This window comes from Gordionus sp. m RMFG-2023, chromosome 2 (assembly GCF_954871325.1).
Source record: "Gordionus sp. m RMFG-2023 chromosome 2, tfGorSpeb1-WG-v2, whole genome shotgun sequence".
Lineage (NCBI taxonomy): Eukaryota > Metazoa > Nematomorpha > Gordioida > Chordodea > Parachordodidae > Gordionus > Gordionus sp. m RMFG-2023.
Genome location: NC_088776.1, coordinates 2,590,164 through 2,662,252, shown reverse-complemented (window position 1 = coordinate 2,662,252; position 72,089 = coordinate 2,590,164). Strand labels below are relative to the sequence as shown.

The window sequence follows — 72,089 nt, the reverse complement described above, 5'->3', positions numbered from 1 at the left end:
AAAAAATAGGCTTATTAAGATTAACTTTAAACTAAAAAAAAATTTGCGCTAAATGAACATGATTAGAAAATTACATTTCATTAAATTATATCAAAAAAAAAAAATTTGCGCTAAATGAACATGATTAGAAAATTACATTTCATTAAATTATATCAAAAAAAAATTACTTTTATAATCGACTATGAGAGGGAGTTTTAAAAAATTTTAAATATTAAATAAGAGATTAGAAATACAAGTTATATATATAAAAGATTGATATATATATATGTTTACAATCGTTAGACCAAGTAGGAACTGTTTTAAACATTTTATAAATGAATATATATATATATCGGGAGGTCATCCATATGAATAACAAACATAATGAGTGTTGTGAATGGACCTTATTATACTACATATCAAGAATTTACATTTTCTTAGTTAATTTTTTTTCCATATAGTCTTACCATTTAAAGAGTAGCTAACTCCCGTTAACTGAGTTTTTAAAAAGGATCGGTTCCAATGCTTCCCAGTGTCTTCTTTGACTAAAATCTTTCAAGTAGAAAGTAGTGTTGTTCGCTCGTTTTGAATAATTTTTAGAAACGGCTAACTCAATATTTTAACCAGAAAAATATTGCCTAAGCCTTAAAATTTCTATAATATATGTCCGAAACTTTTGTAATTTCTATGAATGAAATCTTCTGGTTTGCGTAATATTTTTTTGGATAAAATATTGAGTTAGCTAACGAGCCGTTTATATCATCAAAAATAATATTTATTTATTTTTAAATCTTATATTTATTTTTAAATCTATATATTTATTTTTAAATCTATATATTTATTTTTAAATCTATATATTTATATATTTTAAATATTTTTTTTTAAATTAACTTAATATAAAACATCAAAATAATGAAAACAAAAATTTAAGAATATTATGTAAAAAATTTGTATTTTGTACATCTTTTCTAAGGAATATGAATTTAATATTTAATAATAAAAAATTGATAAGACAAATAAAATATCAAAGTTCTAATATAACATTTTTTTTTAGCTATAAGTATGTTTTAGAAAGTAGGTTAGCCATGTTACAATAAACCACTTGCATTATTTTTTTCCCCATCTAGTGTTGTTAAACGGCTAATTTTGAGCCAATTTTTTTAAAACGGCTAACTCACTATTTCATCCAGTATATTATTAAGCAAGCCTGAAGATTTTGTTTGTAGAAGGAACAAAGTTTTACATGTATTAGCCAAATCTCGAGGCTAATATTTTTCTGGATAAAATAATGAGTTAGCTGTTTTAAAAAATCGGCTCAAATGAGCCGTTTAACAACCTACCGCCCATCTTAATCAAGAATAATTGTAACTTATTCTATTAATCACAAATATCATTTCGCAAGAAATCTTATTGCATATATTATGATTATATATATAAAAATTTTTTAATAAAAATTAGGATCAAGTTTACGTAATTGACACATCCTTATATGGTAAAATTCTTCTAAAATATAGAAATTCAAATTAAATAGATTTGGTTTGATATTTAAAATAAATAGGAAATCAAATCAACATCATCTCCCAAATTAAAATTATCTTAAATAAATGAAATATGTAAAGAATCTAGCCTAGTCGTATAATCTTTAAAAAAAAAAATTTTGCATAAAGCATTGAATATATTAAAATATGATAAATATATATAGATATAAAATTTATTTTAAAAAAAATTAACCGGAACAGGACAAATCGTCTATATAATAAATGTATTTAAAAAAATATTGAAATTATTTTAAATTTTGCACCACAATAAAAAAATACCATTTAGATTAGAATCTAAGTTGTACCATTTTTATTTTAAATTTTAAATTTATTTATATGTTCACAATTAGTGTTGTTAAAGATCTAACTCATAACTTCATCATTCAGAAAAATAATACCCAAGCCTGAAGATTTTGCTCAGAGAAGGTATAAAGGTCTAGACATATATCATCGAAATCTTGAGGCTTAAGCAATATTTTTCTGGCTACAATATTGAGTTAGCAGTTTTAAAAAATCGGCTCAAAACGAGCCGTTTAACAACACTATTCACTATTAATGGTATATTACATTTATTTAAAAATCATATTATCAAATATATTCACAAAATGGCATGGATATAACACTCGTTCGGTCCGTTGAATAACAACTTTCGCACAAGGTTGCCCTCTATAATGAATGAACAGTTACAATTATATGATTTTAAAAAAAGGACCATTAAGGACTTGATGTTGACCTAGGAATAATCTGGGGGCGGGTGGAAGTTATGTACTTTTGTTGTGCGGCTTCGTTTTCAAACTCTTATTTTTTCGGTCTTTGTTCCTAACATGCCTCAAAAACTTCAGTTTATTGCTTATAAAATATATAAATGTATTATATATAATGTCCGTTAGATCTTATTCTAAAATCTGTTATAATTTTTGTATTTTTTTTTGTTAGTGTTTAAGTTCTTTAGACATTCTTTAAACTTATACCATACCATGTAGTGCTTTAATTAGAATTTTATTGCTTTAATCATCTTGGTAGAAAGGGTAAAAAATGATCAAATAAAAGTTATTATGAAGCCTTAATGGTGAAGTCATTTAAATTTCTGAAACATTAACTTTTTAAACTTGTTTTACGTGTATTAAGTATAATTTAATGAATCAACCTGTTTGGTAAGGAAAAGTAATATTAACATAACATTAAAAAAATGTCAAGATTCGTACCTTGAACAAAAATACTAAAAGCTTCTTATAAAATTCATTAATTCATCCAAAAAATTCTACAGAAAACTGAAACTTAAAAGATCTATAGTATATAAAGGCTACCTTAGATTAAATTTTCATAAATTAATTCAATTAAGTCAAAATACATTAATGGTTATTCCCGATTTAAAAATAATTTTTAATCTGATTCAAAGATATATTGATAGAAAATATTTTATTCTTCGGTTTATGATAATAAGTAAAATAGTGTTAAAATCTCCCTATATATTGAAAAGTTATATTTTCAAGAATGTGATATTAATCGGAAGTCTCATATTAGGATGCAGTCTTTAAGCTTGAACCAACATAAGGAATATGTTGGTAGTTTAGGACAACGTTTAATTTGTTAATTAATACGTATTTTAGTTTTACTTAATATATAGGGACAAAAAAAATACTTCTTCCTCACTAACCATTTCTTCCCCCTGCAAGTTATTATAATCTTGGGAAAGTTTGAGGAATATTTATTCAAATTTAAAAAAAACCTGAGCCTAACAAACTAAGAATCTAAACTAAAATATTTAACAATTGAAATCCCTTTAAAAATTTCCTAGAAACCTCCTGAAACGGTTCTAGCAAAATTCCAACTAATTTAAATATATATATTGTACTAATAAAAATGAACCTCGAAATAATAGCTGCGATCAAGTTAATTAAAGAAGACACGACAATAATAATATTAGCTAGCTATATAATAACTATATGGTAATTTTAACATGAAGTTAGGGTAGATATGTATATATCAATAATTAATTTTGTGTTTTAATATAATCTTATATATAATATTTATATTAAACATACATATTTTTATAATTTTAGCAGGTGCCTTAACGTAATTAAAATCAGTGAGAATCTGATATACTAATAAAGTAGATATATCGAGGATAGTGTTGTTATAAGACGATTTGGGTGGACTTTTACAAATAACCCAACTTTTATTTTGCCCAATATAATATTATATAATAACCTGGAGATTTTAGATAGATTGCCAGAAAGATTTAGACTTTTATAACCTAAATCTCGTAACTTACATAATACTATTTTAACTAGAATCTTGATCATGCAATTTTTTTTTAAAAAAATAGACCAAAATAGAGCTATTAAAAAAAAACTAGTTGTGGATAAATATTTGATCCCAAGGTTATACCATCAGAATTTTTTTTTTAGTCACTGACTAAAAGAACTTACTTGAATTGAATATTTTGTAATATTTATTTTGTTTACCTTTGTGATAATATAAATCTAAATATTTTACAGAAAAAAATATTCAATTTTTTGAATTATAATAATATACTAATTGAACTTTAGCCTTATGGCAGTTTAAATCGTCATTAAATATAGCAAGACATATTTGGAGAAAATTTATGTATGTTATAGAAAAGATCATTTCTCAGATGGAGAATAGGTAAATTAAGGAAGGATCATAGATAATCAAATTAATAGAAAATGGCTGATAGAAATTAGTGAGGATATATGTTTTGGAAAGGAAATAGCATGGCTTAATTGGAGACAGCCTAAAAAGCTATTAGCAAAATCAAATAAATTTATTCTTATCACATTTAGGGGTCACTACACATACAATCTAATCTATACAATTTGTATTATCTAGATTTATATTATATATATATAAATTACAGTTTGAATGTCCACTACGAATTTTGAGAAAAATAGCCACTGTGATTAACAAGAAATAATTGAATAGCATATTAAATTTTATTTTCTCTATATAAAAATATCAAAAAATTATTTGTAAAGTATTTTTTTGCAAAAATTTAATTTTAAATTAATTCAAAAAATTAATAGATAGTCTTTTATATAGAACTTGTTTTTATTATCGAATAATTTTTAAATTGAACTTTAAACCCTTATTTCTTCAATGTCTTATTTTTGTTATCATAAAAATTTTGAAATGAACTTTAAATTTGTATTTCTTTAATTTCTTGTAACTGTTAAACCTTATTATTACTGTGCCTTGTTATATAATTATGAACTTTTCTATATTTATTAATCATTTGCGTATATAGTCTTCATATTTCATAAATTTATATCGAGAAATATAGAAAATCTAGTAATATTTGTCCAATTTTTAATGACATTAATAGTAAAATACATTTTAAATATTTATTCTATAAATCACCATTATATTATGAATGTAAGACATTATTAATATTTAGACCAAATAACCTATTTAAAAACGATTGTTAATCAAATAACATTTGCAATTTCTATATTAAGCAAAATGTCAGTCTTTTTTGCAGCCATATACATTAATAGCCATTTTCTACTGAGGGACTTATAAAAACCAAAAAAATAACGCAATCCCATTATGCTTAAATCACAAAATAGCTAAGGTTAAATTATGTAACTATACTATTTTTTAACAATAAATATATCGCTTAACTATCATCGCACTGGAGACGTCTAAATTATTTTTTGTCATTATTCTAATTTATGTTTTAATTTTAATCAAAATGATCATATTGTAATTAAAACCATCCTTTTCTAAATTGATAATATATGATTCAAATAATTAAATCTATTTTATATTCAATTAAATACATTTTCTCCTTATATCTAGTAGGTTCACCTTTACATGTTTACAAATTGGTTATCTATAATTTTTTAACCTCTTAAAAAAAAATTTAATTTTTAAGTTCACAAAATTAATTTCAAATTAAATCGATTTTATTTTATATAGCCTGAGGTCGGTGTTCGGAAATTATTTTCTTCGCTTAAAACAAAGCATTTTTTTTATTTTAGACTGGTCTGCCGGCCATGTTCCAGGTGCCGTGCAGATCTCTAATATACACTCCTAATTCTTTTCCGCAACGATTTTTTATCATCCGTCGAATCATAGCCTCGTTTTACTTTCTAATATATCCTATGTGATAATATATCTTTACCTATTTTTATTCATTTAAAATATCATTTTGAGTAATCCTTGAATGCTTTCAAAATTAAATTGACTCCTCCATGGGCTTCAGCATTTAGCATTGCCCCCTTTTTTCCTTTTTAGCAGAGAATTATAGTTATTATTCTAAGAGAATTCATTAGTTTAATGATTTTTCAGATAACTCCTTGCGAGATAAAGACCAAATTCATGTTCGAATTTAAAACCACCACTATTAATAATAATCTTGGGACATTACTTTAAAACTATTTCAACTTCTAATCATTGTTTCTTTATGTATCATACATAAGGTAATGATTAATGAACGGCTGTGCAATCCAATTCACAAAATTCATCGCAATAAATTTAACACATTTCTTATGATAGAAAGATTTTTATTAAAAAATGCGACATTAATTAATTGGATCTAAAGATGCAACTAAAATCACAAACATTCGTAAACAAATTTCTTGTTCAATGAATGCGGATTTAGCCCAAAATAAAATACTCGAAATAAGACAATCAACCAATGAAATATAATAATACATAGACTCACGATGCATTCATAATACTGCGTTTGAAAGCGTCGTTGAATGCAAATCAGCTGGACCCGCCATCTTGGTAACCCATATAGTAATTATTCTAACGTTAAAAAAATTACTAATAAATTGATAACTTTGCTTCCTTATTATCTTTATGATCAATTAAGCAATTCTTTTAATAAAGTTTGAGTCAGACTTTGAGATAAATTGGCCTCCCGTTTAAAATTTTTCAAAGATAATATGAGCCAAAATGGCGACCCCAGCTGTTTTTATTGATGTACGCTTCTAGTGATTGTATCGTCAGTCTAGGTATGATTATTTGTTTTTTTTTACAAGTGAAAAATCCAAATTTTTTTTTGTTTTAACTAAAATCGAAAATATGGTTGTTGCCACAGATATGACCATCTCGTCCGAGCTATATTTTAAAAAGATATCGAATGATGATAAATGTTGATCGATTAGTCTACGTGCCTGCAGCTGGCTAGCGATGAATGCACAAATCCAAATTGTCAGTCGGGATCTTATACCAAAGACAATCATGATTGAAAGATAGTGCGATGTTTTAGTAGTCACTATGAATATAACTGTTATTCCTTGATCTCAAATCACTCCATTTTAGCGTTCTTGATTATATTTAGATATCAATTACTATCACTTTTTTTATCATCTTGGTTATAAGATTCGCCCTAAGCAAGGAATAGAGACAAAAAAAAATTAATATTTTTATTATTTGAAAATTTTTTTTTGCTATTTAGTTTATTTTAATATTCTGATAAAGGATCGGAAAGAATTATTTAAAAATTCTAATTTTTTTTAAAAAATAAATAAATAATGCGACACTTGAATTTTGAAAGATTTGACGGCCCAGAGTGATTCCTGTTACCATATCCTAAATAAGGCTCTAATAACCCTGGATAGGGTTATTACGAAACATAATATATTTTAATCAACTTAAAATATTCAGAAAAAAATTTATAATTTCTTTCCATAATATTAATGTTCATTTTTGGGGCTTATATTACCATGATTGCACTTATTGGTAAAGAGCCGCATAATAAAAATTAAATTATATTTTTTTATTAGATACAAGCGAAAGCATGATAAGAATTTCTCCAAAAACATATTACTAAATTTCACTATTATTTAAATTTTCTTAATGGTAGAACATTCTATATTACCTTAAAATGTTGAAAAAATTTTATATTATACCAAATTTATATAATTTTTTTTGTATGTGTTAACAAAATGAGAGCTTCATAAGATTCTCTGACTTTTTCATGAAATAAAATTTTAATATTTTTAAAATGTTAAATTAAATATGAATTGTAACTTCCTAAGGGATCTTAGCATGGTAGTGACTGTAGAAAACATACATTCTATAAGGTTGGATAAAAATAAATTAAAAATATATGGATGGTATACTGGTCGAATGTTATTGCTTTTATATGTGTTTTTGTAAACACTTTAAATAACGTGAGATCTTATAACTTTAATAGTAAGGTCTGGCCAATTAGAGTCCTCGTTAGAGTAGAGTACTTTTACGGTAGATAAGGCTATAGCTATTAAAATTATTAACATTATTTTTTATTTCTTTGATGAACGGCATCACATTGGTTTAATTTCAGCACATAGATAGTTTTTCTCTAAAATAAACTTCCTCGAAACTTAGGTGATAATGATGCATGTTAATGTTAATATATATATATATATTAAACAGTTAATGTTAATATATATATATTAAACAGTTAATGTTAATATATATATATTAAACAGTTAATGTTAATATATATATTAAACAGTTAATGTTAATATATATATATTAAACAGTTAATGTTAATATATATATATTAAACAGTTAATGTTAATATATATATATTAAACAGTTAATGTTAATATATATATATTAAACAGTTAATGTTAATATATATATATTAAACATGGAGGGTATGATATTCCATTTATCTAAAATAATTATTCTATCTTGATACATCGTTATTAATCATTATCCTCTGATAAGTAAAGATACAAGGATTAGAAGTTGAAATGATTTTAAAGTTATACCCTACGATTATTATTAACAGTGGTAATTAAATTACCGAATATCTGGGCGAGCATTATTGTAACAGGTAAATTCTCTGCTAAATAGAAAAAAAGAGGGCAATGCTAAATGCTGGAGTCCATGGAGGAGTCAAGTTAATTTTGAAAGCATTCAAGAATTACTCAAGATGATATCAAAATGAATAAAAGTAGGTAACGATATTTGGTCACATATGATATATTGGAAAGATAAAACGAAGCTATGATTCGATGGATGATAGAAAATCGTTGCGGAAAAGAATTAAGAGTGCATATAGAGATCTGCACGGCACCTCACAGACTAGTCTAAAATAAAAAAATACCTTTGTTTTAAGCGGAGAAAAAAAATTCGCCCACCGACCTCAGGCTAAAATAAAATTTATAATATGTATATTTATTTTTGTTAAAATTGACCCCATGTTTTTATGAACTTAAAAATTAAATTTTTTGGATAGGTTAAAGAAATTATAGATAAGTAATAAACAATAAGGTGAACTTATTAGATATAAAGAGAAAATATATTAAATTGAGTATAAAATAGATAAAATTAATATTATTCAATTTTTAAAAAATAAATTTTTTTTTAAGTCATAAAAATCAAATTATATATATAATTTAAAAACTTAAATTAAAATAATGACAACTTTAAAAAATAATTTAGACATTTCTAGTTAACCGCGATGATGGTTAAGAGATATGTTTATTGTTTGAATGATAGGTATAGCTATATAATTTAGCATTAGCTATTCTGTGATTTAAGCAGACTTATTTTGTTATATCATATAATCAAATTTTGATTATATAATTAATTTAAAACTTAAATTATAAATATTGACTTTTAAAAATGATTGTTTCTACTAGACACGATTATAGTTAAGGCGATATGGTTATCGCTTAATGATAATATAAATAATTAAACATTGGATATTTTGTGATTTAAGCAGACCTAATATATCCTCAATAATGCCTATTAATAAATATGTCAGGGAGATCATTTGAATCCCTTTGGTTGAATCTACATCTTTACTCTAGCTTGTGTGAGCACAATTTTATAAGATATCAAGTTAAATATTGATATTTTAATATTTTGGACGTAATTACATTAAATTGTTTATAATCTTTTTCTATAATTTTCATATTAGGCATTAAATGGGTCACGATTAATATGAAATGCCTAAGTAATCAATTGAATAGCCATATCTCTTTCATTCTCGATGGCTGTCTTTGAATATCTGATAAGTTTCACTTAATTATACAAGAAAAAAATACATGAACTAAAGTCTGATTTAAAGGATTGGTCTATATAGATGGTGAATGTTGATTTAATATCCGTTTAAAAAAATATTCCACTGGTAATACCTTTTTTCCAAGAAACATATGCAATTACATGAATATGTTGAATAAATTCATTATTTTTAATATTTTATTCACTATAGGCTGCCAAAAACCAGGCCCTATATATTTTGCTTATAATAGAAAAATTGTAGATGTTATTTGAACAGACTAATAATCATTCTTAAGTAGCTAATTTGGTCTTCACATGTAATTAACTAATTATAAATTAAATATACCTTAAACATCTTATATTTTTAATATAAGGGTGATTTAAAAAATAAACCTTTAAATAGTAATTTTTTTACTATTAATGTCCTTAAAAAATGGACAAGGATTACTAGATTTTATAGACTTCTCTATATAAATTTATGAAAAAGAAGATTAAATACGCAAATGATACATAAATATTGAAATGTTCATAATTATGATAAAACAAGGTACAAAATAAATAGGTTTAACCGTTACAAGAAATTGAAGAGATACAAACTTAAAGTTCAATTCAAAATTTTTATGATATCAAAAATAAGACATTGAAGAAATAAGGGTTTAAAGTTCGTTTTAAAAATTATTCGATAACAAAAACAAGTGTGTATATAAAAGACTATCTATTAATTTTTTGAATTAATTAAAATTAAATTTTTGCAAAAAATAATATTTCACAAAATAATTTTTTGATATTTTTAACAGAGAAAATAAAATTTAACATGCTATTCAATTATTTCTTCTTAATTTCCATGGCTATTTTCATCAACATTCGTCATGGACATTCACAATGTAATTTATATATATATAAATATATCAATATAAATGTAGGCTAATACTAATTGTATAGATTAGATTGTATGTGCAGTAAGTCCCAAATGTGCTGCGAATAAATTTATTTAATTTTTCTAATGGCTTTTAGGCGATTACCTTACCAATGTCAAGCCATGCTATTTTTTTCTACCTAATCTCCATCTGATAATGATCCTCTATGTAACATAAATAAATTTTTGAAGATTATACATCTTACAATACATAACTTTCCAATTTGTCTTGATCATATTTTTGCTTAAATTTACCATCCTTCTAAAAGCCTTTAAATTAAAACCTTAATAAATGACGATTTAAACTGCCATAAGATTAAACCTCAATTAGTATTTGTATTCCTATAATGTAAAAATTGAATCTTTTCTGTACAATATTTAGATCTATACTATAGTTCAGGTAAATAAAATAAATATTATACAATATATTTAATTTAAGTAAATTCATTAGTCAGTGACTAATAATAAATATTATGATGGTATGACCTTAGGATCAAATATTTATCCTCAAGTAGTTTTGTTTAATAGCCCTATTTGGGAAGATTTTTTAAAGATGACACGATTAAGAGTTTAGCCAAAATAATATTATGTAAGCCTCGATTTATGGCAAATAAAAGTGTTAACCTTTCTACCATCTATGAGTAAAATTTCTAGGGTAATATAATATAGTTTTTGTTAAAATCTTAATCGGATGTTTTTCAAAAAAAATTGACATCCAAATCGGACCATTTAAAAACAGTATCCTCATGATATCTACTCTATCCATTTAAAAACAGTATCCTCATGATATCTACTCTATTAGAATATATGATTCCCTGATTTTATTTAAGTTAAGGCACTTTCACATTTTTAAAATTTTCAAAATGCTAGAAATTATAAAATATTAGCGTTTAATATTATTTAAATATTATAAGATTATATTAAAATACAAAAATTAATTATTGATATATAAATCTGACCTAACTTCATGTTAAAATACCACATAGTTTGGCATTAGCTAGCTATATTAATATTTTCGCGTCTTCTTCAATCTCTTGATCACAGTTATTATTTCGAGGTTCATTTTTTGTAGAAACATTATTAATATTTAAATTAGTTGTAGTAATTTTGCTAGAACCGTTTCAGATTCCTAGGAAATTTGTAAAGGATTCCAGTTGTTAAATATTTTAGTTTAGGTTCTTAGTCTGGTAAAGCTCACTTTTTTAAATTTGAATAATTATTCCCCAAACTTTCCCAAGATTATGATAACTTGTGAGGTGAAGTAGTGGTTAGTGAGGAAGGAGTATTTTTTGTGTCTATATCTCAAGTATTTTCGTTGGAAAATAATTTTATTTGACAAATCCATCCATGCACTTTTAATCTTAGAAAGGTGTTAAAATAATCTATAATCGTTTTATCTTATTTTGTTTTGGCATTTCTTTCTTAAAAAGCATTAAAATCTTTCTTGTATTTTCATCTAAGTATATCTATTAACAACAATGTATTTTCTTTTATTTAATTAAACATTTAAAAAGATATTAACATTACATTTTTGTAATTTTTAATTTTTTTATAACAATTTTAAATAAAGAAAATTTACATCATTTAAATATATATATCATTAAATGATTCGCAAACAATTAAATTTATTTTCCGTGTTTAAATTAATAAAATTCAATAAATAAAACTATCCTAACCTATATTTACAGATATTGAACACTCCCTAGATTGTAGTCTATTTTTTTTATATTTGTTAGTCAGAATCAAATGTGTTAATGCATTGCGGATAATATTACTATTTTTTTTGGTTTTTGGTAGGATTCAATATTTTTTTGGAATATTTACAGTTTCGGGAGTAGTGTCCAAACTCAAAGAATAACTTCAAGCATCAGACAGTATAGAGAGAGAGTAAAAAGATGAAGGAGATTGTACTAATTTCCTAAGGAAACTATGATTAATAATAATAATACCTTTTTATTGATGCTATAAAATAAAATTTTGATAAAAACACCTCCATAATTTTCTATTTCTATAGAACCATTTCAAAAATAACTTCTTATATAAAAAATTTTCTAAAAAAATTTATTGAAATAAACAATAACGAAATATACATTATATTTTATCAATATTTTTATAATTTTGTATTTATTAATTATATTAAAAAAGAATAATTAACGAGAAAACTTTCTAGGCATCATAATTAGCAATGAGATGGAAGTTTGACCTTTTTTATTTCCATCTGCAAAATCACACTTAATATTACTTTAATAAACAATAAAACCTTAGCCCCTAAGTGTGCTGAAATCATCTACTATAATCTTTTTCGATTTTACCGAAACTACTCCTACTTATGTTGTGTTTGCTAAACTACCTATCTTTAGTCAACTATAATATAGCGTAGCCATGTTTTAATCCAAAAATATTCTAATCAATCTTCAAGATGAGGCTCAACTTAGAAGCTTAATTTATTTTTTTTTAGTCTAAAAGCTTGACTAAGACACAATAGATATGGTCAAAGTAAGGTAATTTAACAATACTATTCTTATGTTGGTATAACATTTTTCACATAAGTCTTACCTGACAACTTTGCTATCATTACTAAATTATTAAAAGTATGAAAAACTCTAGAAATATCGAGTCTCGCATTATAAAATCTTTTAAAAAGCGGTTTCAATTTTTTAAAAATAATTAAATAAAAATATGAACAATATCAAATTAAAAATATATTTAAAAATTTTTTTTTCTAATCATCATATAATGCTTTTTTCCCTATTTTTCCTTCTTTAATTTTTTAACAATTTTGATGTTTTCCTAAATTATATTTATTCTTTAACAAATCACAACTTAAATTAATCGAAATGATATTTTTATATTGTGATAACATAAAATTATTTAAATATTTTTATACTTATATTATATAAGACGATTTGATTTGCGAGGGTAATTTTTATAATTCATACTTTAGTAATCAAAATAGCTTTATACAAAATTTGTCTGTTAGGATTACAAGACTACTAGATCTTTACAAAAATTTCTACTGTTAAGATAATTTTAATTGGGAGATTATTGACTTAATTTAAATAGTACAATACTTATCATTTTTTAAATAATCAAATACAATAAAACCAATCTATTTAATTAAATTTCTATATTTTTTAGAAGAAAATAGATATACTCATACAAGTATGTGTCAAATAAGTGAGTTAATTTTATATATATATATAATCATAATAAATGGAATTAAACCGATTTCTTGCTAAATAATTTTTGTGATCACTAGAATAAATTTAAAATTACTCGTGCTGAGATGAGGATAAAAAAATAATGCAAGTGGTTTAATTGTAACATGGCTAACCTCCATTTTAAAACACATTTATAGCTAACAAATATCTATATTAAACTCTGATATTTTGTTTATTTGTCTTATCATTTTTTTAGTATTACTTATAAATATTAAAAATTTATTCTTGAATTTTTTTTTTCCTTCATTTTATTTTTAGATGTTTTATTGTTGAATTAAAATAATTAAATTTAGTGTTGCTAAACTAACTATCTTTAGTCAACTCTAAAATGGCGTAGCCATATTTTTATCAAAAAATATTCTAATCAATCTTCAAATTGATGCTCAACTTAGAAGCTTAATTGAATTTTTTAGTCTAAAAGCTTGAATAAGACACAATAGAACAACACTAATTAAATTTAAATAAAATTTTAAAAGAATATTTATATGATTATCGAATATTGAAATAAAATTGCTTTTTAAAATATTTCTTTTTTTTTTTGAATCGATAAATAAAATTTGGGTTAGTTATATGTATAAAATAGGCTTGACTCGAGCCGTTTAACAACACTATATTCTTTTTTCTCTAGTTTCTCATTTTGAGCGCTTAATTAGTCTAGCTTACAGGTTTCTTTGTTAGGTTTAAATTTAGAAAATATTTGGCACTCTTTAAAAGCAAATAAAAAAAATTATGCATCATTTTCTTTAAAGGAAATATATATAAATATATTGATAAAAATAATAAAATATGATTTTTGTTATTATAAAAAATTAAAATCATAGAAGCCATTAGGGAAGCATTGCTTCCCCTATTCTGTAGAAAAATATTTTAGAGTTGGAGCCAGTTTCTTTTTAAAAAAACACAGTTAACGGGAGTTATCTACTCCTTAAATTGGTAAGAGCGGGAGATAGCTCCTTTTAATATAAAAGCGTACAACAAGGCTCTGGATAAAATAAACCATATTTACAATGAAAATAACTAAGAAAATATGAATTTATTGACAAATAGTTATTAAATATTGACACACACAACACTCATAATGCTTGTTATTTATAATAGTTATTAAATATTGTCACACACAACACTCATAATACTTGTTATTTATATGGATGGCCTCCCGATATTTACATATTATTTATTTACATATTAAATAGGTCCTCCCAATTCAAACAATTGTAAAATAATTTTATAAATAATATAACGAGAAATATCAATCTATTAAATATAACTTGTATTTCTAATCTCTTATTTAATATTTAAAAATTTTAAAACTCAACCCTCTAATAGTGATGTACTACCTAAGTAATTTTTTTTTTTGATATAATTTAATTTTGAAAATTTTTCTAATCATGTTCTTTAGCGCAAATTTTTTGTTAAAGTTATTTTTCCCGTAATAAGATATTTTTTTATAACTCTATCTTGTGTGCCGATCTGAAAATGCTAACATTGTAACATAAGAAATGGAGCCTGAATTGGGCTAGAGCTTTTACTTATGTATATTGCGTATTATAAGATATTAATATTTTGGTTTACCGGAACTCGCTATGAAGTAAAGGACTGGGTGCGTTTAATTGTTATATTCGATATAATTTTGAATAGTATTTATTAATAAATATAATTTTGCTACAAGATTAATTTTAAATTGTAAGGAAAAACATTTCATGAGGGTTAATATATAATGAGATGGTCAAAATTAATTCATAAATCATTTAAATAGTTTTGTTTTTTTTGCAAAGAAAGAAAAAATTATGTGTTAATTAATTTTTATCACTAATGTTTTGTGTTCCAATGTAATTTAAGTAATCTATTTACAACCTTATTTATATTTATAAATTCCCCTGCTAATTTTTATTACTTCGCCTTGAATTTTGCGTCAATTGTGAATGCAAGGGAAATTTGGTTATAACTTAATAACTTTAGCGACAGAAGTTTTTGTGTTAATAAAAAATTATATTCTATTATATACTCAAAATTAATTTTAAATAATAATTATCGTTTTATATAGGCTTAGAATGTCATGGTAATTTGCAGAACTGATTTTGATAAATCTTTAATATTATTTTCATTTATTACAAATAATTTTTATTTTAAAAAATATTTAAGAAATAGATAGTACTATAATGTATAGTTGCATAGATGGTAAATATTTTTAATCTTAAAATAATTTTGAAAATTATAAATACAATTAATATAAACGAATATCGGTAAAAATATAGGATTTTATATAGTCGTGTTAAGCAAGGACGTCACTATCCTTTATATCTCAAGGGGCTCAAAAAACTTTTTATGGGGTTCGAACCTTCGAACCCCTGCGCCCCATAGTAACGCTATTGATATTAAGAATAAGGAATCTATGTGTGGTTATGGAATCTTTCATAAATAATATACAGAGGGAGAATTGTAATAAAAATCGTATTTTCCGGATATGAATCCCACGAATATTTTTGGAAGCGAAAATTTTAAACTAATTTTAATTTATATAAAAAAAATTTTTACAAAGGTTCGTCATAATAATTAAAAAATCATAAATTGTTCATAGACAAAATTGTCTTTAAATATATAAGTATATAACTAAAATATTTGTCAAATGAGATTTCTCGACCTTTCGAAATCACAATCTTGGAAAAAAATAGCACTAAAAGAAAAATATCACAGGAAAAAAATAACCCCGATAGATATAATTCCTAAAGAAAAGAGAATTCTAATAAACAAAATACTATATCAGAAGGGAAAACTCTAAAAAATACAACCATCAGAATCCTAGACTTAAAAGGTTAGACCGAGGTTATAGAATTTAAAATAAATTAATAATCCAAATTTAATTTTGAAAATGAAGTTATATGTGGATATATAATTTTCTAGGTGACATTTGACTAATATTGAACAATTTAATATAATTGTAATTGTTTAAATATATTTTGAACTTCAGTTTATATATCTTATACAAATCAATCTAAATATACATCAATTAATCATCATACATAATTAACAACATATTTGAATATAATTAATCGTAACTATCAATTGCCTTTGTGGTTAATTGATTCTATTACACTAGGCAGTACAGTAACATTCAAATAAAACTAGAGTTGAAAGGTTAGATAAAATATGAGATTGGCTATATATAATTTAAAATAAATTAATGATCTAAATTTTTGAAAAAGGTAGCCTTTTCTCAAAGAAAATCTTTATTTTTTAATTTCGATTAATTTGATATTTTTAAATAAAAATTTCAATTTTTCTAAGTTAACAATATAATATGAAAATAATATTTTTTTGAAAAAAACCACATAACATAATACAATGAGATAATTTTATATAAAAAAAATGAATATTATTCAAATAAGGATAAGGAAGTCGATAATTAATTCACTCCGGAAATCAGCTGTTTAATTTGAAATGTTTTAAGAGAGGATATACTATCCCCATTTATTTGAGAATATTTTTATCTTTGTAGTTCGACTCTTTCTCACATCCTTCAATTTTATAAGGTAGGCTTATATCTCAACCTAAACTAAATCCTACTGTCATTTGTCACTCTTTTCAATTGAGAGGGGAGAATTAATACCCACCACTTTTTTAAAAGCCGTGGACTGTGGAAGAAGATGAAAGGTATAAATTTTATCCATAAGTAATAGGCACCTATCTACAAGTTTACTAATAATCTCCTGAATTGAAAATTATCATTAATAGACCGTTAAATATATGCTATTGAAAGAGTGGTCCTTGGTAATGAGCAGCACTGAATTCTAAGAAAATCAAAGACGGATATAAGTAGCTGGTGTCTAACTCATGTGAAACATTGTGCCTATGTCCCTGGGTTAAATATTCTGGAATTCCAAACTAAATGCCCCATAGTTATCTTCTTTCATTGCTCAACACTATACTCTTCATTTTAAATATAAGAGGGTCGATTCGAACAAATAATTATAAATATAACTCTCTTGCCTTAACAAAGGCCAACATACCTACAACTCTGAAACTAACAGGGATAAACTTAGGGAACGATAAAAATTGTGGTAGATATATTTTCAATATCTAATAATAAACCATTCCGCAGAAACTGAAGAATCTAATAAAATATTCTGAAATTTCTAAAAAGATAATCTGAATGTCTATACACAGCATTAGAATAGTTTGCAAATGTTTCATTCGACAAAAAAAATATAAGAAGTATGCCGGTCAAAAATAAACTTATCTCTTACATATTAGTTACAAATATTTTCTTTAAATTTATAAATTATACTTTTTTATATGCGTTATAATTTATATTCTTAGTAAATTCAAGTAATTTTTAAATTTAATTTTTGAAATAAATCGGTTATATTGGGATATTAAATTAGTATTATCATTATTAAAGAAATATATTATTCAATATATTATATTATTTATTTATTTGGCTCTTAATAAGAGTCTACTCTATAGAAATAATTAAATCTGTGAGCTTTAAGATATATTTTAACAATTTTAACATTATATTTTTTTTTCGTCAACAAACATATATTTAAATTAGAGTGTGTTGTCATTTCTAATATTTTTATCTTTAAATGAAAATTTTTATCAATAACCACTTATCATATTTTATATTTCTAATATGAGCCCATTTATAATAATAATAATGGTTAAAGTTTAAATGATATTAATTTATAGGAGATGCCCAACCTAGAAAATATGACGGTGATAAAAATTTTTAATTTATTTTTTATATATATATAATCAATCAATATTATACAATCTTATTAGAACAAAAGATATTGGACCTTCTTATTATGCATATAAACATTAATATACCATATATTTTTTAATATTATTGAATCTAAATCATGATAACATATATATATATATAAATAAATTATATAGATCCCGATGGTAAGATATAGAAAAATTTACATTTTAAGATATGGGGAATATCTGAGATTGATCAGAATAGGACAACACTATTTTTATTTATATTGTTTTTACTATGCGAAATCTATTTTAATAAATTTTAAAAAAGTTTCAACCATTATTTGAGATCTTTCAACCTTCAAACACCAACCAAATGCTGGTCTGTTGACCCTATATTATGACAATTGGTGTAAATGCATTATTTTAAATACTTCCAAATTATATTATCATTTAAATAAGTATAATCTTTACATATTTTAAAATGTACCTTATAATTTATCTCCTCGATTGCAAATAATAATACTTTAACTCTAATCATACTATGTTTCCCATAATGTTAAAAATTATAATATATTTTGTTAATATTTTTTAATATAATTGCCAAATAATTGAAAATTTTTGATATTTTTTTATATAATTATTTTAAGATGCATCTAATATAGAACCCAATGACATGAATGGTATATTATATTATATAATGTAATTTAAAATATAAAGTAATAAATAAATATATATAAACATAATGTCATTTGAAAGATATATGCCCAAAGTCAAAAAATCATAACTTATTTAAAACAATTTTTTTTTTCTAATTAACATTCTAAATTGTCAAGTTTACCAACTATAGTAAATAATATTAAGGCTTTTATATCTTAAAAAATAGTGGCATTTTAAAATATTATTATATTTTTTCGCATTTTTTTGACTTTGGACATATCCTTAGTTTAGTTAATGTACTAATTAAGTCTGGTTTCTATATTTTATTTTCTAATAAACGATAAACATATTTTATTCTATTGAAATTTGATTGCAGAAACATCCCCTACACCTGCTATGGATGATAGAGTAATACAAGGTAAGCATTGACTTTACTGCAAAATATTTTTATGATCTTATCTTGTTACCTAGACAATATTATAACCAAAATCTATAACTAATAAAAGTTAATGAAGAAAAAAACTACTGTTTAAAATAAAGGTTAATAATATTATAAACAAAAATATTATGTTAATTTTATTCTCATTACAATTTTACCTTTAAAATATAATTAAATAATTGTCATAAATTTAATTTATTTTGACTATAATTTTATTCGAAAAATTTAAGGTGATGTCATTAGAAGACATAAGTTTTCAGGTAAAATATTTAATTTATTATATTAAATAATTCGTTATTTTTATATTCAGCTAATATTATGAATAGAGTTTTAGTTTAAATAAGCATTATAACTCTTATCCAAATATGCTAGAAAAATTTACTACATTTAAAGATTGAATCAATATAATAAACTATTCTACTAAATTTATTATTAATTTCTATTACTAGGATTAAAAAAAATTAATCGTGAAGAAGGAAGTTTTACTATCCCGCTATGAAAACTTAATTCTTTACCCAAGAAATCCAAAGCTTAAAAATTATATTAATCACTAATATTTCTTATATGCATTATTTACAATATATTTTAGATTATAAAAATATATTTTATCAAAAAAAATAATCAAAAAAAATTAGTGATTATGATTAATAAATATGTATTTGCCATTATTGCATTTAATTTTATGTTCGGGCTTATTTTATTTTTCTACCGTATTATATACAATATCTATAGATTATAAAAACATTAACATTCACCCTAAAAATTATCAAAAATTGTGATTTACAGCATTAAATTATATGATTATCAGGTTTGGGGTTTATTTCATTTTTCTTTGGTTAAAAAAGGGCTTTTGAATAAAATCGGTTATAGCTATTGTTTCTAAGTGTTAACGAAATCCACAAGTAAGATTTTCACCAAAAAATATAATCTGAATTTGGCATATAGCTGGCAAATCATTCTCAAGGCTATGGTAATGTTTTTTTATAGCTAGTATATTTATTTAGGCAATTTGTATAAAATTATTATTATCCAAAGCTAAAAAATAATGGCAATGTTAATTTAATATTAAAAATGAAACAATATTGAACATAAATAATAAAATAATGGAAAATATATAATCGATAAATGCTAATGTTGTAAACGAACGCGTTCAAATTTTATATATTATATACAGAGATAGAAAATTATTGATATCATTTAGAATTTATTTTTAATGTAATTTTTTGAAATTAATCTATTCATTATATATTCATCAAGGATTTTATATTTTAATTGTTGAACACAATTTAAAGTATAAATTTATATATATTGTTGTTTCACTTTTATATGATATATAAAAGTATTAATATAAAGATGATCTCTTTGAATATATTATATATAAGATTTTATATTTTTATTTACAAATGCTATAAAGGATAAATTTAATATTTTTATTAAAATATTTAATATAATATATAATGATTATTGAATTAAAAAATTTTGCAAATATTATAATATATAAATATTATATTTAAACTCAAATATGCATTTGCAAAATGTTTGTTATTTAACAATTTTAATTTTAGAGTAATTATTTTATATAATATAATTTGTCATTTGTATGACAATTTATCAAAAACTTTCTTTATTTTTACAGAGTTCTAACGATGATATGCTGCAGGAAATTTAATAATTATTTAACAAATTATAGTGATAATAATAATAATAAATTTAAAAAAAACTCTTTTTAATATGAAAATAAAAATATATCAAATGTGTAGTCACAAATAGATTATTCAATTTTATATTTTGCAATAGAATAACTAGAGCCATATAATATAGTTGAAAAACCTGCTTTTTTAAATATGAAAACCACTTAAAACAAAATAAAGAGGTTATGTCGTGCCCAACCTTTGTGTCAAAAATATCTAGAGATTTTAACATCATGCTAGGAAAAATATTTGTTAAAATATATTTAAATCGGCATGCTTAGCTTGCCAAAGGCTAACAAGCAAACATACATTTGATTATTCAGCATAAACATTATTAAACCTTCTGTAGAAATTTAAAATATATAATATGGTAACATTATGTATCACCGATAATGAAAGAAATTTTTTAAAAGCTTTTAGATATTAATAAATAGTCTATATTTTTTAAGTTTATGTTTAAAAAAATTAGATTATTTGAGAAAATATCTGAAGATGAGGAGGATGAATTTGTACCATTTTCATTAAATTAAATGTGGTATTTGATTAAAATAAAGATGAAAACTTTATTTATCTGCCCAAAAATCACTCTTGTGCTTGCTACAATCTTAATTTAGTGAAGTGTTGATGTGGAAAGCATTCGAAAATTATCTTTTAAAAAGAATTAGAGAAGTGTGTTGCAGGTGTGATCGTATAGATTGGGAACGAAGTTATAAAACGATAATTTTATTGAAGTTTTATTAAACTTTTTTCTTAAAAGTTTTATTCTCTACACATTATCTGTTAAGCAGTCAAATATATACTTAAGTAAAATAAATGCTTATTAAAATAAATTGTACATAATATAATCTAATATTAAATTGACGCCTTAGAACATAAAAACTTTTATGTAAACTTGAAAAAGTTTATTTGATAAGTGTATTATGGAATAAACAAAATCAATATACATCAACTATTGTGATTTAAAGAATAAATTTCTCAAGGTTGATTATAAGATTTGTTGTTACAATATGGAATTCTATTATAATTATTTGAAATTGGTAGACTCATTAGTAAAAAAAAATTATAATTTGTTTGACATAGTGTGTGACATGGGAGGATTAACCAGGCTTTTATACATTAATAAAAATTATTGGAAGAATCAATCCCCTCATCTACCCCTGTAGAGCGCGTTTTTTTGTATAGCGAATGTCGTATTAACTGGCAAGGGTTCCTGTCTATCAGATGAAAATTTTTTAAAATAATTGTGATTAATAATTAGTAAAAAAAAAATTTATAAATAAGTATTCATAATTACATCATCAAAATAAAACTATATTATTTTATAACATGGCTAATATATTGTATATTGTATTAAAAAATATAAGACATTTATTTATATTAAATTTAATTTAAAAAAAAAATTTGTCATAAAATTTTGAAAGAACATGAACGCGTACCTTTTTTTGAATGTGAACTTGAACGCGTTCAATTTTTTTAGAAGTGTTTACAGCCCTAATAAAAGCTAAAATTGTTAAAAAATATTATATCTACAAATGCCCTAATCATCAGGAGAGATAGAATTAATAAAACAAACATAATTAGCCCTAAGAATCGCTATTGCGATCCTCTGCCTTAAATAAAAGCTTTCAGAGGTTCTCCAGAATTTTTCCTGATTAGGCAACCGAGTCTTTATACCTTTTAGTCAAATAATCATATGTTGTTAAAGTGGGGCAAATGATAGGCAAGAATATGTAATTGGAATAAACAGCGCTGTATTTGGCGATCTTAGGTTTTGAGCTCTGTTCAGAGAATCCTTGTTAAAATTGGAAGTAAATTTCATGTCCTGTAAAGAAGAATCCCACATTAGAAACTTTCCTTGTGACTATGAAATTCGTGAGATTCTAGGACGCCTACCATCGAGGCTCCAATAACGTAGAAATGCCAGCTGACCTAATTGCAAGAGATATGATTACATTGTAATCAAGGGTTGGGTTTGCCAAACAGACATTACGATTGCAATGCGTCATATTGTCTTTGACATTTGTTGCATTTATGTTGTCACGAGAAAGGAATGTTGAGCGTGTTACATAGTGTATAAATGAGCTTGTGGTTGTCCAATTCAAATTTGAGATTACTAGATGGAATATCATCTAAAAATTTATATCCCCTATCATTGATATGTTCAATGAATGTGGATCTAGCTAAAAGTGAAAGATTCAAAATAAGGTAATCAAGTTTTTCATAAGTAGTAGATATTTCTAATCGGAATTAGGATTGTGGTTGTGACGGATTTTGACCATTCTATCCTGGCTGTGTTAAAAAAGGATTAGAGGACTAACAGATGTTGGTCAATTAATCACGTGTGACTGGCAGTAAATGCACAAATTGAAATCGACAGTGGAGATCTTATATCAAAACCAACATGTTTGGTAGGAAGTGTGGTGATGTCAAGCGATATCTATTTATTTGATATTTAAGAAGTCATTAAGAATGACTCATATTCTGTTTTCATACCACTAGATTTTCCCTCTATAAAAATATAGAACTCGATCGAACGGAATAAAGGGTTTTAGGAATATTTTAACAAGTTTCTGAACAATTGTAGCATTCTAAATATCGAGTGATATATATAGCCGCTTTACATCTTGAATTCGATTCAACACCAAATTGAAGAGGAAGAAATAAATCAGAAACTTGTGGGATAGCTATAAGCTCCAACGACAATAGACCTGATATCATCATTAATTTTTCTCACAGTGACAAGTTTGGTTCCAAAAAAAGGGTCCTTACGAATTATGGGATGTCACCATGATAAGTGATTTCATCCAATAAATAAACTATTCATAATAAGAGGGATTAAGTCTTGTAGAAAGAGAGGTTTAATGCCGTGTAACCCACAGGCAGCATCCTTCTCAAAAGATCTAATCAATTTAATCACTTTCTCCAGAGTGACAATTTAAATAAGGTTATTAGTTAAACTAATTGCTATAACTTCAGATGTTTGTGGATGCTTATTTAACATTTTTCTGTATGCTATCGCGTTCACTGGAGCAAATGTGTCAAGGGAGCTGCGTAGTCTATAACCACCATTCATGTCCAGGTTATTTATTATATTGTCAATTAACTTCATTCTTATTTCAGGTGTAAGTTATGATATCATGTAGGTTCATTCGTTTGAGTTAATTTAATATCCATACAAAGGTTTTATTTAATTTCGATATAGATCTTAAAATACCAAATGATAAACGGTCATTAAATAATAATTTGGAGTTTTAATTTTGACAATTTCAAAAAAATATACAAATAAAATTTTAATTTTAAACTAGGAACGATGCGAGTTACAATTATATTATTATATTATGGGCATCATAATATTTAGAATCTGTTCATTTGATCGGTCAAATATGGTTAAATGTTGTCAAATTCAAATTTTTTTTTAAGTTTATTATCTTTATTTTGAATATAATAGTAAAATAAATCTATAATATTAATTTCATTGCCATTCAATAACTAAAGTGTAGCTAGCTATTTGTAGCAGAGTTTTGTTCTGATTTATATTCAATATTATCATTTTCTTTAATATTTTTTAATCAATTTCCCTGATGTCTTAGATCTAAAATTGATTTCAATTTTCATAAGAATATTAACCCAAATCGACCTATTTCTTTCTAAAGAAGTAAAACTAAGAATTGTTAATCTCTTAATGGGCAGGGTGGATAAAGTTTAATCTATTAACTTGAGGGCAGAATTGATTGTTTCTGGAAATTACTACTTTCCAAATAATTTGGTATATTAAACATGCTGTTTTTGCTTCTGAAATAAATTCTTAAAATATTTTGGTCATCACTACCTTGTAAAATAGCCAATTCTTGAATTATATCACATACTTCATTATTTTCACTACTAGTGAGTTCTCCTCTTGATATTGTGAATCCAAAAAATAAGCAAACATTGTGATCACATGTATTTACATCGATTTTCCCTTTTTTAAACATATTTAATTTATTTTTCCTTTAATTTTTTTAGAGTATTTGACCGTATTTGACCAAGTCAGATACTCCTCCGGTCAATTGACCGCTGAATTTGACTGGTCAATTGACTGAATTTGACTGGTCAATTGACTGAATTTGACTGGTCAATTGACTAAATTTGACTGGTCAATTGACCGACTTGCCAGCCCTTTTTAGATATATATTTGTTATAATTGGTCTATAAACAATCCTAACCTAAAAATTGCAGGAATAGTTGGTAATTACAAATAAATATTGCGACTTAATTGAGTGCTTTAGAAAAAAAAAATTCAAGCATAGTTTGCGTTGTTTATATTGTGATCAATTTGCATTAGTGTTTGTTAAATGACCCAAGATTTTAACTAAAGAAAATATTATGTAAATCTATAGATTTATCTCATAAGAAAGATTTGTACCTATTATTCAATTAAATTCAATTTGAAAATAAAAATATATATAATTTTGATATAGGATATCATGAATCATTACCCTATGATTCATAATATAGAGCGACTAGAAGTCGAAATGGTTTTAAATTTATGTCCCTGTGATTATTGTTAATAGTCATGAATATGGTTTCTTTATCTCAAGTTGCTTGACAAATCCTTTAACTAATGAATCCACTTAGAATTGAAGAAAACAATTAACATTTGGGTTATTGAGCGGGAATTATCATTAAGTATAATTCTCGGTTAAAAAGAAAAAAAAGAGGCAATGCTAAATGCTTGGAGTCCATGAGGAGTAAAGTTAATGAACTTTCAAGGATTACTCAAAATGATAATAAAATGAATAAAAGTATGTAACGATATTTGGTTACATAGTATATATTGGAAGAAAAAAACGAGGCATGATTCGATGGATGATGGAAAATCGTTGTGAAAAAGAATTAGAAGTGTATATTAGAGATCGACATGGCATCGAAACACTGGACCAGAGAGATCTAAAATAATTTTGAACATGCAACTTAAACAAAATACCATTGTCTTAAGCGTTAGGCTAAATAAAATAAAATTAATTTAATTTTAAAATTAATATATAAATTAAAAAAATTTTTTAAATTTTTGTCAAAATTGAACTCGTGTTTTTATGAACTTAAAAATTAATTAATTTCAGAGGTTAAAAAATAAAATAGATAACTAATTTGTAAACATGTGAAGGTAAACTTACGAGATATAAAGAGAAGATGTATTTAATTGAGAATAAAATAGATAATTATTTGTTCATAAATATTATTCAATTTAGAAAAAAGAGGTATTTTTTTTTAAATCAAAAAATCAAATTATGTATATAATTTTAAAGAACTCAATTTAGAATAATGACAACTAAAAAATAATTTGGACGTCTCTAGAAACCGCGATGATATTTAAGCGATATGTTTATTGTTAAACAATAGTATAGCTACATAATTTAGCCTTAGCTATTTTGTGATTTAAGTAGCGTAACAGGATAACGCTATTTTCTTTGTTTTTATAAGCCAGACAGCCTTGCATTATAAACCTAGTAAATATTCCTCAGTAGAAGATGGCTATTAATAAATATGGCTGCAAAAAAAAGAGACCCTAGACATAAGGCTTGTAGAAAAATTGCAGATGTTATTTGATTAACAATCGTTTAAGTAGCTAATTTGGTTTTTACATATTAACTAACTAGTTATATATTAAATATATCGCAATATCTTATATTCTTAATATAATTTTTACCTTTAAAAAAATAAATTTTAATGGTAATTTTACTATTAATGTAATTAAAAATTGGACAAAGATTATTTTATATACTTCTTCACACAAATTTATGAAAGAACGGCTATACCAATCTTCAAATGATTCATAAATATTTAAAATTTCATAATTATGATACAAAAAGGTACACAATAAATAAGTTCAACCTTTACGAGAAATTAAAGAAATACAAATTAAGAGTTGACTTCTAAATTTTATGATAACAAAAATAAGAAATTGAAGAAATAAAGGTTTAAAAGTACAAAGTACGATAGAAAATAATTTCGATAACAAATACAAAGTTATATATAAAAGACTATCTATTAATTTTATTAAAACAAATTAAATTAAATCTTTGGGAAAAAAAAAATACTTTACATTTAATTTTTTAAATATTTTTACAAGCGAAAATAAAACTTAATATGCTATTTAAAAATTCTTTGTTGATCACCCTAGCTATTTTTCTCACCATTCGTCGTGGTTATTCACAATGTAATTTATCTATATATATATATTTATATAAAGGTGATAATACAAATTATAGATTAGATTGTAGTTGCAGTGACTCCTAAATGTACTGCGAATTAATTTATTTGATTTTGCTAATGCTTTTTTAAGCCGTCTTTAATGTCAAGCCATACTACTTGCTTTTCAAAACATATTTTCTCACTCCTTTCCATCAGCCATTTTCTTAATATTAATTTGATTATTTATGGTCCTTCATTAATTTACCTAATCCCGATCTGATAATGATCTTTTCTGTAACCAGGGTTGCCATGTCTCCCCCGTCAGAGGGAGACTCCGCAATTTGTTAATTTTACACGCAGACATCTCTCTCCCGCAAAACTACCGCAATTGGAAATCTCCCACAAAAACCTACCGCAATTTTTTAATATCTCCCGAAATTTTTTTAAAAAGTATTTAAACGTTTTTAATATATGAATAATGATTTTGAGAGACATTAATTGATTATTTTATATTTTTAAAATAAATTTTAAATATTTATTCGAAAAACATGTCTAGTTTGTATATTTCTTTCTATGCTGTTTTATTTTAATCCAAGAATAAATCTTTCATTCATATAAGTCAGTACAGGAGAGTATATCTACATCGATTGCAATACAAAAATATTCTCAAAAATAGTAAATAATACAGAGGCAACTACATTTGCGGATATCGTATACATCTATCATGTAGTTCAACATTCACAGAGCTATATCATCACAATGTGGGTCGAATCTTTTTCACATGATATTTAACGACTCCAATATAAGTGCAAACCTTAATTGTGGCAGAACAAAAATGAGCAAGGCTATCACAAGTGTTTTTGTACCTGAATCCTAGAGGTCAATTCTAGTTTGAAAGATGGGCATCCATATGCAATAGATGCATTTAATAAGGGAAATATTGAAACATTTCCCTCGATCCTTCGCTATTTCAACAAGAATAAGAACATTTCAATAAAATTGTTAAAATTATTTCCTCGGTAAGTAAAAAATCCAACGATGTAGCTAGCCACATAATGGTAAATATAGCTGATTCAGGGTAATGAGTTGCATATCAGCTTTCTGCGCTGATAATGTCTGTGAATTTTGGAAAAATCAAAGTGTATTTACCGAATTGAGGCTGCACAATAATGATTGGCTATATATGCCATATGCTATATAATTCTTGCAAGAAGGCAATGAATGTACCATCTTAGGATGTCGAAATAATTATGATGAAATGTTTAAAGAATTTAGTTCATCAACTAAAAGAGTTAATGAATTAAAAGAGTTGGTGAAGTGGTCTGACCTGGAATGGTGTGAGTTATTTGCGATAATCTATCAGGTGGTTGTCATTAATACCTGCCATCGATAGAATTAAAATTAAACCCTTAAAAAAATACTTTTTAAATAAAGATTTTAAAAGCTGTCCTAAAATTTTGAACAATTATTTCGAGTATAAAATAGCAGAAGCATATTTGGTTCATTTCACATGTAGGAAATCTACTTCATGCAGTTAATATTCAGTTGCAATCAGAATATTCTTTATTAAAAAAGATTCACAAAATCATGCTACAACTCTGTTCATCTCTACAGTTAAAAATTGATAATAAATTTTAAGGCGCTATTGCTAAAAATATTATATTAAATGTTCCAATAACACTCTAATTAAAACATTTTTAAATGAAGCAATTTTTATTAAGACAATTTTATAATATTTTCAATTAAATTTTGATTTTAATAATTCTATTTACAAATGTATAAATATTATGACCTTTTAAAAATACTGAAAGACATTGATGCCTTGTTTGAGGAGATTGTAATTCTCTTTATTTTTTATGATTCGCCAAAATACTTAAAGTTAGATGGTCTAAAAGCAGAGGAGAAATAGGTAGAATTTTTTCGTAATAACGATAAATCCCCATGCTTGGAAAAATATGTAAGTATGTCTTCTCCTTACCTCATTCTAATGCCTCATCCTAGCGCATTTTTAGCCTGATGAGGATCGCCTGGAAAAATGAGAGAAATCGGATTGAACAACATTATAGGCCGAGTAAATAGTTAAACAAATATATAATATATGATAGGAATTTTATAAATATCTCAATAACGAAGGTAAACATTTAGTTATATTATTTAAATATCAAATAAAATATAATTAAGTTTTAGCAATGGCGCCATAAAATTTATTGTCAATTTTTAACTGTAAAGATGAACACATTCTGTAGCATAATTTTGTGAATCTTTGTTAAGATTATTCTGATTGCTACACATTAACAGCATGTAGTAGATTTCCTACATGTAAAATCATTCCTAAATATACCTCTGCCATTCATTATTGAAAAAATATTTTCAAAATGTTAAGACAGCTTTTATAATCCTTATTTGAGAAATATTTTTTCAAATGTTTATAAAACTTTAAAATTCTATCGATGGCGGGTATTAGGAACATATAGCAGCCAACATTGTGCTGACTCTAGTGGCGTAGCTACGGGGGTGGTTTTCGGGTTTGGACCCCTCCCAGAGCAAATTTTTATTTAGATTATACGTTCAAAAGACTTAAAAGTGACTTTGTATCAAATAAATACCATTTATATTTATATTTTTCTGGTTTTGATGTTTGTGAAAGGATATTATATTACTATTGAATTTATTCTGGGTAGTATTATTATAAAGTCATTGAGAATAATCTACTAAATTATAATAACATTATTCATGCATTTAAAAATATTTATATATATTGTCGAAGATATGGTTATGATTTTTAAGATAAACCCGGCCGAAGGCTGGGCAAAAGGGCCAAAGGCCCGTTAAAGAGGGTCTGGGGGTGAAGCCCAGGATTTTAAGGAAATTTCCTAGCTACGCCACTGGCTGACTCAATTCTGTAGATACACTCTGTTTTTACCAAATTCACTGAGGCATTATCAGATCAGAAAGCTGACATGCAATTTATTGATAATCTAGAATCTGCTATATTTACCATTATATGGTTAGCTATGTCTTTGGATTTTTCACTATTTGAGGGGAAAAAATTTAATAGTTTTATTGAAAAGACCTTAATTTTGTTGATAGCCGAGATGCATCTGTTAGAATTGCATATTTATGCCCATCTTTCAAATCGTCAAGAATTGACCTCCTGGATTTAGGTCATAAAACATTGATGATAGCCTGCTCATTTTTGTTCTACAAGTATAGTTTTCATTTATATTAAAGTCGTTAAGAAAAAGATTCTACCAAAATTGTGATGATAAGTATCTCTGTGAGTGTTGCACTACAAGATTGATTAAAATTGCCACAAAGTTATATCTGTATTATTTCTTATTTTTGGAGTACCTTATTATGTATTTAAACGTGATACGTGAAAATTAATCGCCTATCCCTATAATGTTATACACACACGGTAGATTTCCAATTTCGGTCGTTTTGCGGGACATTCACATAAAATATTTTTTTAATTGTAAAATTAATATCATTTTTTTAATAAAATTTTCTTGTTTACATTCTTTTATATTTAAAACAGATCGTTGGTTTTTAATTCTAATAAATCAAGACGTATTTTATTTTGAAAAATAGTTACCAACTTTGTATCTATATAAACTAATTAAAAAAATAAAAGGTGGATAATTAAATCATTAGCATTTTTTATATTTCTACCGCAATTTTCATATCTCTCCCCCATAATACCAAATTTCTCCCGCAATTTGAAAATTTTTCTGTAACACATATTAAATTTTTGAAGAGTATACATCTTATTCTCCAATTTTGCCAATTAACTCCTCTTAAATATACCATCCTTTACAACTTTAATTTTTGACCTTAATAAATGACGATTTATACTGCCATAGATTAAATAGTTTTAGTAATTCCTATAATGCAAAAAAATTAATATTTTTTTTAATAAATATATAGATGATTACTATAGTTCAAGTAAAACAAATTAAATATAACAATGTGATTTAGGTCGATTTTGTATTATATAAGCCTCGAGACTTGGCACAAAAAAGTCTAAACCTTTTTCTGCGATCTATAAATAAAATCGTAAAGAAAAAACTGGTTTGTTTTTAAAAATCGACCCAAATCGTTGTTTAATAACACTATCCTCGAGATATCTACTTTATTAGAATATAAGATTCCCTGATTTTAATTATGTTAAGGCACCTTCACATTTTTAAAACTTTCAAAATGCTAAAATTATAAAAAATATGTATGTTTAATATTATTTAAATATTAAATATAAGATTATATTAAAATTCAAAAATTAATTATTGAATATACATCTCTACACTAACGTCATGTTAATTTATATTGTGTGTTCAACATTAAAATAATTTAAATATACTTTTTTAAAAATATACTTATTTATATAGACGAAGTGGATTGCCATAGTAATTTTTAAAAATAATTTTATATCTATATTAATCTATCATATTTTAGTAATTAAAATGCTTCAGACAAAATTTGTTTGTAAGCGTTATAAGATGACTAGATCTTTACATATTTACACTGTTAAGATAATTTTAATTGGGTGATGATTTAAATTAATATAGTATGATACTTATCATTTTTATTTTTAATTTTTTAAAAAAATATTTATATTCTATTAATCAAATTAATTATATTTAATTGAATTTCTATATTTTAGATGATCTTAACGCTTACAATGAAGGCATATGTACAAGAGGTAAGTTTTATTCTAATCTTTTTAATTTATATATATATATAACCATAATATGTGCAATTTAACCAAAATGATTTTTGTGATCACTTAGAATAAGTTAAAATTATGGGTGCTGAGATGAGGAAAAAAATAATTCAATTGGTTTATTGAGAGTATGGCTAACCTCCATTCTAAAACACTTATGAAAAATTTTTATATTAGACTTTAATATTTTATGTATGGTTAATTCTTTTTATTATTAAATATTAAATTCGTATTGTATACCTCAGAAAAGATATACAAATCAAAATTTTTTAAATTTTTCTTCATTTTTTATATGTTTTATTTTGTGTTAAAATATGAAAAAATTTTGATGATTTACTCTGGAAGTCAATCAAATTAATTATCATGATTTATAATTATTAGATTTTTTCTCAACACAAACAATACCACAATAAATACAATTGAAAATAACGTTTTAAAAATATAAAATATAACACACCTATTTCTAATGTTATTGTAAAATAACTAGTGAGCTGATATTTAAAAAGGCTAACTCAATATTTAAGTCAGAAAAATATGAACTTAATACTAAAAATTCCATTAATAAATGCCCAAACCCGTGAACTATCTATAAGTAAAATCTTAAGGATTGCGTACGAGCTGTTTACTACTTTCTTTCCTCTAGCTCTCTTGTTGAACGCTTATTTAGTATAGCTAGTAGGTTTATTGTTTGATCCATTAGAAAATGTTTGGTACCCTTTGAAAGTTGATTAAATATTATAATTTTTGAATAATATATATATATAATATATTGCGATTTCTACATAAACCTTTTATAAAATATATCGCTATTTTTATCAACTTATTTTTCATTTTTATTTTATATTCAAATTCATATTATTTTATAAATTTTATATAAATTCAAAATAATGTTAAATTAATCTTTTTGTCTTAAATAAGATATAATTGTTTAATCTAGGCTTGCCACTCTGTGTATCTAGCAGTGATATACTCTATATCATAAATATTAAAATCAAAGAATCCACTGGGAAGCATTGCCTCCCCTTTATTGTAAAATGATATTTGGTGTTAGGGCCAGTTCCTTTCCAAAAACTATGTTAGCGGTAGCTACTTCCTTTTAAAATAGAAGCTTTAAACAAGCTCTGAATAAACCATATATATATTTTTTTCATTTATATAATTTTACAAACAGTGTCTGATTACGGTAATTTTTTATTTATAGAAAATATAACGAGAAAAATCTTATATATATATATATATAACTTGTATTTTTAATCTTTTATTTAATATTTAAAATTTTTAAACCCAACCTACTCCTAGATGACGATGATAATTTTTTTATGATATAATTCTTTGTTTTTTTGATATTGTTTGTTTTTTTTGATAAAATTGTTTGTTTTTTTTATTTGAAATGTATTTTTCTAATCATTTCATTAGAGCAGTTTTGTTTTTCGTTATGTTTATTTTACTGTAATAGGATATTTTTTGAACTTTATCATTGTAATGTCGATCTGAAAATGTTGCCTAATTATGTAACAAAAGATATGGCGCCAAGTTTGTGCTAGTGTTTATTATATATGTACATAGGGAGATAGTATATAATAAGATATTTTTGGTTTACCGTGTGGGTGCGGTGCGTTCAATGGTTATATTTGAATTTTGTTTTGTATTTATCAATAAAAATAATTTTACTACAAGATTTAATTTTAAATTATAAGGAAAGACACTTTTTGAGGGTTAGTATAAAATGAGATGGTCAAAATTAAATCATAAATCATTTAAATAGGTTTTTTATTGCAAGAAAAAAAAATTGTGTATTAATAATTTTTATCACTACTGTTTTGTGTTCCAATGTATTTGTGGTAATCTATTTACATTATTATTTATACTCATAATACATTACCATGCTTAACGTAGCAGTAAATTCGCGTTAATTGTGAATACAAGGTTCGAGTTATAACTTAATAACTTCAGTGGAGAAATTTTTGTGCTAAAAAATTATATTCTATATATTCAGAATTAATTTTAAAAAATTTAGTATATATATAATTATCGTTTTATATAGATTTAGTATGTACAAGTAATTTGCAGGCTGATTTTAATAAATCTTATTATTATTTTCAAATCTTTTTAAAAATTATATTTAAAATATTTAAGGACCTAATAATATGTATAGATGCAGACCGGGTAAACAATTTTAATCTTATACAATTTATAAAACAAATATTGCTAAAAATATATGATTTTATATATTCGTACTAAGCAGGGATGTCACTAACCTTTACATCTCAGGGAGTTCAAAAAATTTTTTGGGGAGGCCTCAGCCACTGCGCCCTTCTAGTAACGCTATTGATATTAAGCTGAGGGATCCATTTGTGGTTATGGAATTTTTCAATTTTGAATTTTATATTGAGGATTAATTTTGATAATTAAAAATAATCGTATTTTCCGAAAATTAATTTTATCACAAAAGGTTCATAGAAAAAATTGTCCCCAAATTTATAAGGGTAGTACTAAAATATTTGTTAAAATCAGATTTCTGCGAATTTCAAAATTAAAATTATGGAAAAAATTAGTACTGACAAAAATAAATCCGGGAATAATATCATAGGAAAAACAACCCCCAGAATATAATCCTTAAAGAAAAGAGAGAAAAAAAAGTTTACAAACAAACCGGGGAAATAACCCTTAAAATGTAAATCATCAGAATTGGATACATATATATGTGTATAGTTTTCTATTGCCGCACACTGTCATTTTTCAAATAAAAACTAGAGTTAAAAAGGTTAGACAGATATAAGATTGGTTATTATATACATATAATTTAAAATAAATTAATGATCCAAATTAACATTGAAAAAGTGGCTATTTCGATTAATTTTATTTTTTTTAGAAATAAACATTTAGAATTTTAAAACCTTATTTTTTCCTATAAGATAACACTCTAATATTAAGATAATATTTTTTTGTAAACCACATAGCAAAATGTAATGAGATAATTTAATATAAAAAAAATATCAATATTATTCAATATACGATAAGGATGATAAAGCAGAAGATAAATATTTCGCTCCGGAAATCAGCTGTTTAGTCTGATCATTTTTAAAAGAGGATAGCCAAGATCCTCATTTATTTGAGAATATTTTTTATCTTTGGAATCTGACTCTTTCCCACCCTTCAATTTTATAAGGTCTATTGTCATTACCCTTTTCAATTGTTTAAAAGCTGGAATGTAGAAGAGATGAAAGGTCATAGACAGTTTTCCTATCACATGTTTACTAATAATCTATTTCAATGAAAACTACATTTATACACTATGTTGAATATATGCATTGAACGAGAAGTCCTCGGTAATACTCAGCCTAGAATTAGTAAAAAAAATCAAAAACTATATGAATTGCTGGGGTCTATATCATGCGAAAGATTGTGCACTGGGATAATTACTCTGAAACTCCAAACCTCATAGTTATCCTCTATCAATGCTCAACACTATCCCCTCCAATTGTAAATATTCCAAATTATAAAGTGCATAACTATACCCATAACAAAGGCTAACATACCTTTGTTGGTTGCATGGTTAAGAATTGCAATGGAATTAAAATTTGTATAATGATCAATAAGTTTTAATAGTTAATATGTATGTTTAACAATTATAGTTTTACAAAATAAACTTATATCAAATTAATTGAACAAACTAATGTTCAATTGAAACATCACAATTGAACAAAATGCAATATAAAAATAACACCAAACAGTGATATATAAACATTAAAATTCATATTAAAAATAACAATAATGTACAATTAACAAGTCACAATTGAACAAAATACAATATAAAAATAAAACCTTATTAATGATATTTAAAACATTAAATATCATAATATTGAAAATCACAAAATAAAATAACATAAGAACCTTCATCTCTAAAACCAACAAGGATTAACTTGGAGGGCAATATACATCCTAGTGGTAGATAATTAGCAATTATTCCGTAAAAACTGAAATCTTTGAAATTACTAAAAAAAATACTTTGAATATCTCTAAGAAAATTCTCGACAAAAAATATTAGATTTATGCCAGTCAAATATCATCTCCATACATGAGAGCAATATTATTAGATAATCTTATATCTTATATATTAGATAAATATATTTTTTTTAATTTATAAATTATACTTTTAATATGCATTATTTTATTTTATTTTATTCTAAGCAACTTCCAGAGGTAATTTTGTTTTTTTTGGCATTATAAATTAGTATTATCAATTATTTAGAAATATTAAATTCAAAGTTTTATTTTATAAAATATTTTAGTATTATAATTTATTTATTTGACATTTGATAAGAGTCTATTTTTCTTTGGGCCAAATTCTGCCTTATGATATTTTTAAATCCCTCATTTAAGGGTTAAAGCCTTTAGAAATAACTTATTCTTGAGTTTATAAGGATATATTTTAACATTGTATTTGTTTTGGTCAACGAACCTATATTTATATTACAGTGTGTTTGTCAATTCTAATATAATTTCAAATTTAATTTATTTCAATAACTTAAAATGATATCATATCATATTATACACTGGGGAGACATCCCACAAGTGGGCACTCCACCACCCCTTAGAGGGCGTCTCCAGTGCAGTGAATTTGCTTTTACTGTTTGGCAGAAATTTACCCTACTGTCTGGGCCCGTTTAATTTAAGAGAAATTACGGTACCTCTCACGGAACAGCAAACATCCGTTAAAAAAGATATAAACTAAAAAATAAGAAAGGAAAAAAAAGGAAAGTATAGAAGTATAGGAAGATAGAGAAATTTGGTTTTTTAATTTAAAATTTTATTTTTATTATTTATTTCAAATATTACAAAATAAATGTACAATATTATTAATATAATTATATATAAATATATGAAATAATGTTTATATATATTATTGGAATTAACGAAAAAAAGGAATAATTAATCAAGAATGGCTTGATTTAGCCAAAATTTTAAATCTGTTTTGTTTTGAGATATATTGATTAGGAAGAGATTGAGAATGTATAGGATGTAGCCATACCAAGAATTATGGTATATTATTTTTTGTTTTAGTGGATTTATAGAAGATTGCATCTGAAATGGTATTATGATGATAATGGCTAAGAGTGTGGCATAGAAGTTCTATTTTTCTATAGGTAAGAAGCCTATAGAGAGGAAGGATATTACAAGTGTTCAATAGATTAAAGTTAGAAATAATATAAGGATATTTAATGTTTAATAAGTTTTTTAAGGATTTGTTGATAAAAATTTGTGTTTTATATATATTAGATTTGGAATTATTCCATGTTTCAATTCCATATATTAGTGATGAGAGGATGAAGGATTTAAAGACATAAATTTTAAAATTGTTTGAGTTAAGTTTTGAATTCCATAATTTATTGAGGGAATAAGAATTTTTTGTTGCCTTTGAAATAGCAGATGAGATATTAGGATTAACTGAACTAGAGTTTATTGTAATACCAAGATAATATAATGAGTTTTTGAAATGAATAATTTTATTATTAAAGATAAATATTGAAATTTAGGTGAGGAGGATAAAATAATGGTTTTATTGAAGTTAATTTTAAGGTTCATGAGTTAAAGATTGGAAAATATCTAGAATGTGTTTAATGTAATTGAAATCTTCGGTAATAATGCAAATATCATCTGCGTAGCATACCAATCGACATTTATAAAATTGCAGGAATTATTCAAGTGGCTAATTATTAAATTGATAAAATAAGGGGAAAGGGGAAAACCTTGGTTAATACCGCTTTTAATTTTAAAGAAAGAAGAAATTAAATTATAAAGTTTAATGTTAATTAGACTATTTTCATAAATAAACATAATAATTTTAATAAAATGAGGGTTAATTTTAAATTTAAAAAGGATGTGACATAAGAATTTATGTTTGACTGAGTCAAAAGCTTTGGAAATGTCTATAGAGATAACTAAGATGTCAGTTTTAAAAATACGAGCTTTTTCGAGTCTGATCTTTAGGGCTGTAATAAGTTCTATTGTATTACGTTCAGCTCTAAAGGAAGCTATAGATTATGAGTATTGGTTTCAATAATTTTGATAATATTGTTTAGAATAAAGGTTGTAAAAATTTTGTAAAAGGGGGATGAAAGGGTAATACCTCTATGATCATGGATTAAAGGGGAGGGTAATAATAGTGGAAACCAGAAGAGAGAAATGGTAGCTGATTTCCAGATATTGTTTAGAGTAGGGAAATCAGTGATGGTTTCCGGGAAGGCTTTTATTAATTTATTATGAATATTATTGGAAGTGGCTTTATGTTTTTTCATATTTTTGATAATGGTAATTTGTTTATTTAAAGGAAAAGGAGTGGTTGTTAGTAATTGGAGGGAAAAAAGAGATTTGGAATAAGAAATTTAATTATTAAACGAGGATCTATAATGGTCGATAAAGATATTTAATTGGTTAGCAGGATTTTTTCTTATATTTTCGTCGTTGAATGAGGTAATAAATTTTAACGTATTAAAAGCGTTAATCATTTGAAAATTTAAATTCAGAAATGAGGTTAAGTTTAGATGAAATGTTATACCGTTTATCCTTTCTGATAGATTTTTTAATTTGATTTAATATGGATTTGATAAATGGTTTCTTTTTTAGTTTTTTCCTGTTGCTGGTAAAGAATAAATAAATTGAATAGTACGTGAACTAATTCAATCCGGATATAAGGTTTTAGTATTTAAATGTAGATTAGCCGAATTAATAACGGAGTTATGAATGATATACCAAAGGTTATTATTAGATATTAGTTTTAAGTCATGATGGAATTTATTTGCTAAATGAGGAGTATTTAAATTATTGACATTGTATTTTTTATTCAATGGGTATGAAGGTTGTTTTGAATTGGATATGTTGATGTTTCTCAAGAGAGAGGGTTTGATGAAAAGATTTAAAGAAATAGGTCTATGATCAGATAAAAAATCAAAATCATTGAGAATAGAGAAATTATGAATATATGAGGACATTTTGGTACTAGTTAGGGAAAAATCTAATTGACTTTTATATGTTGAGTTATTATTTTTTTGTTTGAAGAAAGTATTAATTATTTTTAAGTTAAATTTATTACAAATTAATAGGTTTACCATTTTTATTGGTAATTTGTTCTAATCCAAGCGAAGCCAATAATTTTGTTAATATTTTCCTTACCTATCTTCATATTAAAATCACCTCCAATAATAATGAAATGTTTAGGACTAATATGTTTAAGGTAATTATTAAGAGAACAAATAAAGTAAGGATAATCGGAATGTTTGGCAGGAGCATAGACATATATTAGATGAATATTTTTTATCTTTGGTGCAAGGTAATGCTGGCTATTCTGTCATTTAAAGGTACAAAGTTAGTTGTAAATTTTAAAATTGAATCTTTTATGATGAATGATACCCCATTGTGATTATTAGAATGGTTGGAATTAAAGATTGTAAAGTCTCTAAGTTTTTTTTATTATGTTGTTATAAGGATTCTTGAATCATTATTATAATAATATAATTTAATTCGAGGTGTTTTCTTAGAATGGAAATTTTGTTATGAAGTCGAGGAATATTGTAAGAGTAAATTATTAGTTTTTTTTTATTGAGTGGCATATTTGAAGATAAAGAAGAATAAAAAATAAGTAAATTTTGGTAATTGAAGCAAAAGATTAAAAAGCAGACGATTTAATTTAAGGTTAAAAAATAACATGTTTAGTAAATGTTGTTCAAAAAGATTAATTAGTTGTAGGGTAAAAAAGATATTAAATTTAAAGAATTATGTTAAAAAAATAAGAAAATATATTAAATGAATTTATAATGTTAAGAAAGAATTTTTTGTTAATAGGTAAAAGAAATAAAATGAAAAATTTATAGATAAATAGATGAGATCTTTGAGAGAGGGGAAATAAAGAAAAAGCTATATATAGGACTTGGAGATTAAAAATAGTTTAAGATAAGAATATACACATATTTGAATATACTTGATTCTTTCTCACATCCTTCAATTTTATAAGGTAGGCATATATCTCAACCTAAACTAAATCCTACTGTCATTTGTCACTCTTTTCAATTGAGGGGAGAATTAATACCCACCACTTTTTTAAAAGCCGTGGACTGTGGAAGAAGATGAAAGGTATAAATTTTATCCATAAGTAATAGGCAAATATCTACAAGTTTACTAATAATCTCCTGAATTGAAAATTATCATTAATAGACCGTTAAATATATGCTATTGAAAGAGTGGTCCTTGGTAATGAGCAGCCCTGAATTCTAAGAAAATCAAAGACGGATATAAGTAGCTGGTGTCTAATTCATGTGAAACATTGTGCCTATGTCCCTGGGTTAAATATTCTGGAATTCCAAACTAAATGCCCCATAGTTATCTTCTTTCATTGCTCAACACTATACTCTTCATTTTAAATATTCTAAAAGAGGGTCGATTCGAACAAATAATTATAAATAGCATAACTCTCTATGCCTTAACAAAGGCCAACATACCTACAACTCTGAAACTAACAGGGATAAACTTAGGGAACGATAAAAATTGTGGTAGATATATTTTCAATATCTAATAATAAACCATTCCGCAGAAACTGAAGAATCTAATAAAATATTCTGAAATTTCTAAAAAGATAATCTAATTGTCTATACACAGCATTAGAATAGTTTGCAAATGTTTCATTCGACAAAAAAAATATAAGAAGTATGCCGGTCAAAAATAATCTTACATGCTCATTAGATAAACTTATCTCTTACATATTAGTTACAAATATTTTCTTTAAATTTATAAATTATACTTTTTTATATGCATTATTTTATTTATATTCTTAGTAAATTCAAGTAATTTTTAAATTTAATTTTTGAAATAAATCGGTTATATTGGAATATTAAATTAGTATTATCATTATTAAAGAAATATATTATTCAATATATTATTATTATTTATTTATTTGGCTCTTAATAAGAGTCTACTCTATAGAAATAATTAAATCTGTGAGCTTTAAGATATATTTTAACAATTTTAACATTATATTTTTTTTTCGTCTATAAACATATATTTAAATTAGAGTGTGTTGTCATTTCTAATATTTTTATCTTTAAATGAAAATTTGTATCAATAACCACTTATCATATTTTATCTAATATGAGCCCATTTATAATAATAATAATGGTTAAAGTTTAAATGATATTAATTTATAGGAGATGCCCAGCCTAGAAAATATGACGGTGATAAAAATTTTTAATTTATTTTTTATATATATATAATCAATCAATATTATACAATCTTATTAGAACAAAAGATATTGGACCTTCTTATTTTGCATATAAACATTAATATACCATATATTTTTTAATAATATTGAATCTAAATCATGATAACATATATATATATATAAATATATTATATAGATCCCGATGGTAAGATATAGAAAAATTTACATTTTAAGATATGGGGAATATCTGAGATTGATCAGAATAGGACAACACTATTTTTATTTATATTGTTTTTACTATGCGAAATCTATTTTAATAAATTTTAAAAAAGTTTCAACCATTATTTGAGATCTTTCAACCTTCAAACACCAACCAAATGCTGGTCTGTTGACCCTATATTATGACAATTGGTGTAAATGCATTATTTTAAATACTTCCAAATTATATTGTCATTTAAATATGTATAATCTTTACATATTTTAAAATGTACCTTATAATTTATCTCCTCGATTGCAAATAATAATACTTTAACTCTAATCATACTATGTTTCCCATAATGTTAAAAATTATAATATATTTTGTTAATATTTTTTAATATAATTGCCAAAAAATTTTTGATATTTTTTTATATAATTATTTTAAGATGCATCTAATATAGAACCCAATGACATGAATGGTATATTATATTATATAATGTAATTTAAAATATAAAGTAATAAATAAATATATATAAACATAATGTCATTGGAAAGATATATGCCCAAAGTCAAAAAATCATAACTTATTTAAAACAATTTTTTTTTTCTAATTAACATTCTAAATTGTCAAGTTTACCAACTTAGTAAATAATATTAAGACTTTTATATCTTAAAAAATAGTGGCATTTTAAAATATTATTATATTTTTTCGCATTTTTTTGACTTTGGACATATTCTTAGTTTAGTTAATGTACTAATTAAGTTTGGTTTCTGTTGATTGATTTAAATTTGAATATTATTTATTTTATATGTTGATTGATTTAAATTTGAATATTATTTATTTTATATGTTGATTGATTTAAATTTGAATATTATTTATTTTTATATTTAAGCTGTTAATTAACTTTTAAAAAGATATATATATATAATTTTATGGATGAAAATAAAAGAATAATAAAATAGTTAAAATAAGTTCTTACATTTATTATTTACATGGTGCCCCGGTTACGGTGGTACGTTTTTCATTTTAAATTAAATTTAAATGATAAAAGTTTTAAAAGAAAAATTTAAAAAATATCCTTACCTTGAATTCTTATGTTAAAAATAAAAAGTAAACGAAATACTTATCAAATTCGTCGTTCGATATGGGAGATGTTAAAGGACAAATAAAATTTTTTGACTTTTCTTTTCGATAGTCAAAATTTTATCCAAATTTACAAATTTATAAAAAGGTAAAAAAAAATATATATATATAAAAAAAATAAAAGAGTATATATATACAAATATAAAAAAATATTTTTCATAAAAATAATGTTTTGTTTTAAAACGTATGATATACCTCAACACGTTATTATTGATGATATGTTAAATGTAATGGGAATTAAAGAATTTTCTTATGTACGTGATAATAGGACAAACGAAATTGTTTTTTATTTTAAATCTTTACGTAAAATGATTAATGCATTTATGTGTCTTAATGGCAAACCATATATTCTAGATGACAATAATTTTATTTTTATATTTTGTAAAATTATTGATTATTAAAATTTAAATATCTTTATGCTTTAGATATTTGACATTATATTTATAGAAAATTTTCTCTATAAATTTACGTAATATTTAATTTATAGAATGTCAATAAATTTTTTCTAAAAACTTAGTCACGAATTAGTATTAAATTTTTCAAAGACAAATTATATTGAAGCTTAGTGGATCAAATCCTCTTTACGAATTCGAATTAGAATATTTATAGATAAACTATTAAAACTTAGTGGACCATATTCTCTTGATTAAAATTAAAATTTTTAGACAACTTAAATTTGATTTTAATGAACGACAATGTTTTGCTTTTACGATTTTAAATATTGAAAGTTTACTTTACTCAAATAAAATTATATAATGGACGAAAAATTAACTCTTACACACACTCAATATGTTCCTAAATTTCCCAAGTTATCAGGAAAATTATCTGAGACTTATCTTAACTTAATAGAAATATACTTTGAAGGACATATTGAGTCAGACTCATCTAAAATTAGGACACTACTATGCAGCTTACCAATTGAGATTGTAGACCAAGTTACGTCGATATGTTCTAAAGCACAGTTAAAAGACTTTAATATTGTTTTTGGTAAATTAAAACTGTTAATTCCAAGTGAGGACATTAATGTAAATATAAAGAACTTTAACCTAGCGGTACAAGGTGCCGAGGAGTCCTTCCATACTTTTTATTTTAGAATTTCAAAACTTCATAAAAAATGCGATTTTGATAACGATACAAGAATGATTGAGAAATTAATAACTTGTTCTTTAAATGATAATATTAGAAGGAAGTTAAATAAACATAAGCACGAAGGTTTAGATAAGATGATGAAATTAGGAGTGGAGTTAGATGGCAGCAATATTAAACCAGACGTTAGCGATACAAATTATGTAGACAATAATAAAAAATTGGATAAAAATAAAAAATTTTACAATTTAAACATGGATAAAATACCATGCAAAAGTACTTTTAGTAATAATGAGAATAATTCTAATGATTATGAACGTAATAATTTTAAAGAAAATAATTTTAATTATAATGGACGTAACATTCATAAGGAAAATTTTGATTTTAAGAAGAGGAATTATAATGATTTTAGGCCTAATTATAGTGCTAGCCGAAACTATCAAAACAATATTTTTCGAGACAGTGAGGGTAACTCTAGAAATTTTCGTAATAACCAATCTTCGAATAACAATTCAAACTATTACGGAAGAAACTCCATGTGGCACAACAACAATAATGCAAACAATTATAATAGAAACAATGCCTGGCAATACAATAACAATTCAAACAATTATGGTAGAGGTACTTGGCAAAACAATAATTATAATGGGAGAAACAATTCCTGGTCTTACAACAATCAAAGAAATCAGAGTCAATATAATAATCGATATGGTTATCAATATCAATCCTATAATAACAACAATAATGGAGAAAATAATGCGTGGAAAAATTATAATCAGTATATTAATCAAAGAAAACCATTACAATATAATGACGTGAATCAAAGTAACATCAATTGTAACATGAACATTGAAGAGATTGTTGAAGAAAAATATAACCCTACACAAAATAATAATGGTAGTGATTTTAATATCAACAATTTAACTGAGTTTAAACATAATGATAATGCGTTCATGACCACTTTAAAAGTAAATGATGCTGTTGTTACTATGCAGGTTGATACGGGATCCAAGTTTACAATTATACCTCATGAAATGGCTAAACAAATAGGTATTAAAGATCTTAAAAAGTCCACTCTACAACTTTCAGCTTATGATGGAAACTTAATCAAGATTATTGGCGTCACTCAAGTTAAAGTAACCTACGAAGGTATCACCAAACACTTGCAAGCCGTGATCGTTAAATCTAATAAAAATGCGTTATTGGGACGTATGTGGATTAATGCCTTTAGTAATATTTTGAACAAATTTATAGCAAACATTGATACCAACTATGAAGATGAAATAAAGAAATTAATAAAAGATTGCGAATCTAAACTGACTAAAAAACCGATCAATAAAGGGAATGTCAAAATATATCTACGTAACGACGCCAAACCAAAAATCATACCACCTAGACGGTTACCTTATTCAAAGATAGACGCTGTTACTAGTGAACTTATGAGATGGATAGGAGATGGAATCATTGAGCCTGTAACAGATGTCCGATGCGCAAGTCCGATAACCGCTGTCTACAAGGATAATGGGAGCGTTAGGGTTTGCGCCGACTTCAAAGACACTGTCAACCCAGACCTTGAGGACTTCAGATACCCACTTCCAAGAATAAATGACCTTATCGCTAAGCTCAAGGAAGGGAAGAAGTTCACCAAGATAGATTTCAAGGATGCGTTCCTACAAATTCCCATTGATGAAACCTGCAGAGACATATTAACTATATCTACACACAGGGGGTACTACCGGTTTACCAGACTTCCTTTTGGGTTAAAGACTTCATCTGCGATTTTTCAACAAATTATGGATCAAATTTTCAGTGACATGAAAGATGTCATATTTTATATTGATGATCTACTAATTACGGGAAGTAGTGACGAAGTTCATTTCAACAACATAAAGAAGGTTTTTGAAAGAATACTATCTCATAATTTAGTGCCTAATTTTGCAAAAAGCTTATTTTTCAAAAAAAGTCTAAGGTTCTTAGGACACGACATCGACGCCAAGGGGATCCACGCCAACCATGACAAGATCGAGGCGATCGTTAAAATGCCGGAACCAAAATCAGCCGCGGAATTGTCAACGTTTCTAGGTATGGCCGGGTACTACAGAAAATTTTTGAACAACTTCGCTGAAATAGCTGATCCTTTATACAAGATTGTTAACAAAGAAAAATGGGAGTGGAATTCAGAACACTCCAAAAGTTTTGATGATCTAAAGACATTGATTAGTCTTCCTCCAGCTTTGACGTACTTTAATCCTGAACTACCTATCGGAATTGCGACTGATGCATCTATAAGAGGTTTAGGAGCTGTTTTGTTTCACACTGAAAAAGATGGCAAAGAAAAACCGATAGCTTTTGCATCAAGAACTTTAGCAAAATCTGAAACAAATTATACCAATATTGAGCGTGAAGCTTTGGCCATTATGTTTGCTATCAAGAGATTTCAAGAATACTTGATAGGGACTAAGTTCACTATTATAACGGATCACAAGCCGCTAATCCATATTTTCACCAAAGGGCTCAAAGATAATAGCACCATGTCATTAAGGTTACAGAAGTGGAGTATAATTTTGGGGGGTTACGACTTTAACATCAGATATAAAGCTGGTAAATACAATGTTGTTCCCGATTGCCTCTCAAGACTACCACAAGTAATTGATGATGACGTTATTGATGATATCGCGATTATAAATGACTTTGGCGATATACCTCTTAGTTTTGACCGAATACGTGATGAAACATCCAAAGATTTTGAATTATCTCAAGTTATGAATGATATAAGAAATAATGTGCCTATCCAAAATAAAATTTATGAAAATATTGAACAAGAACTAAGTATCATTAAAGATTGTCTGTACAAAAGCGACAAAATAATAATTCCGTCAAGTCTGAGAAAGAACATACTGAAGGCGTTACACGAAGGTCATTTGGGAGCAGGTAAAATTAAATCCTTAGCCAAAGATCGTATGTGGTGGTCTGGTATGGTCAACGACATTGATTTGGAAGTCAAAAGTTGCGATGATTGTAATATTTATCATGACAATCCAAAGAAAATACAAAATCCATGGGTAGCAGCAACTTAACCATTTGAAAGGATACACATAGATTATGCTGGTCCGTTTTTTACAAAGAATTGGTTAATAATCGTTGATGCTTACAGTAAATTTCCGGTTATAGTTCCGGTAAAGAGTATTACGACTGAATTCACGTTAAAGGAAATTTATAAAACTATTTCACTATTTGGTATACCTGAAACCATTGTTACAGATAATGGTACCAATTTCACGAGCAAAGATTTTGAAAAATTTTGTAGCAATTATGGTATAAAACATGTACTAACGTCGGCCTACCATCAGCAATCTAATGGACAAGCTGAACGTATGGTGAGAACATTTAAAGCTCATATGAAAAGAAACATAAAGATTGGCTTAGAAACTGCGCTGGACAGATTTTTGTTCAACTATAGAAACACGCCGAATGACACTACGGGAGTTACACCGTCCAAAAGAATGTTTAACCGCGACATTAGAATAAAGTGGGATTTATTAAAACCTTTGGAGGACAAAGTTGGTGAAGTCTTCATGTCGTTACCACGAAATCGAACTTTTAATAGAGGAGACTATGTTTGGTATAAGAAACAGGGTGATGATACGTGGTGCAAAGGCAGCATCAAGCTTAAAGAGAGTAACACCATGTTTCAAGTTTATACTGATAAAGGGATAGTAAGTAGGCAAATTGATCAGTTAAGGAAAAGAGAATGTTACAATAGTTTAAAATATTATGAAATTGACCCTAAAAATTCCTCTAAAGGGGGAAGTGTGGACATAAAGAATGAGATTAAGATACCAATTACTAGACCAATAAGAATTAAAAATAAACTTGATTACTTAAAAGATTACGTGCTTAAAATTTAAATATAAAACGCTTAAAACGCTAAAAGTATAAAACGCTATAAAAAATAATATAATAATCGTTATGATTTATCATTCCTTATTCTGGATTTTCCTTATTCCATAAATTATCATTCCTTATTACATATTTTATTGTTCCGAAATTCAAAATTTTATTTGTGTATATTATTCATACATTTGATTTGATCAACTATTCCAAATTATATATTCCGATTTATTCCAAATTCCAATATTCAACTGGATTAATGATAATAACAATTTTGAGAAATGTGAACAACATAAGATAAGGATATCAAACCAACGATAACGTTCAACGATTTTATCAAACCTACGCGATTGATTCAAGCCTACAGAAAACGTACAAACTCACGCAACTCTAATAAACGATTTTACCAAACCTACGTGATAGAATCAAGCCTACGAAAACATTTGAGACTTATGCGCTAACCAAGATTAAACCGAGTACAATCGAAACAGGAAAAACTTCTAGGACAACAAGCTCTCGATGACTGCTGAGAAGAAGCTTCGTTGTTTGTAGAAGAGGGGGAATGTTGATTGATTTAAATTTGAATATTATTTATTTTATATGTTGATTGATTTAAATTTGAATATTATTTATTTTTATATTTAAGTTGTTCAATTAACTTTTAAAAAGATATATATATATAATTTTGTGGATGAAAACAAAAGAATAATAAAATAGTTAAAATAAATTCTTACATTTATTATTTACAGTTTTTATATTTTATTTTCTAATAAACGATAAACATATTTTATTCTATTGAAATTTGATTGCAGAAACATCCCCTACACCTGCTATGGATGATAGAGTAATACAAGGTAAGCATTGACTTTACTGCAAAATATTTTTATGATCTTATCTTGTTACCTAGACAATATTATAACCAAAATCTATAACTAATAAAACTTAATGAAGAAAAAAACTACTGTTTAAAATAAAGGAAAATAATATTATAAACAAAAATATTATGTTAATTTTATTCTCATTACAATTTTACCTTTAAAATATAATTAAATAATTGTCATAAATTTAATTTATTTTGACTATAATTTTTTTCTAAAAATTTAAGGTGATGTCATTAGAAGACATAAGTTTTCAGGTAAAATATTTAATTTATTATATTAAATAATTCGTTATTTTTATATTCAGATAATATTATGAATAGAGTTTTAGTTTAAATAAGCATTATAACTCGTATCCAAATATGCTAGAAAAATTTATTACATTTAAAGATTGAATCAATATAATAAACTAATTCTACTAAATTTATTATTAATTTCTATTACTAGGATTAAAAAAAATTAATCGTGAAGAAGGAAGTTTTACTATCCCGCTATGAAAACTTAATTCTTTACCCAAGAAATCCAAAGCTTAAAAATTATATTAATCACTAATATTTCTTATATGCATTATTTACAATATATTTTAGATTATAAAAATATATTTTATCAAAAAAAATAATCAAAAAAAATTAGTGATTATGATTAATAAATATGTATTTGCCATTATTGCATTTAATTTTATGTTCGGGCTTATTTTATTTTTCTACCGTATTATATACAATATATATAGATTATAAAAACATTATCATTCACCCTAAAAATTATCAAAAATTGTGATTTACAGCATTAAATTATATGATTTTCATGTTTGGGGTTTATTTCATTTTTCTTTGGTTAAAAAAGGGCTTTTGAATAAAATCGGTTATAGCGATTGTTTCTAAGTGTTAACGAAATCCACAAGTAAGATTTTCGCCAAAAAATATAATCTGAATTTGGCATATAGCTGGCAAATCATTCTCAAGACTATGGTAATGTGTTTTTATAGCTAGTATATTGATTTAGGCAATTTGTATAAAATTATTATTATCCAAAGCTAAAAAATAATGGCAATGTTAATTTAATATTAAAAATGAAACAATATTGAACATAAATAATAAAATAATGGAAAATATATAATCGATAAATGCTAATGTTGTAAACGAACGCGTTCAATTTTATATATTATATACAGAGATAGAAAATTATTGATATCATTTAGAATTTATTTTTAATGTAATTTTTTGAAATTAATCTATTCATTATATATTCATCAAGGATTTTATATTTTAATTGTTGAACACAATTTAAAGTATAAATTTATATATATTGTTGTTTCACTTTTATATGATATATAAAAGTATTAATATAAAGATGATCTCTTTGAACATATTCTTCTTCTTCTTCTCCGTTTTATGGCGATTTCCAGGTTTACCCGGGTAGGCCAGTTTTTCCTCTGATTTTTCTTTTCCATTTTTGACGGTCCTGAGCATCAATACTTGTAAGATTCAAGCTTCTCATATCCGCCGCTATCACATTTGTCCACGTCATCTTGGGTCTTCCTCTAGGTCTTGATCCTCCTACTTCCATCATTGTGCATCTCTTTACCCAGTCATCTCTTGTCATACGTTCCACATGCCCAAACCATCTTAGTCTATTTCGTCGCATTACCATACCAATCATTTCTATACCTAATCTTGCTCGCAATTCCTTGCTAGTTTTTCTCTCTCTCAGAGATACCCTACACATCCATCTAACCATCCTCTTCTCTGTTCTTTCTAATTTGGCTTCGTGAATTGCTTTCATTGCCCATGTTTCACCGCCATAAACTAAACAACTCCTCACACAGCTTACGTAAACTTTCCCATTTAACTTCAGAGAAACTTTTTTATTTGTAAGAATAGACGACATCTCTCTGAACTTCTTCCAAGCTTGTCTGATCCTTGCAACAACAGCAGAATCTACACCACCATCTGCGTTTAGCATATCACCTAAATAACAAAACTTATCCACTTTTTCTAGGGTTAACACATTGTCAATATCCAGACCACCATTTTTTAGGTTATCATTATTATGTATCCCTTTCATGCATGCTTTACAAATAAAGGTCATTCTTTCTAACATCAAACTGCCTTTTTTCTCACTACATCTTTTATGTACCCATTTCTGTCATCTGGTGCATTGGATAGAATTTCTAGCAACTCCTTTCCCACATACACCACAAGGCCACTTACCTGATTCTTCTATCTTTAGATTTTCCCCACCAATCATCACCTTTGTTTTTGATGCATTCATTTTCAGGCCCTTTGCTTCCATAGTCATCTTCCATTTACTAACTTTATCCCTCAATTCTCCCTCACTGTTTGCCATTAATACAAGGTCATCTGCATATAATATCTCCCAGGGAAGTCCTTCACGCATTTCTTTAGCCACCACATCCATTACTAAGATAAATAATAATGGACTCAGCACGGAAAGTCCTACCTTCACCTCTAAGCTGTCACTATCACTATAATCCTCCGTCCGTACTGCTGTTTGTGCTCCAACATACATTGCCATCACTGCGGTAACTAACCATTCCTCCACACCAAATTTTCTCAAGGCCCATCTTGTAATCTCACGCGGCACCCTATCAAATGCTTTCTCCAAATCAACAAACGCATAATAGAGTTTCTTTTCCTTCGCAAGATACTTCTCCTGAATTTGTCTCACCACAAAAATTGCATCTGTCGTGCCTTTTCCCGATGTAAAACCAAACTGCATTTCATCAATTTTGATTTGTTCCCTTATCCGCTTTTCTAACACTCTCTCAAATACTTTCATTTGTTCCAAGAGTTTAACAGCTCTGTAAGACCCACAATCTAAAGGATCACCTTTCCCCTTGTAATTATACTTCTTCGCCAGTCCTCGGGAATAGTACCTTCTGTGACAATCTGATTTGCTAAATTCATTAACCATTCAATCCCTAAATCATCAGAACCTTTAAACATCTCTGATACCACCATCGTTAAACCCGATGCCTTCCCTTTCTTCATCTTTTTCACTGCTCTCCTATCTCGTCCTTGCCAAATTTACACCCTGGACCTTCTACCTTTGCATAACTAATATTATTATTCCATTCATTTTCTTCATTCAAAAGTCCTTTCATGTAAATCTTCCAGGTGTTCTTAATACCACTACTATCAATCGTCATTTTTACTTCCATATTTTTCAAACACTTTACACCTATCACATCCTGCCTCTTTTTTGACATCTGTTTTGCCATTCTAACCATATTTCCAATTCCATCAGCGCATTCCATTTCTTTAGCAAACTCGTGTCTTTTTTCTTCTTGAGCCTTCGCTATTAATTTCTTAGCATTTCTTTTAGCCATCTTGTAAATATCATTATCACTATTTTCTTTGCTATTATACCATACTTTGAAACACCTCCGTTTCTCATCCACGGCTTTCGCTACCTCCGGGCTCCACCACCAAGTCTCCTTATGTCTAGGCGGCCCTTTTGTCCATCCACATACCTCCTCAGTTGTCATTACCCAAGCTTTCTTCATGGCTTCCCACTTGTCATTCACCCCAGATGCTTGTGCCACCTCCGCCTCCCTAATCGCCAATGACTTATTGAATTGACGTCTAGCATTCTCCTCCTTCAATTTCCAAACCTTCAGCCTTGGGACAAACTTTCTTTTAGTGACCCTGGCACCTTTAAGAGTGAGATCTCCTACAACTAGTCGATGCTGATTTATACATTCCTCTCCCGGTATCACTTTCACATTTTTTATTATACATCGATCACATCATCATAATAACAAGTAATCCACAACACTTTTGGTACTACCCGACTTATAAGTCATCAGCTTCTCTGATTCTTTCTTAAACATTGTATTACAAACAATCATATCCATAGCATCACTAAATTCTAAAATCCTCTCTCCTTCCAAATTTCTCATGCCGTAACTGAACCCTCCATGTACTCCTTCATAACCCTCACTACTCGCTCCCACATGTCCATTCAGATCGCCAGCCAGGATAATCCCCTCTTCATTTGCCAGTCCCGATGTCACCCCCAATAGACTGTCCCAAAATACATCTTTCTCTTCTTCACTTCTTCCAACCTGAGGAACATATGCCGAGATCATATTATATAGCTTTCTACCAATAATCATCTTGATAACCATTATCTGGTTGTCTAGCCTTCTCACTTCGACTACTTTGTCTACCAATTTCTCCGCAACCAATACCACAACTCCAGCCTTACCATCATTACCTCCTTGCCAAAAGAATTTATACTTTTCGCTAGTCTTGCCAATCATTCTGGTCCCATTTCCTTTCCATCTAGTCTCCTGTATGCAGCACACATCTATATGTCTTCTGTGCAATACATCGACGACTTCTCCCGCTCTTCCCGTCATACTCCCAACATTCCATGTCGCGACCCTAACTCGATCACCCGTAAACTGGTTTCTCCACTTTTTATCAGGTCGTTTATGGCCGTCATAGGTTTCATTTTCATGAATAGTGGTTCCACCAGGTTTCCCATCCTTCTTTTTGTCGTAGGCGGATGAGGAGGCCAACGGGGTACTTTGGGCTGTACCCCGCCCATGCTTTGTTGTAACCATAGGGAAATTTTTGTAGCAAGGTTTTTACAATCGGATGCCCTTCCTGACATCAACCTCTTTAAGTGGTTTTTACACCCCGTCGAGGAGACGGTGATCCTATTCTAGACCCAGATCACAGGGAACCTTTTAGACCTCCATTTGCCGCCAAAAGACGTTGCCACTCCCCCGCCACGATGAGGCTGAAGGTTGGATTTTGAGAGAGTCTTTGAATATATTATATATAAGATTTTATATTTTTATTTACAAATGCTATAAAGGATAAATTTAATATTTTTATTAAAATATTTAATATAATATATAATGATTATTGAATTAAAAAATTTTGCAAATATTATAATATATAAATATTATATTTAAACTCAAATATGCATTTGCAAAATGTTTGTTATTTAACAAATTTTAATTTTAGAGTAATTATTTTATATAATATAATTTGTCATTTGTATCACAATTTATCAAAAACTTTCTTTATTTTTACAGAGTTCTAACGATGATATGCTGCAGGAAATTTAATAATTATTTAACAAATTATAGTGATAATAATAATAATAAATTTAAAAAAAACTCTTTTTAATATGAAAATAAAAATATATCAAATGTGTAATCACAAATAGATTATTCAATTTTATATTTTGCAATAGAATAACTAGAGCCATATAATATAGTTGAAAAACCTGCTTTTTTAAATATGAAAACCACTTAAAACAAAATAAAGAGGTTATGTCGTGCCCAACCTTTGTGTCAAAAATATCTAGAGATTTTAACATCATGCTAGGAAAAATATTTGTTAAAATATATTTAAATCGGCATGCTTAGCTTGCCAAAGGCTAACTAGCAAACATATATTTGATTATTCAGCATAAACATTATTAAACCTTCTGTAGAAATTTAAAATATATAATATGGTAACATTATGTATCACCGATAATGCAAGAAATTTTTTAAAAGCTTTTAGATATTAATAAATAGTCTATATTTTTTAAGTTTATGTTTAAAAAAATTAGATTATTTGAGAAAATATCTGAAGATGTGGAGGATGAATTTGTACCATTTTCATTAAATTAAATGTGGTATTTGATTAAAATAAAGATGAAAACTTTATTTATCTGCCCAAAAATCACTCTTGTGCTTGCTACAATCTTAATTTAGTGAAGTGTTGATGTGGAAAGCATTCGAAAATTATCTTTTAAAGAATTAAAGAAGTGTGTTGCAGGTGTGATCGTATAGATTTGGAACGAAGTTATAAAACGATAATTTTATTGAAGTTTTATTAAACTTTTTTCTTAAAAGTTTTATTCTCTACACATTATCTGTTAAGCAGTCAAATATATACTTATTGAAATAAACAAAAATAACATTATATATTAAAAAGTAAAATAAATGCTTATTAAAATAAATTGTACATAATATAATCTAATATTAAATTGACGCCTTAGAACATAAAAACTTTTATGTAAACTTGAAAAAGTTTATTTGATAAGTGTATTATGGAATAAACAAAATCAATATACATCAACTATTGTGATTTAAAGAATAATTTCTCAAGGTTGATTATAAGATTTGTTGTTACAATATGGAATTCTATTATAATTATTTGAAATTGGTAGACTAATTAGTAAATAAAAATTATAATTTGTTTGACATAGTGTGTGACATGGGAGGATTAACCAGGCTTTTATACATTAATAAAAATTATTGGAAGAATCAATCCCCTCATCTACCCCTATAGAGCGCGTTTTTTTGTATAGCGAATGTCGTATTAACTGGCAAGGGTTCCTATCTATCAGAAGAAAATTTTTTAAAATAATTGTGATTAATAATTAGTAAAAAAAAAATTTATAAATAAGTATTCATAATTACATCATCAAAATAAAACTATATTATTTTATAACATGGCTAATATATTGTATATTGTATTAAAAAATATAAGACATTTATTTATATTAAATTTAATTTAAAAAAAAAATTTGTCATAAAATTTTGAAAGAACATGAACGCGTACCTTTTTTTGAATGTGAACTTGAACGCGTTCAATTTTTTTAGAAGTGTTTACAGCCCTAATAAAAGCTAAAATTGTTAAAAAATATTATATCTACAAATGCCCTAATCATCAGGAGAGATAGAATTAATAAAACAAACATAATTAGCCCCAAGAATCGCTATTGCGATCCTCTGCCTTAAATAAAAGCTTTCAGAGGTTCTCCAGAATTTTTCCTGATTAGGCAACCTAGTCTTTATACCTTTTAGTCAAATAATCATATGTTGCTAAAGTGGGGCAAATGATTGGCAAGAATATGTAATGTGAATAAACAGCGCTGTATTTGGCGATCTTAGGTTTTGAGCTCTGTTCAGAGAATCCTTGTTAAAATTGGAATTACATTTCATGTCCTGAAAAGAAAAATCCCATATTAGAAACTTTCCTTGTGACTATGGAATTCGTGAGATTCTAGGACGCCTACCATCGAGGCTCCAATAACATAGAAAAGCCAGCTGACCTAATTGCAAGAGATATGATTTAATTGTAACTCAAGGGTTGCGTTTGCCAAACAGACATTACGATTGCAATGTAAAGGATAAGCGCCATATTGTCTTTGACATTTGCTGCATTTATATTGTCACGAGAAAGGAATGTTGAGCGTGTTACATAGTGTATAGATGAGCTTGTGGTTGTCCAATTCAAATTTGAGATTACTAGATGGAATATCATCTAAAAATTTATATCCCCTATCCTTGATATGTTCAATGAATATGGATCAAGCCAAAAGTGAAAGATTCATAAATAAGGTAATCAAGTTTTTCATAAGTAGAAGATCCATTCCTAATCGGAATTAGGGTTGTGGTTGTGACGGATTTTGACCATTCTATCCTGGCTGTGTTAAAAAAGGATTAGAGGACTAACAGATGTTGGTCAATTAATCACAATGTACAAATTAAAATCGACAGTGGAGATCTTATATCAAAACCAACATATTTGGTAGGAAGTGTGGCGTGATGCCAAGCGATATCTATTAATTGGATATTTAAGAAGTCACTAAGAATGAGTCATATTCTGCTTTCAAATACCACTAGATTTTTCCTCTCTAAAAATATAAATCTCGATCGGAATAAAGGGTTTTAGGGATACTTTAACAAGTTTCTGAACAATTGTAGCATTCTCAATATCGAGTGATATATATAGCCGCTTTACATCTTGAATTCGATTCAACACCAAATTGAAGAGGAAGAAATAAATCAGAAACTTCTGGGAAAATTCTACTAGCTATAAGATTGGAACATAATCTTCTATATGCTGCACCAACGACAATAGACCTGATATCATCATTAATTTTTCTCACAGTGACAATTTTGGTTCCAAAAAAGGGCCCTTACGAATTATGGGATATCACCATTGATAAGTGATTTCATCCAGTAAATAAGTTTGACTATTCATATTAGGAGTAATTAAGTCTTGTAGAAAGAGAGGTTTAATGCCGTGGAACTTATAGGCAGCATCCTTCTCAAAAGATCTAATCAATTTAATCACTTTCTCCAGAGTGACAGTTTAAATAAGGTTAGTAGTTACACTAATTGCTATAACTTCAGAGGTTTGGGGATGCCTTTTTAACATTTTCTGTATATTATCGCGTTCACTGGAGCAAATGTGTCAAGGGAGCTGCGTAGTCTATAACCACCCTTCATGTCCAGGTTATTTATTATATTGTCAATTAATTTCTTTCTTATTTTTTCAGGTGTAAGTTATGATATCATGTAGGTTCATTCGATTTGAGTTTAGTAAATCTGATTTAATATCCATATAGATCTTAAAATATCAAATGATAAACGGTCATAAAATAATAATTTGGAGTTTTAATTTTGACAATTTCAAAAAAATATACAAATAAAATTTTAATTTTAAACTAGGAACAAAGCGAGTTACAATTACACTATTATATTATGGTCATCATAATATTTAGTATCAAAGTTGTGCATTTGACCGGTCAAATATGGTCAAATTCAAATTTTTTTTAAGTTTATTAGCTTTATTTTGAATATAATAATAAAATGAATCTATAATATTAATTTTATAAATTCATTGTCATTCAATAACTAAAGTGTAGCTAGCTATCTGTAGCAGAGTCTTGTTCTGATTCATATTGAATATTATCATTTTCTTTAATATTTTTTAATCAATTTTCCTGATGTCTTAGATCTGCAATTGATTTCTATTTTCATAAGAATATTAACCCAAATCGACCTATTTCTTTCTAAAGAAGTAGAACCAGGAATTGTTAGTCTCTTAATGGGCAGGGTGGACAAAGTTTAATCTATTAACTTGAGGGCAGAATTGATTGTTTCTGGAAATTACTACTTTCCAAATAATTTGCTATATTAAACATGCTGTTTTTGCTTCTGAAATAAATTATATCACTTAAAATATTTTGGTCATCACTACCTTGTAAAATAGCCAATTCTTGAATTATATCACATACTTCATTACTTTCACTACTAGTGAGTTCTCCTCTTGATATTGTGAATCCAAAAAATAAGCAAACATTGTGATCACATGTATTTACATCGATTTTCCCTTTTTTAAACATATTTAATTTATTTTTCCTTTAATTTTTTTAGAGTATTTGACCGTATTTGACCAAGTCAGATACTCCTCCGGTCAATTGACCGCTGAATTTGACTGGTCAATTGACTGAATTTGACTGGTCAATTGACTGAATTTGACTGGTCAATTGACTAAATTTGACTGGTCAATTGACCGACTTGCCAGCCCTTTTTAGATATATATTTGTTATAATTGGTCTATAAACAATCCTAACCTAAAAATTGCAGGAATAGTTGGTAATTACAAATAAATATTGCGACTTAATTAAGTGCTTTTGAAAAAAAAAATTCAAGCATAGTTTGCATTGTTTATATTGTGATCAATTTGCATTAGTGTTTGTTAAATGACCCAAGATTTTAACTAAAGAAAATATTATGTAAATCTATAGATTTATCTCATAAGAAAGATTTGTACCTATTATTCAATTAAATTCAATTTGAAAATAAAAATATATATAATTTTGATATAGGACATCATGAATCATTACCCTATGATTCATAATATAGAGCGACTAGAAGTCGAAATGGTTTTAAATTTATGTCCCTGTGATTATTGTTAATAGTCATGAATATGGTTTCTTTATCTCAAGTTGCTTGACAAATCCTTTAACTAATGAATCCACTTAGAATTGAAGAAAACAATTAACATTTGGGTTATTGAGCGGGAATTATCATTAAGTATAATTCTCGGTTAAAAAGAAAAAAAAGAGGCAATGCTAAATGCTTGGAGTCCATGAGGAGTCAAGTTAATGAACTTTCAAGGATTACTCAAAATGATAATAAAATGAATAAAAGTATGTAACGATATTTGGCTGGTTACATAGTATATATTGGAAGAAAAAAACGAAGCATGATTCGATGGATGATGGAAAATCGTTGTGAAAAAGAATTAGAAGTGTATATTAGAGATCGACATGGCATCGAAACACTGGACCAGAGAGATCTAAAATAATTTTGAACATGCAACTTAAACAAAATACCATTGTCTTAAGCGTTAGGCTAAATAAAATAAAATTAATTTAATTTTAAAATTAATATATAAATTAAAAAAATTTTTTAAATTTTTGTCAAAATTGAACTCGTGTTTTTATGAACTTAAAAATTAATTAATTTCAGAGGTTAAAAAATAAAATAGATAACTAATTTGTAAACATGTGAAGGTAAACTTACGAGATATAAAGAGAAGATGTATTTAATTGAGAATAAAATAGATAATTATTTGTTCATAAATATTATTCAATTTAGAAAAAAGAGGTATTTTTTTTTAAATCAAAAAATCAAATTATGTATATAATTTTAAAGAACTCAATTTAGAATAATGACAACTAAAAAATAATTTGGACGTCTCTAGAAACCGCGATGATATTTAAGCGATATGTTTATTGTTAAACAATAGTATAGCTACATAATTTAGCCTTAGCTATTTTGTGATTTAAGTAGCGTAACAGGATAACGCTATTTTCTTTGTTTTTATAAGCCAGACAGCCTTGCATTATAAACCTAGTAAATATTCCTCAGTAGAAGATGGCTATTAATAAATATGGCTGCAAAAAAAAGAGACCCTAGACATAAGGCTTGTAGAAAAATTGCAGATGTTATTTGATTAACAATCGTTTAAGTAGCTAATTTGGTTTTTACATATTAACTAACTAGTTATATATTAAATATATCGCAATATCTTATATTCTTAATATAATTTTTACCTTTAAAAAAATAAATTTTAATGGTAATTTTACTATTAATGTAATTAAAAATTGGACAAAGATTATTTTATATACTTCTTCACACAAATTTATGAAAGAACGGCTATACCAATCTTCAAATGATTCATAAATATTTAAAATTTCATAATTATGATACAAAAAGGTACACAATAAATAAGTTCAACCTTTACGAGAAATTAAAGAAATACAAATTAAGAGTTGACTTCTAAATTTTATGATAACAAAAATAAGAAATTGAAGAAATAAAGGTTTAAAAGTACAAAGTACGATAGAAAATAATTTCGATAACAAATACAAAGTTATATATAAAAGACTATCTATTAATTTTATTAAAACAAATTAAATTAAATCTTTGGGAAAAAAAAAATACTTTACATTTAATTTTTTAAATATTTTTACAAGCGAAAATAAAACTTAATATGCTATTTAAAAATTCTTTGTTGATCACCCTAGCTATTTTTCTCACCATTCGTCGTGGTTATTCACAATGTAATTTATCTATATATATATATTTATATAAAGGTGATAATACAAATTATAGATTAGATTGTAGTTGCAGTGACTCCTAAATGTACTGCGAATTAATTTATTTGATTTTGCTAATGCTTTTTTAAGCCGTCTTTAATGTCAAGCCATACTACTTGCTTTTCAAAACATATTTTCTCACTCCTTTCCATCAGCCATTTTCTTAATATTAATTTGATTATTTATGGTCCTTCATTAATTTACCTAATCCCGATCTGATAATGATCTTTTCTGTAACCAGGGTTGCCATGTCTCCCCCGTCAGAGGGAGACTCCCGCAATTTTTTAATTTTACACGCAGACATCTCTCTCCCGCAAAACTACCGCAATTGGAAATCTCCCACAAAAACCTACCGCAATTTTTTAATATCTCCCGAAATTTTTTTAAAAAGTATTTAAACGTTTTTAATATATGAATAATGATTTTGAGAGACATTAATTGATTATTTTATATTTTTAAAATAAATTTTAAATATTTATTCGAAAAACATGTCTAGTTTGTATATTTCTTTCTATGCTGTTTTATTTTAATCCAAGAATAAATCTTTCATTCATATAAGTCAGTACAGGAGAGTATATCTACATCGATTGCAATACAAAAATATTCTCAAAAATAGTAAATAATACAGAGGCAACTACATTTGCGGAAATCGTATACATCTATCATGTAGTTCAACATTCACAGAGCTATATCATCACAATGTGGGTCGAATCTTTTTCTCATGATATTTAACGACTCCAATATAAGTGCAAACCTTAATTGTGGCAGAACAAAAATGAGCAAGGCTATCACAAGTGTTTTAGTACCTGAATCCTAGAGGTCAATTCTAGATGATTTGAAAGATGGGCATCCATATGCAATAGATGCATTTAATAAGGGAAATATTGAAACATTTCCCTCGATCCTTCTCTATTTCAACAAGAATAAGAACATTTCAATAAAATTGTTAAAATTATTTCCTCGGTAAGTAAAAAATCCAACGATGTAGCTAGCCACATAATGGTAAATATAGCTGATTCAGGGTAATGAGTTGCATATCAGCTTTCTGCGCTGATAATGTCTGTGAATTTTGGAAAAATCAAAGTGTATTTACCGAATTGAGGCTGCACAATAATGATTGGCTATATATGCCATATGCTATATAATTCTTGCAAGAAGGCAATGAATGTACCATCTTAGGATGTCGAAATAATTATGATGAAATGTTTAAAGAATTTAGTTCATCAACTAAAAGAGTTAATGAATTAAAAGAGTTGGTGAAGTGGTCTGACCTGGAATGGTGTGAGTTATTTGCGATAATCTATCAGGTGGTTGTCATTAATACCTGCCATCGATAGAATTAAAATTAAACCCTTAAAAAAATACTTTTTAAATAAAGATTTTAAAAGCTGTCCTAAAATTTTGAACAATTATTTCGAGTATAAAATAGCAGAAGCATATTTGGTTCATTTCACATGTAGGAAATCTACTTCATGCAGTTAATATTCAGTTGCAATCAGAATATTCTTTATTAAAAAAGATTCACAAAATCATGCTACAACTCTGTTCATCTCTACAGTTAAAAATTGATAATAAATTTTAAGGCGCTATTGCTAAAAATATTATATTAAATGTTCCAATAACACTCTAATTAAAACATTTTTAAATGAAGCAATTTTTATTAAGACAATTTTATAATATTTTCAATTAAATTTTGATTTTAATAATTCTATTTACAAATGTATAAATATTATGACCTTTTAAAAATACTGAAAGACATTGATGCCTTGTTTGAGGAGATTGTAATTCTCTTTATTTTTTATGATTCGCCAAAATACTTAAAGTTAGATGGTCTAAAAGCAGAAGAGAAATAGGTAGAATTTTTTCGTAATAACGATAAATCCCCATGCTTGGAAAAATATGTAAGTATGTCTTCTCCTTACCTCATTCTAATGCCTCATCCTAGCGCATTTTTAGCCTGATGAGGATCGCCTGGAAAAATGAGAGAAATCGGATTGAACAACATTATAGGCCGAGTAAATAGTTAAACAAATATATAATATATGATAGGAATTTTATAAATATCTCAATAACGAAGGTAAACATTTAGTTATATTATTTAAATATCAAATAAAATATAATTAAGTTTTAGCAATGGCGCCATAAAATTTATTGTCAATTTTTAACTGTAAAGATGAACACATTCTGTAGCATAATTTTGTGAATCTTTGTTAAGATTATTCTGATTGCTACACATTAACAGCATGTAGTAGATTTCCTACATGTAAAATCATTCCTAAATATACCTCTGCCATTCATTATTGAAAAAATATTTTCAAAATGTTAAGACAGCTTTTATAATCCTTATTTGAGAAATATTTTTTCAAATGTTTATAAAACTTTAAAATTCTATCGATGGCGGGTATTAGGAACATATAGCAGCCAACATTGTGCTGACTCTAGTGGCGTAGCTACGGGGGTGGTTTTCGGGTTTGGACCCCTCCCAGAGCAAATTTTTATTTAGATTATACGTTCAAAAGACTTAAAAGTGACTTTGTATCAAATAAATACCATTTATATTTATATTTTTCTGGTTTTGATGTTTGTGAAAGGATATTATATTACTATTGAATTTATTCTGGGTAGTATTATTATAAAGTCATTGAGAATAATCTACTAAATTATAATAACATTATTCATGCATTTAAAAATATTTATATATATTGTCGAAGATGTGGTTATGATTTTTAAGATAAACCCGGCCGAAGGCTGGGCAAAAGGGCCAAAGGCCCGTTAAAGAGGGTCTGGGGGTGAAGCCCAGGATTTTAAGGAAATTTCCTAGCTACGCCACTGGCTGACTCAATTCTGTAGATACACTCTGTTTTTACCAAATTCACTGAGGCATTATCAGATCAGAAAGCTGACATGCAATTTATTGATAATCTAGAATCTGCTATATTTACCATTATATGGTTAGCTATGTCTTTGGATTTTTCACTATTTGAGGGGAAAAAATTTAATAGTTTTATTGAAAAGACCTTAATTTTGTTGATAGCCGAGATGCATCTGTTAGAATTGCATATTTATGCCCATCTTTCAAATCGTCAAGAATTGACCTCCTGGATTTAGGTCATAAAACATTGATGATAGCCTGCTCATTTTTGTTCTACAAGTATAGTTTTCATTTATATTAAAGTCGTTAAGAAAAAGATTCTACCAAAATTGTGATGATAAGTATCTCTGTGAGTGTTGCACTACAAGATTGATTAAAATTGCCACAAAGTTATATCTGTATTATTTCTTATTTTTGGAGTACCTTATTATGTATTTAAACGTGATACGTGAAAATTAATCGCCTATCCCTATAATGTTATACACACACGGTAGATTTCCAATTTCGGTCGTTTTGCGGGACATTCACATAAAATATTTTTTTAATTGTAAAATTAATATCATTTTTTTAATAAAATTTTCTTGTTTACATTCTTTTATATTTAAAACAGATCGTTGGTTTTTAATTCTAATAAATCAAGACGTATTTTATTTTGAAAAATAGTTACCAACTTTGTATCTATATAAACTAATTAAAAAAATAAAAGGTGGATAATTAAATCATTAGCATTTTTTATATTTCTACCGCAATTTTCATATCTCTCCCCCATAATACCAAATTTCTCCCGCAATTTGAAAATTTTTCTGTAACACATATTAAATTTTTGAAGAGTATACATCTTATTCTCCAATTTTGCCAATTAACTCCTCTTAAATATACCATCCTTTACAACTTTAATTTTTGACCTTAATAAATGACGATTTATACTGCCATAGATTAAATAGTTTTAGTAATTCCTATAATGCAAAAAAATTAATATTTTTTTTAATAAATATATAGATGATTACTATAGTTCAAGTAAAACAAATTAAATATAACAATGTGATTTAGGTCGATTTTGTATTATATAAGCCTCGAGACTTGGCACAAAAAAGTCTAAACCTTTTTCTGCGATCTATAAATAAAATCGTAAAGAAAAAACTGGTTTGTTTTTAAAAATCGACCCAAATCGTTGTTTAATAACACTATCCTCGAGATATCTACTTTATTAGAATATAAGATTCCCTGATTTTAATTATGTTAAGGCACCTTCACATTTTTAAAACTTTCAAAATGCTAAAATTATAAAAAATATGTATGTTTAATATTATTTAAATATTAAATATAAGATTATATTAAAATTCAAAAATTAATTATTGAATATACATCTCTACACTAACGTCATGTTAATTTATATTGTGTGTTCAACATTAAAATAATTTAAATATACTTTTTTAAAAATATACTTATTTATATAGACGAAGTGGATTGCCATAGTAATTTTTAAAAATAATTTTATATCTATATTAATCTATCATATTTTAGTAATTAAAATGCTTCAGACAAAATTTGTTTGTAAGCGTTATAAGATGACTAGATCTTTACATATTTACACTGTTAAGATAATTTTAATTGGGTGATGATTTAAATTAATATAGTATGATACTTATCATTTTTATTTTTAATTTTTTAAAAAAATATTTATATTCTATTAATCAAATTAATTATATTTAATTGAATTTCTATATTTTAGATGATCTTAACGCTTACAATGAAGGCATATGTACAAGAGGTAAGTTTTATTCTAATCTTTTTAATTTATATATATATATAACCATAATATGTGCAATTTAACCAAAATGATTTTTGTGATCACTTAGAATAAGTTAAAATTATGGGTGCTGAGATGAGGAAAAAAATAATTCAATTGGTTTATTGAGAGTATGGCTAACCTCCATTCTAAAACACTTATGAAAAATTTTTATATTAGACTTTAATATTTTATGTATGGTTAATTCTTTTTATTATTAAATATTAAATTCGTATTGTATACCTCAGAAAAGATATACAAATCAAAATTTTTTAAATTTTTCTTCATTTTTTATATGTTTTATTTTGTGTTAAAATATGAAAAAATTTTGATGATTTACTCTGGAAGTCAATCAAATTAATTATCATGATTTATAATTATTAGATTTTTTCTCAACACAAACAATACCACAATAAATACAATTGAAAATAACGTTTTAAAAATATAAAATATAACACACCTATTTCTAATGTTATTGTAAAATAACTAGTGAGCTGATATTTAAAAAGGCTAACTCAATATTTAAGTCAGAAAAATATGAACTTAATACTAAAAATTCCATTAATAAATGCCCAAACCCGTGAACTATCTATAAGTAAAATCTTAAGGATTGCGTACGAGCTGTTTACTACTTTCTTTCCTCTAGCTCTCTTGTTGAACGCTTATTTAGTATAGCTAGTAGGTTTATTGTTTGATCCATTAGAAAATGTTTGGTACCCTTTGAAAGTTGATTAAATATTATAATTTTTGAATAATATATATATATAATATATTGCGATTTCTACATAAACCTTTTATAAAATATATCGCTATTTTTATCAACTTATTTTTCATTTTTATTTTATATTCAAATTCATATTATTTTATAAATTTTATATAAATTCAAAATAATGTTAAATTAATCTTTTTGTCTTAAATAAGATATAATTGTTTAATCTAGGCTTGCCACTCTGTGTATCTAGCAGTGATATACTCTATATCATAAATATTAAAATCAAAGAATCCACTGGGAAGCATTGCCTCCCCTTTATTGTAAAATGATATTTGGTGTTAGGGCCAGTTCCTTTCCAAAAACTATGTTAGCGGTAGCTACTTCCTTTTAAAATAGAAGCTTTAAACAAGCTCTGAATAAACCATATATATATTTTTTTCATTTATATAATTTTACAAACAGTGTCTGATTACGGTAATTTTTTATTTATAGAAAATATAACGAGAAAAATCTTATATATATATATATATAACTTGTATTTTTAATCTTTTATTTAATATTTAAAATTTTTAAACCCAACCTACTCCTAGATGACGATGATAATTTTTTTATGATATAATTCTTTGTTTTTTTGATATTGTTTGTTTTTTTTGATAAAATTGTTTGTTTTTTTTATTTGAAATGTATTTTTCTAATCATTTCATTAGAGCAGTTTTGTTTTTCGTTATGTTTATTTTACTGTAATAGGATATTTTTTGAACTTTATCATTGTAATGTCGATCTGAAAATGTTGCCTAATTATGTAACAAAAGATATGGCGCCAAGTTTGTGCTAGTGTTTATTATATATGTACATAGGGAGATAGTATATAATAAGATATTTTTGGTTTACCGTGTGGGTGCGGTGCGTTCAATGGTTATATTTGAATTTTGTTTTGTATTTATCAATAAAAATAATTTTACTACAAGATTTAATTTTAAATTATAAGGAAAGACACTTTTTGAGGGTTAGTATAAAATGAGATGGTCAAAATTAAATCATAAATCATTTAAATAGGTTTTTTATTGCAAGAAAAAAAAATTGTGTATTAATAATTTTTATCACTACTGTTTTGTGTTCCAATGTATTTGTGGTAATCTATTTACATTATTATTTATACTCATAATACATTACCATGCTTAACGTAGCAGTAAATTCGCGTTAATTGTGAATACAAGGTTCGAGTTATAACTTAATAACTTCAGTGGAGAAATTTTTGTGCTAAAAAATTATATTCTATATATTCAGAATTAATTTTAAAAAATTTAGTATATATATAATTATCGTTTTATATAGATTTAGTATGTACAAGTAATTTGCAGGCTGATTTTAATAAATCTTATTATTATTTTCAAATCTTTTTAAAAATTATATTTAAAATATTTAAGGACCTAATAATATGTATAGATGCAGACCGGGTAAACAATTTTAATCTTATACAATTTATAAAACAAATATTGCTAAAAATATATGATTTTATATATTCGTACTAAGCAGGGATGTCACTAACCTTTACATCTCAGGGAGTTCAAAAAATTTTTTGGGGAGGCCTCAGCCACTGCGCCCTTCTAGTAATGCTATTGATATTAAGCTGAGGGATCCATTTGTGGTTATGGAATTTTTCAATTTTGAATTTTATATTGAGGATTAATTTTGATAATTAAAAATAATCGTATTTTCCGAAAATTAATTTTATCACAAAAGGTTCATAGAAAAAATTGTCCCCAAATTTATAAGGGTAGTACTAAAATATTTGTTAAAATCAGATTTCTGCGAATTTCAAAATTAAAATTATGGAAAAAATTAGTACTGACAAAAATAAATCCGGGAATAATATCATAGGAAAAACAACCCCCAGAATATAATCCTTAAAGAAAAGAGAGAGAAAAAAGTTTACAAACAAACCGGGGAAATAACCCTTAAAATGTAAATCATCAGAATTGGATACATATATATGTGTATAGTTTTCTATTGCCGCACACTGTCATTTTTCAAATAAAAACTAGAGTTAAAAAGGTTAGACAGATATGAGATTGGTTATTATATACATATAATTTAAAATAAATTAATGATCCAAATTAACATTGAAAAAGTGGCTATTTCGATTAATTTTATTTTTTTTAGAAATAAACATTTAGAATTTTAAAACCTTATTTTTTCCTATAAGATAACACTCTAATATTAAGATAATATTTTTTTGTAAACCACATAGCAAAATGTAATGAGATAATTTAATATAAAAAAAATATCAATATTATTCAATATACGATAAGGATGATAAAGCAGAAGATAAATATTTCGCTCCGGAAATCAGCTGTTTAGTCTGATCATTTTTAAAAGAGGATAGCCAAGATCCTCATTTATTTGAGAATATTTTTTATCTTTGGAATCTGACTCTTTCCCACCCTTCAATTTTATAAGGTCTATTGTCATTACCCTTTTCAATTGTTTAAAAGCTGGAATGTAGAAGAGATGAAAGGTCATAGACAGTTTTCCTATCACATGTTTACTAATAATCTATTTCAATGAAAACTACATTTATACACTATGTTGAATATATGCATTGAACGAGAAGTCCTCGGTAATACTCAGCCTAGAATTAGTAAAAAAAATCAAAAACTATATGAATTGCTGGGGTCTATATCATGCGAAAGATTGTGCACTGGGATAATTACTCTGAAACTCCAAACCTCATAGTTATCCTCTATCAATGCTCAACACTATCCCCTCCAATTGTAAATATTCCAAATTATAAAGTGCATAACTATACCCATAACAAAGGCTAACATACCTTTGTTGGTTGCATTGTTAAGAATTGCAATGGAATTAAAATTTGTATAATGATCAATAAGTTTTAATAGTTAATATGTATGTTTAACAATTATAGTTTTACAAAATAAACTTATATCAAATTAATTGAACAAACTAATGTTCAATTGAAACATCACAATTGAACAAAATGCAATGTAAAAATAACACCAAACAGTGATATATAAACATTAAAATTCATATTAAAAATAACAATAATGTACAATTAACAAGTCACAATTGAACAAAATACAATATAAAAATAACACCTTAAACAGTGATATTTAAAACATTAAATATCATAATATTGAAAATCACAAAATAAAATAACATAAGAACCTTCATCTCTAAAACCAACAACGATTAACTTGGAGGGCAATATACATCCTAGTGGTAGATAATTAGCAATTATTCCGTAAAAACTGAAATCTTTGAAATTACTAAAAAAAATACTTTGAATATCTCTAAGAAAATTCTCGACAAAAAATATTAGATTTATGCCAGTCAAATATCATCTCCATACATGAGAGCAATATCATTAGATAATCTTATATCTTATATATTAGATAAATATATTTTTTTTAATTTATAAATTATACTTTTTATATGCATTATTTTATTTTATTTTATTCTAAGCAACTTCCAGAGGTAATTTTGTTTTTTTTGGCATTATAAATTAGTATTATCAATTATTTAGAAATATTAAATTCAAAGTTTTATTTTATAAAATATTTTAGTATTATAATTTATTTATTTGACATTTGATAAGAGTCTATTTTTCTTTGGGCCAAATTCTGCCTTATGATATTTTTAAATCCCTCATTTAAGGGTTAAAGCCTTTAGAAATAAATTCTTGAGTTTATAAGGATATAGTTTAACATTGTATTTGTTTTGGTCAACGAACCTATATTTATATTACAGTGTGTTTGTCAATTCTAATATAATTTCAAATTTAATTTATTTCAATAACTTAAAATGATCATATCATATTATACACTGGGGAGACATCCAACAAGTGGGCACTCCACCACCCCTTAGAGGGCGTTAGAAGTATAGGAAGATAGAGAAATTTGGTTTTTTAATTTAAAATTTTATTTTTATTATTTATTTCAAATATTACAAAATAAATGTACAATATTATTAATATAATTATATATAAATATATGAAATAATGTTTATATATATTATTGGAATTAACGAAAAAAAGGAATAATTAATCAAGAATGGCTTGATTTAGCCAAAATTTTAAATCTGTTTTGTTTTGAGATATATTGATTAGGAAGAGATTGAGAATGTATAGGATGTAGCCATACCAAGAATTATGGTATATTATTTTTTGTTTTAGTGGATTTATAGAAGATTGCATCTGAAATGGTATTATGATGATAATGGCTAAGAGTGTGGCATAGAAGTTCTATTTTTCTATAGGTAAGAAGCCTATAGAGAGGAAGGATATTACAAGTGTTCAATAGATTAAAGTTAGAAATAATATAAGGATATTTAATGTTTAATAAGTTTTTTAAGGATTTGTTGATAAAAATTTGTGTTTTATATATATTAGATTTGGAATTATTCCATGTTTCAATTCCATATATTAGTGATGAGAGGATGAAGGATTTAAAGACATAAATTTTAAAATTGTTTGAGTTAAGTTTTGAATTCCATAATTTATTGAGGGAATAAGAATTTTTTGTTGCCTTTGAAATAGCAGATGAGATATTAGGATTAACTGAACTAGAGTTTATTGTAATACCAAGATAATATAATGAGTTTTTGAAATGAATAATTTTATTATTAAAGATAAATATTGAAATTTAGGTGAGGAGGATAAAATAATGGTTTTATTGAAGTTAATTTTAAGGTTCATGAGTTAAAGATTGGAAGATATCTAGAATGTGTTTAATGTAATTGAAATCTTCGGTAATAATGCAAATATCATCTGCTTAGCATACCAATCGACATTTATAAAATTGCAGGAATTATTCAAGTGGCTAATTATTAAATTGATAAAATAAGGGGAAAGGGGAAAACCTTGGTTAATACCGCTTTTAATTTTAAAGAAAGAAGAAATTAAATTATAAAGTTTAATGTTAATTAGACTATTTTCATAAATAAACATAATAATTTTAATAAAATGAGGGTTAATTTTAAATTTAAAAAGGATGTGACATAAGAATTTATGTTTGACTGAGTCAAAAGCTTTGGAAATGTCTATAGAGATAACTAAGATGTCAGTTTTAAAAATACGAGCTTTTTCGAGTCTGATCTTTAGGGCTGTAATAAGTTCTATTGTATTACGTTCAGCTCTAAAGGAAGCTATAGATTATGAGTATTGGTTTCAATAATTTTGATAATATTGTTTAGAATAAAGGTTGTAAAAATTTTGTAAAAGGGGGATGAAAGGGTAATACCTCTATGATCATGGATTAAAGGGGAGGGTAATAATAGTGGACACCAGAAGAGAGAAATGGTCGCTGGTTTCCAGATATTGTTTAGAGTAGGGAAATCAGTGATGGTTTCCGGGAAGGCTTTTATTAATTTATTATGAATATTATTGGAAGTGGCTTTATGTTTTTTCATATTTTTGATAATGGTAATTTGTTTATTTAAAGGAAAAGGAGTGGTTGTTAGTAATTGGAGGGAAAAAAGAGATTTGGAATAAGAAATTTAATTATTAAACGAGGATCTATAATGGTCGATAAAGATATTTAATTGGTTAGCAGGATTTTTTCTTATATTTTCGTCGTTGAATGAGGTAATAAATTTTAACGTATTAAAAGCGTTAATCATTTGAAAATTTAAATTCAGAAATGAGGTTAAGTTTAGATGAAATGTTATACCGTTTATCCTTTCTGATAGATTTTTTAATTTGATTTAATATGGATTTGATAAATGGTTTCTTTTTTAGTTTTTTCCTGTTGCTGGTAAAGAATAAATAAGTTGAATAGTACGTGAACTAATTCAATCTGGATATAAGGTTTTAGTATTTAAATGTAGATTAGCCGAATTAATAACGGAGTTATGAATGACATACCAAAGGTTATTATTAGATATTAGTTTTAAGTCATGATGGAATTTATTTGCTAAATGAGGAGTATTTAAATTATTGACATTGTATTTTTTATTCAATGGGTATGAAGGTTGTTTTGAATTGGATATGTTGATGTTTCTCAAGAGAGAGGGTTTGATGAAAAGATTTAAAGAAATAGGTCTATGATCAGATAAAAAATCAAAATCATTGAGAATAGAGAAATTATGAATATATGAGGACATTTTGGTACTAGTTAGGGAAAAATCTAATTGACTTTTATATGTTGAGTTATTATTTTTTTGTTTGAAGAAAGTATTAATTATTTTTAAGTTAAATTTATTACAAATTAATAGGTTTACCATTTTTATTGGTAATTTGTTCTAATCCAAGCGAAGCCAATAATTTTATTAATATTTTCCTTACCTATCTTCATATTAAAATCACCTCCAATAATAATGAAATGTTTAGGACTAATATGTTTAAGGTAATTATTAAGAGAACAAATAAAATAAGGATAATCGGAATGTTTGGCAGGAGCATAGACATATATTAGATGAATTTTTTTTATCTTTGGTGCAAGGTAATGCTGGCTATTCTGTCATTTAAAGGTACAAAGTTAGTTGTAAATTTTAAAATTGAATCTTTTATGATGAATGATACCCCATTGTGATTATTAGAATGGTTGGAATTAAAGATTGTAAAGTCTCTAAGTTTTTTTTATTATGTTATTATAAGGATTCTTGAATCATTATTATAATAATATAATTTAATTCGAGGTGTTTTCTTAGAATGGAAATTTTGTTATGAAGTCGAGGAATATTGTAAGAGTAAATTATTAGTTTTTTTTTATTGAGTGGCATATTTGAAGATAAAGAAGAATAAAAAATAAGTAAATTTTGGTAATTGAAGCAAAAGATTAAAAAGCAGACGATTTAATTTAAGGTTAAAAAATAACATGTTTAGTAAATGTTGTTCAAA

At 26.0% G+C, this 72,089-nt stretch overlaps 2 protein-coding genes across 2 annotated transcripts; both read right to left on the bottom strand.

Annotated features, from left to right (window-relative positions):
- Nucleotides 1–49,834: 49,834 nt before the first annotated feature.
- LOC135923177 (uncharacterized) lies at nt 49,835–50,491 on the bottom strand. Its single transcript, XM_065457777.1, has one exon. It carries the CDS (start codon nt 50,489–50,491, stop codon nt 49,835–49,837), a length of 657 nt encoding a protein of 218 aa, XP_065313849.1.
- Nucleotides 50,492–51,443: 952 nt separating this feature from the next.
- On the bottom strand, nt 51,444–53,018 carry LOC135923171 (uncharacterized). The gene is made up of 2 exons (XM_065457771.1): nt 52,238–53,018; nt 51,444–52,165 (listed from the first exon to the last, which is right to left on the bottom strand). The coding sequence occupies exons 1-2, from the start codon at nt 53,016–53,018 to the stop codon at nt 51,444–51,446; spliced, it is 1,503 nt and encodes a 500-aa protein (XP_065313843.1).
- Nucleotides 53,019–72,089: the final 19,071 nt, after the last annotated feature.

Excerpts from the sequence above, each read along its gene's own strand:
- LOC135923177 (XM_065457777.1), bottom strand. The coding sequence starts at position 50,491 with ATGAAAGGGATACATAATAATGATAACCTAAAAAATGGTGGTCTGGAT.
- LOC135923171 (XM_065457771.1), bottom strand. The coding sequence starts at position 53,018 with ATGGTTACAACAAAGCATGGGCGGGGTACAGCCCAAAGTACCCCGTTG. Across the intron at positions 52,166-52,237 it reads GCTGATGACTTATAAGTCGG|TGATACCGGGAGAGGAATGT; the intron begins GTAGTACCAAAA and ends AAAATGTGAAAG.